This window comes from Gobius niger (assembly GCF_951799975.1).
Source record: "Gobius niger genome assembly, chromosome: 6".
NCBI lineage: Eukaryota > Metazoa > Chordata > Actinopteri > Gobiiformes > Gobiidae > Gobius > Gobius niger.
Window position 1 is genome coordinate 4,608,378 of NC_136857.1, and position 71,811 is coordinate 4,680,188.

A 71,811-nucleotide genomic window follows, 5' to 3' on the forward strand; every position below is an offset into this window, starting at 1 on the left:
TATCTATCTATCTATCTATCTATCTATCTATCTATCTATCTATCTATCTATCTATCTATCTATCTATCTATCTATCTATCTATCTATCTATCTATCTATCTATCTATCTATCTATCTATCTATTTCTCTGGTACTTTTCACTCCAAAAACCACCTCAGAATATTTGATCTTCCAGATAACAGCAGGACTAGATTAAGATGGAAGTTCAAACTGGTCGTAAATTGTGTTACTACAAATGTCTACTATTACTTCAATGAATACTTGGGATCTGTCTTTTCCCACAGATTATTCTTGATTTAAGCATTGAATAAACATATAAAGCTGAAATCACGGCTAAAACATTTGAACACTTTTTGAGTCCATCAATGTGTTGAATGTCTCTCCTCTCTTCACCCTTTCACGTTTGTCTTTTCCAACGAAACCGGTGGGTCAAGAAGAAGAATAAAATTGAGACATAATAAATCTTTCTGAACCTATAGAGAGAAAACTTGGATTGATACGGGAACGATTAACTTGTGAGCAATATAAAAAAGGTCATTTTACATTTTACAATTTATTCTTAATTATTTTTATTTTTTTAAAGCAGCCAAATACTGATGTAAATGTCAGACGTCTGTGCAGCTCGTCCTTTGCACTGGTGACTGAGATGAGTGTGAGACAGTGATTTGAGGAGAGTAGCTTTGAGTGATAATTCGCTGGTGTCTGTTTACTGCAGCCATATGGGCTCTGTGTCAACACTCAGGTCTGCTCAGCTCTCACGCGGGACAGAGCCCACAGAGCCTTTTCATAAATCATTGTTGACATCACATCAAGGTTATGTGCCTGGCTTTGTGGAGGCGGTAAATTGCCTTTGCATTGACAAAGCAGTGGAGCGCGAGTGAATTCAGATACTATCTGTTTAGCTCCGTGTTGGGGGTTAAACGCTGATGCTCTAAGTTGGTTGTCGAATGTGTAATGCTGAAAATGTAAAGCTAGTTTCAGTTTTAAGCCTGTTTTTGTCACCCCTTTCTACCCCACCCTGTGAGGAGGTAATAATTAGCTCACTACACCGGGGTAACAAGTGTGCACCCCCTTCCTGCAGCACAGTGCTGTAATTGGTCCCCTCATGTGGCACTGTCGGCCCCAGAACAAAGGGTTCCCAGAGGGAGAATCTGTGCTGACCCATGCTGAACCCGGCACAACAATGACAGGCAGGAGGCATTTACATATGCTGACAGACTTGTCTCTTCCTCGGGTGGAGTGCGAGGCACTTCATTAAAGCTACATCAATACCTGCTGATAGAAAATGAGGAGTGGGCCCGTGTGCATCACTGTGCCCAGACACAGCCAAATGACACGGGCCCGTCACATCCCATTTCTAATAAATGGACAGCATTTATTAAATGGGCTGTGTGAGGGAGAGGCGGTGAGAGGCTGTCGGAGCTGTCTGTGAAATGTCTGCATGCATCAGCAATTGGTTTACCCACAAGCTGTTCACCTGCAAATCAGCTGCCAAAATATGTCAACCCTGCCCTGCGCCGGAACAGCTCAAATGTATAAACAATATAACCATCTTTTCTTGTTTCCAAACACAAAGAGCATAATTAAAGCACATTTACTGCGGAGTTGAACTGTTGACCGTCCACAGCGCACACAGACCTCTGCATCAGGAGCCCAAAGTCAGACAGGTGACATATCTGTCGATTCAGCTGCACGGCGCTGCTCTCAATGTGCTCGTCCCGTCGGGGAGAGGGAGAGGCGGCTGCTCATTTCGCTGAGAGGCCCAGGGCGGACTGCGGGGGGTGTGGGGGGGGGTTCAGGGGGTGGGGTGGGGGGGGTCGTCCCGAGCAGATGGAGCCTCCGCTGTAGAGCAGTCTTCACATGGCACAGACACTGCAGGATCTCACAGGACACATCCAGGTGACCAGCTGGAGCAGCGAGGAGACCATCTGACACTCAAGAAATGATACGCACTTCTTTGTAGCTTTGTTTTGTCAATACTCACACAAAAGGCCCGGGACGCGGCTAATAGAGAAGAGTCTCTGCATGAATATTCAAGGCTAGGTCAGTCCTGTTATCATACCTAAACCGGGAGAATAATGTGTTTCATACCAACAGCTTTAAGAGTTATAAATATATAGCAGCCTGTCAATCAACGCTCCGACAGCAGACTGCAGTTCTGTCTGAGCCTGTTACACATTGCAATGTGGACTCAACAAATCCAAGTGAGAAAGTCCCATCTGTGCATGTGCTACACTGATCCAGCCCCGGAGGCGACTCGGGGCTAATTGTGGCTCCATTTGTTTCTCAAATCTTATTGTTTTACTCAGTGTGGAGGTCAGAGGAGCTCCCGAGTGACCAGCCCGAGAGCCCTCACTCCTCGCTGTGAGAATGAGCCAATGACTCGTTTCGGGATCATAGACTCGAGTCATTTTAACTCAGATAATCACTTAATAAAGTCTACACTGCAAAAAGTAATTAACTAGACTCGTATAAACATCTCAATTTGAGCACAATAATCAAATTTTTTGTTGTTTTGACAGGTTAAGATATTGTTGGGCATTTGTCCTAGATTATTTCACTTGTTCTGAGATGTTTCTGACTCGTTTCAATACATTTCGTCCTTATTTCAGGTCATTTTCTGTGCCAATGGGGAAAGAAAATTGTTCTTATCTCATTGGCAATTTTACTTTCTTATTTCAAGCGAGATTTCCATTAGATCTGGTCTGAAATGTCCTCAAACAAGCAAAGTGAACTGGGTCCGATCAGGAAAAGTGTCTAAATGAGTGAAAACCAGGGGCGGACTGGCCACATGTCCGTTCTGGGAGAGCACAGAAGGGCCACCGGTCCCGCCTCAACCGAGCTTTACCCAAATCTAAAAGCTAAAAAGAGAAGCATCAAAATAGCGAGAAAAAGAGGATGAAAACATGAGAAAAACACGGACAAAAAACACAACAAAAAATGATAGAAAAAATAATTAAAATACTCAACAAAAAAATTACAAAAATTCGACCAAAAAGTGACAAAAAAACAAAAAAACATGCGAAAGGTGACACGAGCGCGAGGAAAAAGGTCAGTTTTGTGGGTCTTAGCTTTCAAATGAGGTGTTCCACAGCCAAAAGATCAAAATAGCGAGAAAAAGAGGATGAAAAGTCAACAAAAACGTGAGAAAAACACAACAAAAATTATAGAAAAAAACAACAAAAATATGACAAAAATGTAGCGACGCGACTAAAAGTTTCCGTCACTTTTGTAGGTCTTAGCTTTCAAATGAGGCGTTACATTGTTGATCTCCAGTCGAGAAGCTTTTAGATTTGGGTAAAGCCCAGTATAAAAAAAACATGAATCTAAAAGGAATTCCGTGGAGTATGGTGTGCCACAAGGTTCAATTTTGGGACCATTATTATTTATATTTATATTAATGATTTTGCTTCTGTTTCTACGACCGCCTTTCCCGTTCTTTTTTGCTGATGATTCCGATCAAAAAAATAATAATAAAAAGCCGAACTGGGGAAAATGCACAGTTAATGTTAAGGCGGGGGGTAAGAGGTTAAAATATGTATTTGTGGAAGTCACAATTACGCTGATTTGGGCCAGGCTGGTCCGAGTCCTGGGCTGTTTTTTCAGTCCCAGTCCGGCCCTGGTGAAAACCGCTCTAAAACAAGAGACATTTCCTCCATTCCTGTCATTTAAGCCAATGCTTGATATTGATTTTTTATATTTCCAGCAATGATGAATGGTATTATTTTGCGGCAGGATCACAGGGCAGTATTTATAGCCTACTACAATAATCACATTCACACATTCAGGCCTTTTATTCAGCATGTTTGGCCGCAACACGTCTGAAGAGCACCTGTTTTCTCTCTTTTTACTCAAATCAATTGCTTCTTGAAATCAATACACAAAGACAACTCACGCAATGTCGACGTAATACGTGAATAAAATGTCCAAAAGCGCTCAGATCGATACGAAACAACCCCCCACCCCGACAGAGCAGGATGTGCTGTGTGTATCTGCGCGGGGGGGGGGGGAGGGGAGGGGAGGGGGGGCGTGGGCCGAGCTGCTGCCGCCGTTCTCATAGATGACTACAGCTTCCCTCTCCCTCCCTCTCTCGTGAACATGCATCTGAAATCTGGATGAGGAGGCTTCAAACAGACGTCATATTTGTGCACTGTCTGGTTTTTCCTTTCCCCCATGTCTCCTTTCACTCAGCCGTGCAAAGCAGTCTCGCCTCTGTGTACAGCGAATGATCAAAGTATTGACTGTAAACTCAATAATGCGCAAAAGAAACCGAACATAGGGCTTGGAATATTACGGAGGTTTTTATTCCTATTGTGATATCTGTGGTTACTACTCCTGACTCCGTTGGAATGAGTTCTTTTGATCATGATTTCATCTTTATACACTACAAAAAGTGAATATCAAGCATTGGCTTAAATGACTTGAATTGAGGGAATGTTTCTTGTTTTGAGCGGTTTTCACTCATTTAGACACTTTTCCTGATCGGACCGAGTTGACTTTGCTTGTTTGAGGATATTTCAGACCAGTTCTAGGGTAAATCTCGCTTGAAATAAGAAAGTAAAATTGCCAATGAGATAAGACCAATTTTCTTACCCCGTTGGCAAAGAAAATGACCTGAAATAAGGACGAAATGTATCGAAACGAGTCAGAAACATCTCAGAACAAGTGAAATAATTTAGGACAAATGCCCAAGAACTTCTTAACCAGTCAAACCAGCTAAAATGTGGATTATTATGCTCAAATTGAGATGTTTACACTGATCTAGTTAAATACTTTCTGTCATTGTAGCGACACTATGTTCACGTCAGTCGGACCTAAAGACTTCACATTTTCCAGCCTTGGACTGAACAATATTTGGAAGATTTTTTCAGAGGGATTTTTTATTATTTAATCCCTTAAACTCTATTTATTGAGTTTTGAATGTCAAAATTACATTTTTACATTTTCCACAAACAAACAGCTTATTTTAAAACTAAACAAGAAATCCAAAATCCGCTCTGAAAAAGTCTTGGTAACTCATTCATCAATAAAATGAAACCATAAGTTTGAATGTAGCTCTATCCATTATTCAGATTTCGTCGCCGAAAAGATGGGACATTTTTAGGCATAAAACACCTTGTTCTTATATGAAAAGATAAAATAACAGAAAACTTGCCATGTATTTTTTTCTCACATTTATGCCAGTGATCGACAGCAACAGTTTCAAATTGATATCTGTAAATGAGATGTAAGGAGATGGTGATCGACTTCACGAGGAAGCCACTACCGCACACACGCTGAACATCCAGGGGGAGGACATTGAGGAGGTGGACAGTTTCAAGTACCTGGGTGTTCACCTCAACAATAAACTGGACTGGTCCCACAACACCAACTCCCTGACTCTCCATGACTCTGTGGTGGCCTCTGCTCTCCACTACGCTGCCGTGTGCTGGGCCCCGGGCCGCACAGAGCGGGACAAGACCAGACTGAACAAGCTGGTCAGGAGGGCCAGCTCCGTCCTGGGCTGCCCCCTGGACTCTGTGGAGGAGGTGAGGGACAGGAGGGTGTTAGCCAAGCTCACCTCCATCATGGACAACATCTCCCACCCACTGCACGGGACTGTAGAGGAGCTGAGCAGATATCCCGTAAAATGATATAAATAGGGGTTTCCTGCCAATAACTACCTGATGCTTTATTGGAACAGAGTATTGGCAGCTCTTTAAGATTTTTATCGTGTGTTTAGCGTGTTTTAACTAAAATAAAGCCTTTTTTAAACCGCTCAGACCTGGAGCGAACCATCCACACTTCATCAGTTCAAGAATTGATTATTGTAATGCCCTTTGTTTTGGAGTTTCCCAGTCCTGTCTTAATCGTCTTCAATTGGTGCAAAATGCTGCAGCTCGTTTTTTAACACATACACCCAGACAGGGGCGGGACTGGGACTGAAAACCAGCCCTGGACTCTGGTCAGCCTGGCCCAGATTAGCGTAAATGTGACACTTCCACAAATACACATGTTAACCTCTGACCCCCCGCCTTAACTGAGAGCATTTTCTCCAGTTCGGCTTTACCCAAATCTAAAAGCTTCTTGACTGGAGAGCAACACTGTAACGCCTCATTTGAAAGCTAAAATCTAGAAAAGTGATGGTAACTTTTTGTCACGTTGTCGCTGCATTTTTGTCATGTTTTTGTTGCTTTTTCATGACTTTTTTGTGGCTTTTTTGGCCTGTTTTTGTCTCTTTTTCGATGTGTTTTCGTCTCTTGTTTTTCTGGGGTTTTTTTCATGTTATTGTTATTTTTTCATCGCTTTTTTCATCGCTTTGTTGCCACGTTTTCGTCACATTTTGTTGCTTTTCCAGCACATTTTTGTTTTTGTGATGCTTTTCTTTTAACCCCTTAACTCCCGCCTGAACCGTGCACGTTTTCTCCAGTTTGGCTTTACCCCAGTCCAAAAGCTTCTGGAAAAAAGCTGTGAAAATAGCGACAAAACTGAGACGAAAACAATGATGGAAATGTGACAAAAAAGTGACGAAAAATGGATGAAAAAAGTGGCAAAAATGTCACAAAAATGACAAAAAAAATGACAAAAATTTGACAAAAAAAAGTTACACAAATGAGTTGAACGCAAAAAAATGATGGGAAAAAAATCTGATAACGTGAGGAAAAAGACCCTCTCGGTTCAGGCGGGAGTTAAGAGGTTAATAAATAGGATTTATGCACAGAAAAAGTATTTTGGGGGTATATTTTGTCCCTCAGCGCCCCCTAAACTAAAATATCTTCCCACGGCTCTGGTAAAGGGCTCTAAAAATAACATTTGATTGATTGATTGATTTATCACAGAAAAATCCAGCGAAATATTTAAACAGATTTATTCCTGGACGTACAAAACGATAAAAATTAAATTAAGAGTTCACATAATAGGGGAAAAAAAGGCAGTCAACAACGTGAGTGGTTAATCCCTCAACTGGTGCTTTGTGTCTTGGCTCCTCTTGAGATTTCAGTCAGCGGAATCTAACGCGCCGCCGCCATCTAGTGGACAAACACAGACTTCCCTTTTGCAGTACACATTCATAAGCCACATTCACAATGGCAGTGATAAGATACGAAACGATCTGTGGCGTCACGAGGGGCACTGTGAGTTGCAGAAGTCTCCGGACTGGAACAGGCTGTAGACGTTGACCAGGGGGAACATGGTGGCGGAGCCCAGCAGGGAGCCCATCTGAGCGAAGGCCCCGCACCAGACCAGCGCACTGTGGCTCCGGTCCCGCAGGATCACCCCCACCATCACTTTGACGTAGGACAGGGCCCCGGTGAAGCACAGCCACGACAGCACCTGCGGGACAGGCACGGGTTCAACTCCAGTACAGGAAGGTTTCATTTGTGGAATCCTATGTTAATTTGTCTACACTCAGGGTTATATAGAGACTGATGCAACTTTCAATTTTTGTTTTTTTGTCTTGCCCTCTTAAAGTTTTTGGTGGATACCCCTATTTACTCTTCCTGTCTATTCTGCACACCCTGAGTGTTTCTGAGAGCTGAATGTAACAAGTGAATTTCTCCATTGTCAGATCAATAAAGGCTTATCGTATCTTAGACATTTTTATCAATTAAAATGACCAATAAAATCTGAATATTTGAAAGAGCAGCTTTCAGAACCCACTGTCGCCGACACTTAACCAAGCGTTTCCCCGAAACATGTGGTTTCCTTTATGAAAGAGGAGTGAGGCCCCAGTGTATTCAGATGTGTTTGCAGATGTGTCAGAGTGTTACAGGTGTGGCCACTACACTGCAAAAAGTGGATTCTAAGCAAGTAAAAAATGTCTTACTTTTAGAAACAAGTTCTTATTTTATTTTAATAATGTTTTGCCGAGCAAAGTTTTCTTGAGAAAAAAAATCTTATTTTAGGAAATAAAATCTAGCCATTTCTTGTTCAGATATATTTGCTAAAAACATGCTATTTTTTCTTGTAACAAGAAAGAAAAACTCTTTGAATCTTCTTCAGCTTTAGACAAAGAGTATTTGTCTTATTATAAAAAAAAACTAAGATCACAACAACTCTTAATTTAAGAACTGATTCTCACAGAGAGATAATACATTCTGTAAAGTGGGCGGCTCGGTGGCACAGCGGTTAGAGCCTCAGCTTCAGAGCTGGAAGGTCCTGGGTTCGATTCCCACCAGGACGGGGCCTTTCTGTGTGGAGCATGTTCTCCCCATGTCTGTGTACGTTTCCCCTACCACTAAAAACATGTACAATAGGCGAATCCTCCAGCCAGGTGATTCTGACCATCAGCCTGGCTCCACATCATGGAGATAGTATTTATTAAGAACATTTTGCTCAAAAATGTGTGTAATTTAGAACATTTTACTTAAATCAAGCAACATTTAAGTAAAATACCCACAATTTTTCACTAAATAAGAATGTTTTCCTTAAATTATTCCATTTTCTGAGGACATTTTGCTTAATTCCAGCTATTTATTTGCTTGAATTTAGTGTTTCTTTCTTGTTTTATGATTAGAAAAATATTCTAGGAAAAAGAATTCTTAGCAAGAAAAAAATGCTGACCCCATTGGCAGATTTTTTTCCTTCAAACAAGACAAAACGTCTTATTTTAAGATGTTTTTCCTTGTTTTTAGAAGGGTACTTTTTGCAGTGTAATACTTACGATGAGAATCTCTCCCAGCAAAGTGCCCTGAAACAAGGGGCAGGGACTCATGGCGGCCATGGCCATGTTGTAGCTCCCGAATCCAGTTCCCAGCGCCGTCAGCAGCCCCAGGAAGACCAGAGACCTGCAGACAAATGCCTTTAACGCTCTGCAAAGGCCTGTGCACTGGACAAAATGCCATAGCTTGATTTGCACTTGAAATAAGACTTTTGATGCTGATTTTGACTAGGTTTCGACTCGTCTTGAAATAAGATTGCCAATGGAACAAGCTTTAATTTGCTCAAAATAAGACAAATTAACTTGAACGCTTAAAATAAGACAAAAAAAAATCCTGAAATGAGACAAAATGGTCAAAGACAAGAAAAATCTGTCTAGTTCCATTGGCAATCTTGTTTCAAGACGAGTCAAAACCGTATCAAAAGCAGCATTAAAAGTTACTTATTTCAAGCACTTTTAAGTCATTTTTGTCTAAGATAAGATTTCATTTTTTTCCAGTGCACTGCAAAAAGTAAATATCAAGCATTGTCTTAAATGACTTGAATTGAGGAAATGTTTCTTGTTTTGAGCGGTTTTCACTCATTTAGACACTTTTCCTGATCGGACCCAGTTTACTTTGCTTGTTTGAGGACATTTCAGACCAGTTCTAGGGTAAATCTCGCTTGAAATAAGAAAGTAAAATTGCCAATGAGATAAGACCAATTTTCTTACCCCATTGGCAAAGAAAATGACCTGAAATAAGGACGAAATGTATCGAAACGAGTCAGAAACATCTCAGAACAAGTGAAATAATCCAGGACAAATGCCCAAGAACTTCTTAACCAGTACAAAACAACTAAAATTTGGATTATTATGCTCAAATTGAGATGTTTATACTGATTTAGTTCATTACTTTTTGCAGTGTGTGAGTCGTGCAAAAAGCATGAGGTCATTACCGGTTCTGGACAAACATGGCGATGGTGCAGGCCAGCGGGTTGGCCACAGAGGACAGCGCGGCGGAGAGGTGGTAGGGCAGGTTCCCGTAGGGCATACAGGAGTAGGTCTGCACTGACGGCAGCAGCCCGTTGGTGGAAGCGTTGACCCAGAGAACCACGCAGTAGATGAAGGCGAGCTGAGCCATGGAGTGTTTAGGGCGATCCTTGGAGGTACCACGTTCTGCCCCGTCGCCACAGTAACCCTCGCTGTCTGTCTCCGCCCCCGGGTTGTCCACCCCGGAGCACACTGAGGGCACCGGGGATTCGGGGACCAGGTTTTCTGTGGACATTTCGAATGTTCGAGGGAGCCGTTTGAGAGCTATGAACGCGGCCATGCTAACGCACATCATGAGGGCTAAGAAAATGAAAAACACTTCCGTCGAGAAGTTTGGGGGAAGGTACTCGGTTTGTAAGGTGTCGGAGTGGTTTCCTGCAGAATGAGTAGAGTTTACGCATTTGGCGATCCCCACGCCCTGGGCCAGCGCGACGACTCCGGGTATGAAACCGCTGAGGCCCTCCCCGATGAAGTATGTGGTGATGTAGTTGGCTGGAAGCTGCATCATGAAAGGCAGGAAGGTGACGGAGGAGGTGCAGTCGACCAAAGCCAGGAAGAAGGTGATGATGAAGAAGGCGGTGCTGTGCTCTGCCCCGCCGACGACGGTGGTCCTGTCCCAGAAGACGGCCAGGAGGACACAGGCCACGATGCCGATGGAGAGGATGGAGTAGATGACCACGTGCTCCTTCAGACGGCCCGGGCAGAGGCGGTGCATCAGGGTGACCAGCAGGGGGCCCAGGTTGGCCAGCTGGATGATGACTGTGAGGTAAGAGGGCAGCTCCCATCCCTCGGGCAGAGTGTTCACGATGAGGGGCAGCTCCACCCACAGGCCGTTCACCGCCACCCACGAGCCCAGCCCGAAGGCACAGGCCAGGAGGTGCAGCAGCAGAGCCATGTGAGCCGCTCTGAACCAGGACTAGGCTAGTGCTAAACTGAACCGCTATAGACCAGCACTGAGCCGGGTGTAAACCAGCACTGAGCCGGGTGTAAACCAGCACTGAGCCGGGTCTAAACCAGCACTGAGCCGGGTGTAAACCAGCACTGAGCCGGGTCTAAATCAGCTCTGAGCCGGGTCTAAACCAGCACTGAGCCGGGTCTAAACCAGCACTGAGCCGGGTGTAAACCAGAACTGAGCCGGGTGTAAACCAGCACTGAGCCGGGTCTAAACCAGCACTGAGCCGGGTGTAAACCAGAACTGAGCCGCGTCTAAACCAGCACTGAGCGGCGTCTAAACCAGCACTGAGCCGCGTCTAAACCAGCACTGAGCCGGGTGTAAACCAGCACTGAGCCGGGTCTAAACCAGCACTGAGCCGGGTCTAAACCAGAACTGAGCCGCGTCTAAACCAGAACTGAGCTGGGTCTAAACCAGCACTGAGCCGCGTCTAAACCAGAACTGAGCCGGGTGTAAACCAGCACTGAGCCGGATCTAAACCAGCACTGAGCCGGATCTAAACCAGCACTGAGCCGGATCTAAACCAGCACTGAGCCGAGTCTAAACCAGCACTGAGCCGTGTCTAAACCAGCACTGAGCCGAGTCTAAACCAGCACTGAGCCGGATCTAAACCAGCACTGAGCCGTGTCTAAACCAGCACTGAGCCGGGTCTAAACCAGCACTGAGCCGGGTCTAAACCAGCACTGAGCCGGGTCTAAACTAGCACTGAGCCGGGTCTAAACCAGCACTGAGCCGGGTCTAAACCAGAACTGAGCCGAGTCTAAACCAGCACTGAGCCGGGTCTAAACCAGCACTGAGCCTGGTCTAAACCAGAACTGAGCCGAGTCTAAACCAGAACTGAGCCGGGTCTAAACCAGCACTGAGCCGAGTCTAAACCAGCACTGAGCGGCGTCTAAACCAGCACTGAGCCGGGTCTAAACCAGCACTGAGCCGAGTCTAAACCAGCACTGAGCCGAGTCTAAACCAGCACTGAGCCGGGTCTAAACCAGCACTGAGCGGCGTCTAAACCAGAACTGAGCCGGGTGTAAACCAGCACTGAGCCGAGTCTAAACCAGAACTAAGCCGGGGCTAAACCAGCACTGAGCCAGGTCTAAACCAGAACGGAGCCGGGTCTAAACTGTGAGGGCGAATACAGGACTCAAACCTGCAAGACAAAACACTTTGTTAGCGTTGAGATCACAATGTGAAGTATTGAATTAATAACACAATTACAAACTTGGCTTTACATTAGGGCTGAAACGATTAATCGATTAATCAACGACTAAGCGATTATTGAAAGAGTCGACAACTATTTTAGTAATCGATTAATCGTTTTCTGGCTCACACAGACTCAAATGGAGCAAAAATGACCAAAAAAAATGTAGTATTTTTGATGAAAACCTACTTTGATTTTATATTTAGGGTCTGTAGTGTTTTGTACAATGTAAATTTCATGAATAGAGCCTCCAACAAACGTTTCCCTTTAGTTTACTCCATCAGCACTTCCTTAAACAGCGCGACTTAAGGGGAGACACTACAGGCAAAACTCAATTTTTTCAGTTTTCAGGTTTTGGGCCAAATTGGTCTATGAACATATAAGCTTTCACCCGGAAACAGAAAATATGCCTAATCTTCACAATAACATGTTTAAATATTGCGCTGATTCAATGATCCCCCATAGACTTATATGGGAGAACACAATTTCAAGGGCCTTTTTCTCAAAACACATTTTTCTGTCATTGCGGCGACACTATGTCCACGTCAGTCGGACCTAAAGACTTCACATTTTCCAGCCTTGGACTGAACAATATTTGGAAGATTTTTTTAGAGGGATTTTTTATTTTCTAATCCCTTAAGCCCCATTTATTGAGTTTTGAATGTCAAAAAATAAGGCGAGAATTTAATTTTTACATTTTTTTCCACAAACAAACAGCTTATTTTAAAACTAAACAGGAAATCCAAAATCCCCTGTGAAAAGGTCTTGGAAACTCATTCATCAATAAAGTGAAACCATAAATTTGAATGTAGCTCTATCCATTATTCAGATTTCGTCGCCGAAAAGATGGGAAATTTGGGGCATTTTTAGGCATAAAACACCTTGTTCTTATATGAAAAGATAAAATAACAGAAAACTTGCCATGTATTTTTTTCTCACATTTATGCCAGTGATCGACAGCAACAGTTTCAAATTGATATCTGTAAATATACATTTTTTTCCCTATTCACCTGCAGCGTCTCGCCTTAAGCTATAATGTGATACAAAAATTGAAAAAATAAAATTTTACTACACCATTCACAGCCAAGCGATTAATCGATTAATCGTAAAAATGATCGATAGATTAATCGATTACAAAATAATCGTTAGTTGCAGCCCTACTCTTTATATTTTACATTTACAGCTTGATGAAAAATAATTTAAGGAAACTAAATCAAGACACTTTAACTATCGGTGGTCGTCGCTTCATAACTAGTAAATTGACAGTTTAATCTCAGCTGGCGTCCTTGGGCAAGACACTTCACTCACCCTGCCTTTTCGAATGTGGTTTGTGAATGGTCATGGTAGAGGCCTGTCTGCCCCAGGGCACATGTGGCCTGTCTTACACCACAGGGCCGGAGTGAATGAATAATTGACCGACTTCTAATCTTAGAGCAACATTCAGCAGTGACCTTGTCAGATTATGTCACTGTCATGTGTTTATTACTGCTCTCTTCAGGAGTGAGGTGTTGAGTAAACGCTGTATAATTGGACTCATCGAAATGATAAAATGTGTCCAGGTCTCTTACAAATGATCTTGTGTTTGGCACTCATCCAGGTTGTGTAAAATATAACTGACCTAGAAACGAGGACAGCTGTGGTGTAACTGTGCCAAAGGTCTCTAGCACCTGTTGAGCAAAACAAGTCACTTCATAATATACTTTGTGCAACACTCCAGGTAATTAAGTTTTGTAAGTTTGACAGTTCTACTGTACACGATGTTCACTCCAGCAGCCAGGGCTTAACCGCTCAGGAAAAACATCTGAAGGGCATGAGCTGCTTCGAGCAGTGTTCATTTTGACAACATGTTTTAGTTTAGTTTTAGTCTTTTGATAAAAACGTAATTAAATTTTAGTTGAGAATTAGTCACAAAAATCTCCAATTTTAGTCGACTAAAATTTCAAGTAAATTTAGTCGACTATATTTCAGACTCGACTAAATTTAAGACTAATTTAGTCGACTTTGCATTTATAATATTCTTTATAATCATATTTAATGTTGTTCCTCTGCTTCATGGAGCTGCTCCACATGAACAAAGCTCAGAGCTGATCCTTTGGCAGAGAATTTACATGATCTGAGGCTCTTTCAGACGGACAATAGAAGTTTGGATGATTTTAGTCTCTCCTTTTAATTTTTATTTAGTCTTATTTTAGTCGACAAAAATATCACTAAAATTAAGACTAAATATTTTAGTCGACGAAATGATCACTGACTTCAAGAGCATTAAATCAGGCATCAGTTCAACAAAATAACCCAATGCTAAACCAGTCACACATTCACACTCTCATTCACACATCAGTGAACGCAGACACTGGAGGCAACGTGGGTGAAGTGTCTTGCCCAAAGACACAATGACAGTGTGCACCTGCGGGAGCCGGGATTCGAACCCGATCTGATCATGCCACTGTCGCCCCAATAGACTTAACCTCTTAACTCCCGCCCGAACCGAGAGCATTCTCTCCAGTTCAGCTTTACCCAAATCCTGTAGGCCAGTGTAACGCCTCATTTGAAAGCTAAGACCTACAAAACTCATCTAAATGGATCTTTTTCCTCACGTCATCAGATTTTTTTCCATCTTTTTTGGGGGGGTTTTCAACTCATTTTGTAACTTTTTTGTCATTTTTTTTAAATCAATTTTTTGTCACATTTATTGTCTTTTTTTTGTCATTTTTTGTCACATTTTTGTCACATTTATTGTCATTTTTTAAATTATTTTTTGTCATTTTTTCTCACATTTATTGTCATTTTTTAAAATCATTTTTTCTCACATATATTGTCATTTTTTTGTCATTTTTTAAATTATTTTTTGACATTTTTTCTCACATTTATTGTCATTTTTAAAACATTTTTTAGTCATTTTTTAAAATCATTTCTTGTCATTTTTTGTCACATTTATTGTCATTTTTTTAGTCATTTTTTGTCACATTTTTGTCACATTTATTGTCATTTTTAAAACATTTTTTTTGTCATTTTTTAAATAATTTTTTGTCATTTTTTCTCACATTTATTGTCATTTTTTAAGTCATTTTTTAGTCATTTTTTAAAATCATTTTTTCTCACATATATTGTCATTTTTTAGTCATTTTTTAATTATTTTTAGTCATTTTTAAAATTATTTTTTGACATTTTTTCTCACATTTATTGTTATTTTTTTAATCATTTTTGTCACATTCTTTGTCTTTTTTAAGTCAATTTTTTGTCATTTTTTCCTCACATTTTTGTCAAAGTTTTCTCACTTTTTTGTCACATTTCCATCATTGTTTTCATCTCAGTTGTGTCGCTATTTCCCCACCTTTTTCCCAGAAACTTTTGCACTGGGGTAAAGCCAAACTGGAGAAAATGTGCTCGGTTCAGGCGGGTGTTAAAGCTCCACTGCTAAAATATGGGTCATTTACCCTTTTAAACAAAAAAAATGAGTCACAAGAACTAAAGTAACTCTGTATTCGAGAAACAGAATTGTTACATACACAGACCAACAGTGTCGTATTGCTGTCGATAATGCAGAACATAATCTCAATGTCATTCCATTAAGGACACACCGTTATTCTGAGCATTGAATGAGTAAGTCACATGTTTTTTTTGACTCACAGTTTAGAATTATTCCTGACTGCCCTACATCCTGAAGCTACCCCCATAGGCTTCCCCCACAGACATCGCATACTTACCAGTGTGTGTGTGCTCCCTGGAGGCTCGGGCATGTCGTTCTACTCAGGGTGCGCAGCCGATCTCTCGCTCAAATGCCACAGATGGAAATCACATGGCCCCTGGGCAGGTCATAGTCCACTCGCCGCTGCGTTTCATCAGCTTCATTGGATAACGCCGCGCAGGGGAAGATCCACTCCTCCTTGTGAGCCGCCGCCGCCGCCGCCGTTGCATTAATTAGGTCAAGTCAGTGCTGAAACACGTCCAGGTGCTCTTGACATTTTTGGCAGAGCTCGCACTTCTATCTTTCCACGGCAGAGAAGAAAATGCACAGCTTAATCGAGTTGGCACCGGCCTTCCCCTCTCCGAGCCCTGGGCTAATAATACAACATGTGGCTCTGTTAGGGAAGCAAACCCGTGACTTCTATCAGAGGTCAGTGACAGGAAGAGAGGAGGGAGTGTGTCGCAATGAACAGTGTTACAGAATTATCATTATATCATTTCACAACAGCTGCATTTTTTTGGGATCTGGGTTCAGTGTTTTCCCTGTTTAAAAGTAGGCTATAGTTTGGTGCCTTTATATCATCTGGTTTTCTCCAAGCAGAGCAATGAGCTGGTACCAGGGGCGGACTGGCTATATGTCCTGTATTCTGGAAGAGCACAGAAGGGCCACTGGCTCTAGGGCCACCGGTCCCGCCTCAACCGAGCTTTACCCAAATCTAAAAGCTATGAAGATAAGCATCAAAATATCGAGGATGAAAACATGAGGAAAAACACGCACAAAAAAACACAACAAAAAATGATAGAAAAATCATTAAAAATTCAACAAAAATTCAACAAAAATTCAACAACAAAAAAATCAACAAAAATGTGACAATAATGTGACAAAAATGCTAAAAAAAAAAAAAAAATTACAAATTCAACAAAAAAAAATTCAACAAAAATTCAACAAAAAATGTGACAAAAAAAAGAAAAAAAAAAACATACAAAAGGTGACACAACACAGCAACAGCGCGAGGAAAAAGGTCAGTTTTTAGCTTTCAAATGAGGTGTTACACAGCCAAAAGAGGACAGAATGCATTTGGTTTAGGCGGGGGGTAAGAGGTTAAAATATGTATTTGTGGAAATGCACAATTACGCAAATTTGGGCCAGGCTGGTCAGAGTCCAGGGCTGTTTTTCAGTCCCAGTCCGCCCCTGGCTGGTACTAAAACATTATAGGCCTACTTTTTCCCTTGAGTATTATCATTAACATAGTAACTATCCTATGAAAAAGGAAAGCTTAAAGAGGGGTATTCTGCTTTTTTCAGTCCCATAGCACCAGTCTATATCACACTACAATGATGAGCAAACCTTCTGCTGGTCTGTAAATGCAGTAAATTAGAATAACTGCCTTGTATAAAATGTCTCTCTCAAAATGGCTGTAGCGAATGTCTTGAAATAGGCCTCTGTCTCTTTAAGAACCTCTGAGCCTTTAGACACGCCCCCTCCACACGCTGTCTGTGGCATCAGTGGGGAGGGGGTTCTGCTGAGGAGCAGTGGTTGGTTACTCGGCTGGTGACGAAAGCTCGGAGGCGTCTCCAGGAGGTGGGGGCGTTCCTAGGAGGACTCAGGCAAACCTATCCCTAAAATGGCCGCCATCAGAGTTTTTACAGATTACTCAAAAATACGTGAATGTGCCAAGGCAACACTTCAGCCATGTTTTTAATGAGGGAATGACAGAATAACATGATGTAAAGCTTGAAAAAGTTGATTTTGCAGAATACCCCCCTTTAAAGGAACAGGCCACCGTTTTTCCATACTGAGATATGTTCTTACCTGAGCTTAGAGGCCAAATGCTAACAACTGAAGATGTTGTTAGCATTTGGGCTCTCCCAGTGTATTCCTGTAGCTCCAAACGGGGTGAAGTTAGAAGCGACCACGCTCTTCCATGTCTCAGTTTGGAAAAACGGTATCTCCAACCAGTCTCTCGCCAAAGACTTTCTACATCTCTACAGGCTTGATGACTCAAATTTTAGATGCATTTTCTGTTTGTTCTGAACCTGCTGAACACAATCTGTAACAGTTGGTTCAATAAAGTAAAGTATAAGGACTAAACTCAAGTCACTTTCTTTGAAATGCCATCTTGGTTAATAATTCTTCTGGGTGAACTCCACCTGAGTTGCATTTTTCAGTTTTGTTTTTGAACATAAGTATCTCTCCGATGTTCATATTGTGTAAATGTAGCTCATCGGGTATAAAAGGTTGGAGACCCCTGCTTTAAAGTGATAAGTCTCAATGTATTTACTTATATTTCAAGATTTTTCTCTAAATTGTACCTATTTTTGCTATGTTTATTATCTTACTTCCATATTTAAAATGAGTAGTGAGTGATATAACATAAGAGGTAAACATTACATAATTTACCTTTTTTTATTTTTCCATAACTAAATTTAATACAATGTAATGAGCTTTGTAACAATGTGTAATAATTTGTACCTATGGGTTAAATCAGTGGTTCTCAACCTTTTGGTGCCGCGACCCCCATTTTAACAGTTAAAGGGTCCGTGACCCCCACTCGGGTCACACCGTGAGAAATAGAAATAGTAGCCTACATAATTCTTAAAATACAAAGAAAAAAAAACAAATAGCTAAATTTAAATTCATCAAACTACGAACAACTCTGGTAAAATAGCAAACACATGCTACAATAAAATATCAGATTATATGCTAATGAAAATATGTGGACCTGCAGGAGGAGCCATAAGGGGCTGGTGCTGTGTGATATGGGCAACTCCAACAGAGTTGATAGATGGATAGATGGATAGATGGATAGATGGATGGATCTGGCGACCCCCCAAATTTGTTTCCCGACCCCCAGGTTGAGAACCACTGGGTTAGATACACAATGAAATAATATGTATTTGTAGTTTGTAGGTACAAAATGTAATAAGACATAACTCTAACCCTAAACTTAAGCCTTAACCCTAAAGGTCTCGTGTTACATTACATTATGTACCTACAAAGTACTAATACAAGTTATTCCATTGTGTGAGTACTACATAGGTACAAGTTATTACAGATTATTACAGAGCACGTTACATTGTACTAATTTTAGTTAGTAGTGTAAAATAAAGTGATACCAGTCTCAGTTCTGTTCTTGCGATGTTTAATTCTCCCTTTTCTTGTCACTTGTTTTTCGTAGGGTAAGAACTTTCATTTATCAACTTTTCATCATAAAAATTACCACTTTGCTGTTAACCCCATTAAACTAGCAATAATAATATATATATATATCAAAATAACATTATAAACCTGTCACACACAGATTAATAATTATTTTTTGTGCTGGGCATTTCATTACCTTTATAACGTTGTGGCTTTATCAGTAACCACAGCTGTAAATGAGGACGTTATCACGGCTTGTGGCTTTTATATTGATCATCCACTGCACCGCACACGTTACAAACAACACAGCGCTACACAAAGTCAAACATAAATGACCGCACTTCATATCAAAGCACCAGTCCTTCACACACCGATGCACACAGACACTGGAGGCAAGGTGGGCGAGTCGTCTTGCTCAAGGACACAGTGACAGCGTGAGCCGGCCGGAAACGGGACTCGAACCCTTGACCCTTCGCAGCTGTTCGTAGACGTGCTCCGGCTATTGTGGAACGTCTGAGTCCAGGGGCCGGACTGGGACTGAAAAACGGCCCTGGACTCTGGACCGGCCTGGCCCAAACTAGCGTAAATGCGACACTTCCACAAATACATATTAAAACCCTTAACCGAGAGCATTTTCTCCAGTTCGGCTTTACCCAAATCTAAAGGCTTCTTGACCGAAGAGCAACAGTGTAATGCCTGATTTGAAAGCTAAGACTTACAAAAGTGATTGAACTTTTTGTCACGTTGTCGCCACATTTTTGTCGTGTTTTTGTTGCTTTTTCGTCACTTTTTTGTCGTGTATTCGTTGTGTTTTCGTCACTTTTCTGTCACTTTCATATTGTGCTTTTGTGGCTTTTTCGTTGCTTTTTTCCCATCGCTTTGTTGTGTTTTCGTCTCATTTTTGTCATGTTTCTGTTGCTTTCCTATCTTTCAATCTGTCAATTGCTTTACCCAAGCAGTCAGAAAAAGAATAATTATGCAGTTAATTTTACCTATCATTGATTATGCAGATATAATTTACCAAAATACATTTGAGCAATACCTAAAACCATTACACACGCTGTTCAACTCTCCATATCGAACACATCATTGTGATTTATTTGGAAAACTTAATTGGTTGAAACCATGCAATAGACGTCAATATCATTGGATTTTACTTATATTTAAATGCATTTATTTTGATTCCCCCCTATATTTAAAACAACTGCTAACTCCTGCAACATTCTCATACTCTTTGAGAAGAACTCAGTGCATTTCATTTGTTGTGCCCTTAATCTGCAAAGAGGTTGGACGTAGAGCCTTTTGCTATAAGGCTCCATCAGAGTGGAATAGGCTGCCCGTCTCAATAAGATCCTTAACATCTTTCACTAGGTTTAGAGCATCTTTATTTATTTATCTTAAGACTCCTTGTCTCTGTTTTAAATAGCTTCTTTTTATTTTTAACTTTTGTTAATTTTTTGTTGTTGTTAATTATTTTTTTTATTATTGTTTTTTGTTGCTGTTATTGTATTTTAATCTTCTTGTAATTGTTATCTTCATTTTTATTTTTGTAATATTTCCACCGTATACAAGCCCTAGCAAATGGTCCTTGTTAGTAAGGACGACCTGCTATAATGTTATCTGGATTTGAGGGAGGAGGGAGGTTGATGGAGCATTTCTGTTAGTCTCGTCTCCTCTGTGTCATGTTAGTTGGAATTGTGTTGAGTAACTGTTTTGTTGTTGTCTCTCCTATGATTGTTTTGTTTGTTTTGTTGCTTGTAAGCTGTGCACACTGCTGTGAGTGCCATTTCTGTCTTCTGTCTGTTTTGTGGACCCCCTCGAAAATGAGATGCTACATCTCAAGGGGCTTTCCATTAATAAACAATCCTCATTTTCGTCGCTATTTTGCTTCTTTTCTTTTAAGCTTTTAAGATTTAGGTAAAGCTCGGTTAAAACCTCTTAACTCCCACCTGAACCGATCACATTTTCTCCAGTTTGGCTTTACCCTAATCAAAAAGCTTCTTGGGGGGAAAAAAAAACGACAAAATGGAGACGAATAATGAGAAGAAAATGAGGATGTAAACGCAAAATGGAGAAGAAAAAAAGCAAGCAAAAAAAGCGACAAAAACTCAACAAAGTGCAACCAAAAAGTGACAGACAGTAACAAAAAAAACAACAACAACATATTGACAACAACACGAGGAAAAACATCAGTTTTGTGGGTCTTAGCTTTTAAATGAGGCTTCACTCTGGCCTTTAGGCAAAGAGGAGAGAATGCATTCGGTTCAGGCGGGTGGTAAGAGGAGAAAATGGAGAGGCCAGACCGGTGGCCCCTCTGTGCTCTTCCAGAACGGACATATGGCCAGTCCACCCCTGTCTGAGTATTGCAATGTATAAGTGTAGTGAACTTAATATTTTGAAGTACTTCCTGTCCTATGGCATCACTTCCTGCGGGCAGAGCCAGGAAGTGTTTAAATTTGTTTGTGCGGCTCAATCCGAAACCATCAAATTGTAGCCTCTAAGCACTAACACTAGCAACTAACTCCTTAACCTTTCATGGGTCGACTGTTAGATCTGTGCAGTTAGGGAACTAGAGCTTCAGCTGCATTTGCACAATCCGTCCATCCTTAAACAGGGGAAAGGGAAGTGACATCACCAACAGCTGCTTTTCTTCTTCTTTAAAGTTACTGGTGGAGTGCAGGCCAAACAAAAGTGCATGTCGCCCCCTACTGTACAGTGTCCAACAACAACATAGTGTCCAAACAAAGACATTTAAGGAGAAAAATAAATCGAAATGATCCAAACATTTCTCTTTAGTGTTATTTTATTTCAACAGCTGTTTCTTAAAGCTACATTATGCAAATGATCCATGTGGCTTAAGTTTCTACTAAATGAAAACAAAAGCATTTAATCTGTTTCCTGAGTTTACTCTTTAACACTGACATGTGACTGAGCTGTGGGGACGACAACATGGATTTATCACTTTTATAAAGTTTGGCTTGTGCAGAATCTTAATTTTTAATTATTATTATTTTTATTATTAAATGTGCTCCTGTCAATCAACAGTGGTTGCACATGAATCACTCGAGGGTGGGGGTGAGGGGGCGAGGGGGGTGGGGGGATTTGGCGCAGTGGCTTGTGGGATGGCACATAGCTCCTAATCACTGGTTAGTTAGCATCAGAGGTCCCTATGCTAAAGTGGCCATGATAGTTAGCATCAAGGCTCCTTTTCCTAACTACTTCCTAACTGACAGACCAATTCGGAGGCAACTTGCCATGGCGGACGCTGACGCACATCCGGTTTGGCGTAAGAGCTCTTAGCAATCTGACCGTTTCGGAAGGAGCCCATGTCATGGTGGAATGGAACATGGCACTTGATGGCCCTGATTTTAGCTCCCAGATTGAAGGGGAAAAAAGGTAATACTTATAAGTCACTTTATGCAACATGCTTCCTTATTTATGGTTTGTTATATTGTACATTGTTTGTTTTTAGCTCTTACGGTGGAATTTGTGTACATGGAAAATAAAGACGGAACCAAACACAAGACCCACTTGTACGCTTCATACATTCACCTGGGACGCTACAATAAGTGTGTAGCATTGCAGAACAGTCGCGCCACAAAAAGTCAAGAACCACACGAGGTCGAACACTTAATAAGATTATTTATGTTATTGTACAATCAGATTTAACAAATAATAAAAAATAAGTACAGTATTTGAATGGTCACATCTGATGGGAAGAGACAGGAGACGCCACAGCGGAGGTCTGCGGCTGGAATGAGCTCTCGTTAACTCCCGAGTGTGTGTGTGTGTGTGTGTGTGTGTGTGTTTTCTTATGTGGGGAATGTTGCAGGACGATTTGATGGGAGGAAAGAAACGGGGCATTAAGGGAGAAGGGGGGGGACACATGAGGCTAAAGTAGTACGGTGGGCGCGGAGGGCTCAGTTGGTGTAGATCTGTCCCTCCGGAGGCTGCGGGAGCTTCATGTTCTCCTTGCACGTCATGAGCCGCCTCAGCTCCAGCAGCACCATCCGAATACTGTAGGAGTTTTGCCACTTGGCCAAAGCGGACACGGCTCGCATGTCGACCTGCAACACGTGAACAGTGAGAGAATGAATGACCTCACGCATTTCCTCCCAAAGATTAAAGGCTGTATACCTGATTTTATCTATATTAGTGGAACCAAATGTGTTTTGTGAAAACCGTAAATGCTCTAATACAGGCCGGGGCCTTTATTTACTCAAGGGCATCGAGGACCAGGCCTTTATTGGAACCAGGCCACAATTAGAGACAGGCCTTTATTTCTATTTGAGCAAAACGGACGACCAGGAAAACGAAGAAAAACGAGATTTGTGTCCATTTGCACCTAAAATATTAGGTTCATTTATTAATTAACATTTCAAACCCTCTCCCAGCGGCTGGAACATTGACGCCTTTTATTTTGTCGGGACAACAGGAAGTGTTTCGTTGCTGTTAGCGGAGCTTTGACATCAGTGTCACTGCAGGTTTCTGTTTCGTTTTTACCACAGACCGGATTATTTGTTGTTATCTTGTGTAAAAGGCGAGTTTAGACGGAGCGTTTGTGTTTGTGATCGATCATGAGACTGACCCGAGAGAAGACGAGACGCTCGCGCTGATGGGAGGAGTTATTTTGAGGCGTGGGACTGACCTGCACACGGAGCAGCTGGACGTGCTTTGAGGACGCGATGGTGACTTTATTAAAACCCTGGAGGGTCACACAACATTTGCCCTGTTTCTAAACATAATCACAGGAGGTTTGAAAAATGGCTAAATCTATGTCAAAGTTACGCTCGGATCAGCTCCTCTGCAGCGTCCCCCTCGGCCCGGGTTCCCGTTTGTTACTTCCTGCACCTGAGTTTTCATTTACACGAGTATGAGACAAATTCCTAACATGGGGAATATTTCTACTGCTATAGTTTCTAATAAAAGCCCCGGCCTGTTTTAGAGACCAGCTTTAATTTGCCTCCACCAGCCGCGAACCCGGCCTCTGTCGGAGACCCGGCCGCTAATGGAATACAGGCCAGTATTAGAGAATTTACGGTATGAATCGATTTCATAAACTATTCACCTCATTCCGCCCCGCCCACTTTTGCTTCTTTTTGCCTTGTCGTGACACTTCCGGTCGAGCGCGAGGCCCGTTCATTTAAACGGAGAACGAGGGAAAATATTCTCCGCTCAAATCTGATGTTTAGTTTAGATTGATTTGTGTAAAATGTCCAATGTTCATTTGCACAAACAAGTCGACACTGCAGCGTTTCTCAGCACGGACTAAAAACGGCTTTGTTTTCGTGTAGTGACTGATTTTATGTGGACTTCTCCAGCCCCATGTTAACTGATGGCAGAAAAGGGCCGGGCACAATTCATCGCGGCGCCCACGCGAACCTCCGGAATAAGGTGAATTTGTAAGCAATTCTGTGACCATGAAAAGTAACCCTGCAAATAGGGAAAAGTAGATGGGATACTATATACTCATGCAGGTGAGTCTGAACACAACTAACAATTGAATACCTGCACTTCTGCTTTTACTTTCTGTAAACAAAGACGTCAGGAATGGGGCCTTTACAGTAAAGTGCTACGGCATCAGATATTGGATTCGAACCTCCAAACCAAATATCCGATACTGAACCAATTGCTGGGTTGCAGGTGACATCACAGCGTTCTAAAGGCCTATACTGTTATATAGAGGAAAAATAATTTAGTCTTTGAGGACATGTTTGGTCTTGTACAGAGAGATCATGGACCCAGTGACTGATATTTATGATAATTTTTCTAATCCATACATTTTCTTTTTAGCTACGACTTGTGGAAGTGTAATGCTGTTAATAGGACAAACCGGCTCCTGCACTGCAAAAAGTATTTAACTAGATCAGTATAAACATCTCAATTTGAGCATAATAATCCAAATGTTAGTTGTTTTGACGAGTTAAGAAGTTCTTGGGCATTTGTCCTAGATTATTTCACTTGTTCTGAGATGTTTCTGACTCGTTTCGATACATTTCGTCCTTATTTCAGGTCATTTTCTTTGCCAATGGGGTAAGAAAATTGGTCTTATCTCATTGGCAATTTTACTTTCTTATTTCATTCGAGATTTACCCTAAACTGGTCTGAAATGTCCTCTAACAAGCAAAGTAAACTGGGTCCGATCAGGAAAAGTGTCTAAATGAGTGAAAACCGCTCAAAACAAGATACATTTCCTCAATTCAAGTCATTTAAGCCAATGCTTGATATTTACTTTTTGTAGTGTGCCCCCCGCTGGGTCCGGTGACATCATCATATTCTAGAACCTGCAACCCAGCAATACCTGCTTTGGCTCACACTTTTAACAACTTAACCTTAGAGATTATGGACATGCAGTATACTTCAGTTTTATGCTCTACAAAGTAGGCTAATGTTAGTCTGAACCAATCAAGACTGGGACAGAAACTATGATTGTGTCACACCTTAGTAATAAAATAATACTGTCTTGTCTTTGTAATTTAGTTAAATGAAACACTGTGTTCTAGAATTACTGACAACATATTGTTAATGCGCCAGTGGTTTAATGATTAGATCACTTCATGTTGGATGTTGTGTATAAAATGTAACCGAATAGCCTGTATCACGTAGCCGAGGGGACTCAGAGTAGAAAAGGCCAATGATCTCTGTTCAATGTTTTTCCATTCAGTTCATTAATAAAAAACAAAACCTTGATATGCAACATCTCAGTTGAAAGAATAATTCACTTTTTCATTAACAACAAACCACTTTTAAGGCGGTCTCTTGGCATCAGCTCAGCAAGTAAGAAACCTGGATCGATGCATCTAGGGCTGCAGCTAACGATTATTTTGATAATCGATTTATCTACCGAATATTTTCACGATTAATCGATTAATCGCTTGGCTGTGAAAGGTGCACGGAAATTGTATTTTTTCAATTTTTTGACCACATTAAGCTAAAGTGGCGCCGCTTGAGGACATGTTGATGGAGTAAAGTTAAAGTAAACATTTGTAGGAGGCCCTTTGTTCTAATTCTGCTTCTGATTGGACGAGGCAAAGACAGATATTTATGAAATTTACAATATACAAAACACTACAGACCCTCACTTTAAAAACAAAGCAGGTTTTCATCCAAAATACATAATTGTCATGTCATTTTTGCTCTATTTTAGTCTGTGTTCACTAGAAAACGATTAATCGATTACTGAAATAGTTGACAACTATTTTAGAAATCGATTAGTTGTCGATTAATCGATTAGTTGTTTCAGCCCTAGATGCATCTCTAATTTTACATAAGGTTGTTTATTTTCTGTCTATTTGGTCCGGTCAGCGCCTGTCATTCAACACTAGGGCTGAAACGACTAATCAATTAATCGACGACTAATCGATTATTGAAAGAGTCGACAACTATTTTAGTAATTGATTAATCGTTTTCTGGCTCACACAGACTCAAATGGAGCAAAAATGACCAAAAAAATGTAGTATTTTTGATGAAAACCTACTTTGATTTTATATTTAGGGTCTGCAGTGGTTTGTACAATGTAAATTTCATGAATAGAGCCTCCAACAAACATTTCCCTTCAGTTTACTCCATCAGCACTTCCTTAAAAGGGACTATACGGAGTTTAAAAATGTTAAAATTAAGTATTTTCCTCCCCCGACATGTTCCAACAATGTCCTAATGTGAAGAATGAGCCCAGACCTGTTCACCACAACTGCCTCTAAAATCCTGTACGGTCACTCAAAAATGTGTCACTTCGGCCCGAATTGCCGTCATGCACGAGCTTAATATAGAAAGTGCAGTTACACGTATGACCTGAGGTGGCAGTAGTGAGTATAAAATGGCGAACTTGCTTCCAGCCCCTTTAAACTATAATGTGATAAAAGAAAATTGAAAAAATACAACTTTACTACACCATTCACAGCCAAGCGATTAATCGATTAATCGTAAAAATGATCGATAGACTAATCGATTGTGTCGTTGAGCCTGACTGAGATCCTCGTAATAGCTGCGGAGAATGACTCGCTCTGAGACCAGCCTTCAGTGACCGGCTAATAACCCACACAAAATAGTCCCGTAGTCTGGCAGATTTAGTGAGTTTAGTCAATGAAAAAAACATTTATTATAAATGTTACGTTTCTGGGACCCTGGTATACGTTATAATGCACTCGTGGTGTTCTTGACTCCGCGTCGTGCATTATAACCGTCTAATGCACGGCTCCTCGTTGTTTAATCCTTACATAAAACAGAGGCCAGTGCAGTGTTTTTGTTCTTATTTCGGTAAGATTATGTCCTGACTAAGACAGACGCCCTTCCCTGTCTTATTAGGAGTCGAAAATCTCCACAATATCTACTTTTATTGATGACATTTTTACATTACTTACTTATTACTACTTTACTGATTTAAAATTTGAACATGGCCGCCACATTTGCCACAGCAAAGGTTGGAACGTCCCATCTAGTGTTTATGTTATAGTCTATGTTTGAAATCGGACTTCTCCATAATAGAGAACAGCGCTGCCTGTTGGTTGTCTGCGGTAGTGCGTCTCAAGTGAACTCAGGCCTTATTTTGAGTCAAGCTGCGAACAGAACCTCTCAGTGCTCTCCACAAGCCCAGATGACTACTTTTTAAAACCTTCACTAGAACAGAAGCGCTCATCTTTGCTTCCTCTTCGTTACAGATCGACAAACAGTGGATCGAGATACGCACCACGCCGTTGGAGTTGTGAACGCCATTCAAGTTTATCTTGGTGACGAATCTGACGAACGGCGGAGTCTCTGGGTATCTCTCCCCACATTCCACCTTCAGATTGTACATCCTGTTTTCATAGCTCGTCTGAGGAGAGGACAGACACAGAGGTGAGTGAGCATTTGAGGGATCAAGATCAGATTCTTAGCTATGCAAAAGCGGTTATTAAAGGAATAGGCCACTGTTTTTACATACTGAGATATGTTCTTACCTTAGCTTTGACGAGTTCTTTAGGACCTGTCTGATCTTCCCCCGTGCCTTCAGTCACGTAAACACAGCGCAGACGGCGTTAGCATTTAGCCTCTCCCTCTCTCCTCTATAGATAGTTTTCCATTGACGTCACACTCCCGCATAGTTCCATACGGCGCCATCTTGTGTGTCTAGGGTCTAATTGTTTGTGTTGCGGATCATTGATAATATGGTGATGAAATAGCGCTCACACCTGTGTTGTGTGGGGCTGATCCCGACACGACGAAGAGAAAGTGTCTCAATATCCCAAAAGTAATTCATCACTAAGGAACAGAAACAGAAAAACTTTCGTACGAGAGATTTAAACTATGGTCGCCGACCGCTCGTCCCGGATGTCGGGTCTGACTTTGCGGGGCAGCCTGTGCTTATTCCGCTCTGTGTCTGTGTCTGAGTCTCATGCCTCGGCTGATGTTCCTGGTTTTGCCAGGGTCTGTCAGCTTTTATCTGACATAAATGAGAAGAAGTGGCGTCAAACAGATTTGACAACGGGGCTAGCTGCTAGCATGAAATAAAGCAAGTCTACGATGAGCTCATAGTAGACTTGTATTTTTTCATGCTGCTGAAAAACGCAAACCAGGAGCAGTTAGCAGCTCGCAGAGAAATGAGACTCGGACAAATCACGGAGGAAGCACAGGCCGTCCCCTCCGACCCGGCGAGAGGCGGTCGGGGAGAGTGTGAGGAGAAGGCCGGGAGGCGAGAGCGAGTCGGCCGCTGCTACTCTCTTGGTTCATCAGGAGGTAAACGCAGCACAGATTGGCGCTGATACACGATATAAATACAGCCATTCCTCATTGTTTAACAGCTCACATGACGGCTGTTTGTTTGGTTCGATGGCCACGCTATGGCCTATGTGTTTTACTGTTATGATTACCGTGCATGAGTAGTTCGAAATCCGCGCAGTAATCTTCACTTTACTGTGCGGATGCCAAATTACTCCTGGTATTATTACGCCTTACAATATAGTTCCCCCTTTTATCCACTTAGAAAATCCACATTGTTTAATTTTGTGTAATTATACTTTGTAGTGGAATACTTCACGTAACCATATTTAAATAGGGAAAACGTGGAAGAGCTTGGTAGCTTCTATCTTGACCTGTTTTGGAGCTATAGAGGAGAGAGGGAGAGGCTAAATGCTAACACCGTCTGCGCTGTGTTTACGTGACTGAAGGCACGGGGGAAGATCAGACAGGTCCTAAAGAACTCGTCAAAGCTAAGGTAAGAACATATCTCAGTATGTAAAAACGGTGGCCTATTCCTTTAACGCTATTGTGCTATAAAGTTTTAAATGATGTAGCAATTCATTTGTTCACATACATTTGGATTGTTGGAAGTGTGTCCATAAACTCACTATGCGCTTCTGGAAGAATGTCTCACCACTGTTAGATTCATCAGTAAAAAAGTAATTATAGATCTTAATAGCAGGTTTTAACAAGAGTATTTTGAATCTGAATCGACTGCAGATAATTGACTTCCACAGTTAGGATTTTTTGTAAACACCGAGAATATTACTGCCTTTGTGAGTTGCAAATTAAAACTGTGATTTCAATTCAAAAAACGCTCCATTAGAAATACTCTTTTAATTGATCCGGTGCAGAGAAGAACGCCCTCGGCCTGTGTCGACTCACCCGGGGTGGGCCGAGGATCACCCCTCTCCACCGCGTTAAAGTCATGTCTTCGTCGTCCTCCAGACCCCAGCTCACCGTCCCATCGCCCACGCCCTTCTGACCTTCCTCCAGCTCCTCCAGGAGCCGGAAATTACGAGGAACTACAACGCCTGTGAATGGATACGATTTAACTACATTTAAATTATACAGAGGTTAAACATGACATGATTTAGCACATTCAGGAAAGGGCTGCACAACCTTAGGAAATATGGAGTTGCAATTTCCCACATATATTGGATTATTGTTATAAAATCAAGACTCTGTTCATTGAGCACATGAGAAACGACTGAAATATGAACTGCTAAACTAACACACTGTACAAGGATTCCGTGCGTTTCCCTCTGCAAGTAAATGGAAAATGTAAAAATAAAATAAAAAGCTAAGTAATCGATCCACAGGGCACATAATGGCCCTGTGCTCACAGCTTGGCTCATAATAACTGCTGCATGACTTGACGCCTGCGGTGACGAACGCTTCTGCACTGTCATTTGCGCTGCCCATACTCGGAAACACCAGAGCCTCTAGTTAGGTGATGGTACGACTGATGTGTAACGTTTCTAAGGCATAGTGTCAGTTATGAGAAAGGAACTTCACTTTAATGGCTGCAGATGACACAACTCCTGGTTTTGTAATGGATATATCCGCCCCGACTCGCACACCGCTCTTCCTTCTCTGTAAAGCTCATTATGTTGCCAGCTTATTCTGTGTTGCTGTTCGCCATCAGGCTAGAAAATCAACGCAGAAGATGCCGGTATCTTCTGAGGTTGTGAACACAAAGACAGATTCACATCTGACCCATCACGGTGTTGTGAACTTGTGACTAACTAACACAGCAGCGGCAGCAGCAGCGGCGGCAGCGGCACATCCTCCGGAGCCTCTCCTAGCTTTAGCTGCGTCTACACCGCCGCTGCTCATTCCCTCCCGGCCCGAGAACTTCCACATTCACGCGCTGCTCGTCTGTTACTTCATGAATCCCGCATGTCTCAAACTCACTAACTTGGCAGCGAGTTGTAATAGACACAGTTAAAGATAAATACCGCTGTAGAGTTATATGTTTCTCGGGAGCGTTTACCTGATCCGGCGGAGACCGCCATCTTGTCGCGACATAACGGGGCCGCGCACGCTCTTTGGGCGGGCGCGCGCATCAGGCTTTTATTTCAATAATAAATAAATGTAAGTGTGTCTTTATTAATATAACACTGCAACAATATTAATATAACACTGCAACAATATTAATATAACACTGCAACAATATCTAATAAGGCCCTATGATCTAAGTGTGTCTTTATTAATATAACACTGCAACAATATCTAATAAGGCCCTATGATCTAAGTGTGTCTTTATTAATATAACACTGCAACAATATCTAATAATGCCCCATGATCTAAGTGTGTCTTTATTAATATAACACTGCAACAATATTAATATAACACTGCAACAATATTAATATAACACTGCAACAATATCTAATAAGGCCCTATGATCTAAGTGTGTCTTTATTAATATAACACTGCAACAATATCTAATAATGCCCCTATGATCTAAGTGTGTCTTTATTAATATAACACTGCAACAATATTAATATAACACTGCAACAATATCTAATAAGGCCCTATGATCTAAGTGTGTCTTTATTAATATAACACTGCAACAATATCTAATGATGTCCCTATGATCCAAGTGTGTCTTTATTTTTTATTTTTTTTCATTCTTTTTATTGCCATTTTAGATTTAGTAAAACAAAACAAGACAGTGCCTATACCAGGCACCAAACAAAACAAAACAAAACAAAACAAAACAACAACTTTGAATATATATATATTTACAAATTATAGGAGGTGGTGGATGAAATTTACAGTGTATATAATACAATTCAATTGTACAAGAATCCTTTTAAAAGGATAGATGAAAGGTCAGGTCCAATATAATCCAAGTACGTGCACCACGCTCTGTAGAACCGGTCTATGCTGGCGTGTATTATATTGTCAGGTATTCTAAGGGGAAAGTGTGTCTTTATTAATATAACACTGCAACAATATCTGATAATGAACCTATGATCTAAGTGTGTCTTTATTAATATAACACTGCAACAACATCTGATAATGCCCTATGATCTACGTGTGTCTTCCTTAAAGGGACACTGCGTAACATTTTGAACTTGCCATTAGTGCAAAACATGCTCCTATTGACCAGCTCGACACAGAACAATACTATTACTGCAGGGAATAATCAAAGATTTGAATGAGGACCTGACCTGTTTAAATATCAAATTCTACTGCCTTTAATCACATCTCCATGGAGACGAGCTGGAGACGTACCCAGTCCCGGTAAAGCTACAGTCATGTCTTAGGAGAGCTGAGCCGCTCACAACAAAAACACGTATTTGTTTGTATATTTATGGAGGTATTTTTCAATGATGAAATGATCTATCATAAAATAAATGCTCTTATTTCAATTGTATTTATATGTAAAATTCTACGTGGTGTGGCTTTAATAAAACTCTGCAACAATATCCAATCCAATCCACTTTATTTAATATCTAATAATGTCCCTGTGATCAAAACTATCTGACAGCGTTGTTGTAGCTGAAGCACATATGACCAGCGATCACGCTATGGAACTTTATCTGAGGCCATTTACTTTTCCTTGTTAGTGGTTTCTTATTAGACTTATTATGTGGCTTTGGTGCTACATCAGTGTGCATGTGATGAATTCGACATGTCCAACAGCACTACAGTAGTTACAGAGAAAAAGAAAGGCACAACGTGTTGATTAATAAACATTGGTGGTTTATTTATAAATATTTTTCAATATTTACATTGTGAGTCTTGCATGTAGAAGACAACTGAAAGGCATTAAGGCATTATTCTGATATCTAAACTTGGCAACCACACACACGCCATCACAATGGGACTTGACTGAAGATCAATAGTCAAGTAAAGGGATTTTTCAATTCTGTGGATTGCTTCTTATAATGCTGGCAACAGTTTCAATAAATCAAGTAAAAGGGGATAAGGCCATTTAAGAACAATTGATTTTATACAAAAGTACAGTATTTCCTAACCCAACACGTCAAAATATATCCTCTCATTCCCTCACTAACGGCTTTATCCAAAAGAATCCTCTATTAAAGAACCGTGTTTTTCCCCCCGAGAACTTTATAGGAGCTGAAGCAGGAAACGAATCACAAAATGCATCTTCATAAAATAGAAGCTTGTTCTGAATCTATTGCTTGAGTGTGCACCAAAGGCGTTTTCAACCCTTTTGTTTATGGTTAAAAAAGAAAAGAAAGAAAGAAAAAAAAGAGAACCACAAACCACTGTGCTTCAAAAATAGCATCAGTCCTATTTTTATCAGTTATTAAAACAAGATCTCTCACTGTGGTCCTCTGATCACTGGGCGAAAGCAAAAACCAGGGGCGGGTCCAGATTGTGGCCAACATTGGGGGGTCAGGAACCAGCGAATTACCTTTTTTCTTATATTACCACAAAAAAGCACAGAAAATTAAGTGTTGAAATATTTTAAAATGTTGCTAAATGCCTTAAATATATGAGCTGGTCCTGGTGACACCTTAGAACAACCAAGCCCCCCTTGGTGCCACCCTAGTGAAGAAAAACTGGACACGCCCCTGTTCAAAAACCGATAAATGTCCACAAACTTTGCAGTCTTATGGCTTATTTCTAAACACACCTATTTCATTTTCATTTACAGAGTATACACATTATTGCCCACTTGGTTTACGCTGTAATAGCTACCAGTAAATACGCATGTTGTCTATTATCACCAATGTTTTTTGTTTTTTTTTAAGTATTACTACAAAGCAAAGAATAAATGTATTCATAATATAAAAGCTTCTCTAATTCAGGCTTTAAATTAGATGCACATTGCCACCCAAGACTAGCTAACATTATATCACCGAGCAAAGAGACCCTGTCCTTACAAAATCCCACTAGCATTGTGCAATCCGACCATTGACCTATAAGATAACCAAGTAGAAAGGATTCTGAACAGGAATCCGTTACGCCATTGCTTCTGTACTACCATTTTCAGGACCATTATTGATTTGGTGTTTGTTGCACTCATTCGTTCATGGATAATTGTCTTAAAACTGGGAGTGAAATAAATAAGGGGTCTCCAAGCCTCTTCCCCATGAGCTACATTGATGAAATGAAATCGGAAGAGAATGATTTCAGGATATTTAACTATGGGACTAATGGGGAGTTCACTCTAGACAGTTAGTTGCCAGGATTCAGCGCATGGGAATAGAATAAATTTAGTTTATCCTCAATAGGCTCAGTTATTTAGTGCACAAAGGGAAAGGGAATCTCTAAATGTTGCTTCATACGTGAGTTGTTTAGACCAGCCATTTCCAAAGTCTTATTGCTCAGAAAATCTTTTGGGGCCCAACAAATCATAATAATTTACGCCTTTCAAAGGAATTTGTATTATTTAGCTGCTAAAATGACATGAAAACTAACTAATCTAGCAATGACAGTATGCTGGTTTAAACTGGTGCGTTTGTCCAAATAAATTTATTTTTCCTTTCAAAATGAACTTTTTTCATTGGACTTGTTTTATATACATGCTTTGGGGGCCCCTCTGTAGTGCCCCTGAGGCCCCGGACCCCACTTTGGGAACCACTGGTTTATACGATATACGTTAAAGGAATAGTTCACCGTTTTTCCATACTGAGATATGTTCTTACCTGAGCTTAGACGAGTTGATGCGTACCTGTCTGGTCTTTTTGCATGCCCTCAGTCACGCAAAAAGACGAAAGATGTTGTTAGCATTTGGCCTCTCCCAATGTATTCCTATAGCTCCAAACGGGGTGAAGTTGGAAGCGACCACGCTCTTCCAAGGGCACCCACAAAGACCAGACAGGTACGTATCAACTCGTCTAAGCTCAGGTAAGAACATGTCTCAGTATGGAAAAACGGTGAACTATTCCTTTAAATTCAACTCAACCTTACACAGAAATGTGGAAAGCCTTCGGGAAGCTGCAGAGCTGCAGGTTGGAGACCCCGGAAATAAATATTCTGGTAGATTTACTATAGGCCTTTTGGTTAATATGAAAGAACCGACTTAAATATTTCACTTGGAGTGTTCAAAAGTCTCCGGCCCTCAGACCGTAAGAGGCTGGTGACCGTGTGTATTGCTTGCACAAGCCAACATGCCAAATGCATGCATCCTTATGTCTACTTAACATCTAAATCATCAAAAAGGATTTTGTCATGCAGTATTAGCGGGTTCAGGAAGTATTCATACCCCTTTACCATACCTTTAATATAAAAACTTTTCCAATGTATGCTTTTAATTATTATATGTGATGTCATCAAAAGTGGCAAGTATTCAAAGAAAAATTGCACAGACCATAATAATAAACCAATGGAGAGGCTAATGGAGATATTCCACCCGCCGCTCTTTTCTCCATTTGTTTTTTTTTTTTTGCTAATGCCATTTCATGGACAATGTTCGCTAGCTGCTACATAACATAGAAGTAAAAGAGGTCTAAAGACTTTCTGAAGCCACTGCAAATATGCAAGCTCAATTTCTCTGTAAACTACAAAAATAAAGGCATTTCAATCGAATGATAAATCTAAGACATAAAGGTAAGGGCCTCTCGCTTCACTGCATAGTTCACGGCTGTACATTACATTTACAAATCGAAAAATATGGTCTCGACACAACATTACAAAGTGAAGAAAGTTCTGGATCGCCAAACTTCACTGAAGCCCGAACCAATATGGCCGACGTGTCAAGGCAAGTGGAGACATTACTTGTGCACGTTTAGCCCTGAAGTCTACATTAGATTCGAGGAGTGGCGTCCCGCTGTGATCGTTTGGCACAAGAGGATTCAGCCCGAGATCCTTCTCAGAACAGCTCGACCGACAGAAAACTGGCTCTGATTGAACCTCAGCGCAGGGGTGGGCAACGTGACACGGATCAAGACTGCGAAGATCCACGCAAAGCTGAACTCTAGCCCTTCCCTTTGAGAGATGAGAGTTGTCACCATAGATACAGACGGCATCTCGTCATAGAAGGGGGCGTGGCTTCGCCGAGGGGGAAAATAGAATCTTTAGAGAAACACAATTTTTCACTCTTTTTTGCCATTTTCTGGTGGAATATCAACTTATTTATCACATAAATAAAGTCAAGTGTAAATCGGGCCCATTTGGATGTTTTGTCGCAACAGATTGTTCAGTAGAAGTGAAAAAACGGCAGTTGTAGCAAGCGCTAGCTAACTGTTAGCATTAGCCCGATCCTAACATGTAGCATCAAGTTAGCATTCTCCGTTATTCACGTATTTATGGGCTGTTGAACCACTTTGCTCCTCTCCATGTCTTTGTATCATTATTTAGTAGAAACTATATTCCTATTTCAGCGTTTGTTTAAGTCGTTTTTGAATAATTAGAGAAAATTTACATTTTTTCAAAATTGTTTTCCCCCTTAACTATTTTCAAAAATGACCATATATGGGCGATTCCAGAGATGCCGTCTGTATCAATGTAAGATGCTCTGGGTGATAGATACAGACGACATCTCTGGAATCGTCCATATATGGTCATTTTTGAAAACAGTTAAGGGGGAAAACAATTTTGAAAAAATGTACATTTTCTCTAATTATTCAAAAACTACTGTAACAAATGCTGAAATATGAATATAGTTTCTACTAAATAAAGATACAAAGACATGGGGAGGAGCAAAGTGGTTCAACAGCCCATAAATACATAAATAACGGAGAATGCTAACTTAATGCTACATGTTAGCATCGGGCTAATGCTAACGGTTAGCTAGCGCTTGCTACAACTGCTGTTTTTTCACTTCTACTGCACAATCTGCAGTGAGAAAATATCCATGTGGGCCCGATTTACACTTGACTTTATTTATGTGATAAATAAGTTCATATTCCACCAGAAAATGGCTAAAAAGAGTGAAAAATTGTGTTTCTCTAAAGATTCTATTTTCCCCCTCGGCGAAGCCACGCCCCCTTCTATGACGAGATGCCGTCTGTATCTGTCTTACATACTGGATATGGAGGCTCCGCAAGAACGAGAAACCTCTAATAATCCCAGGGAAAGTATTCACGTCATCTCTTTGATGCCTTCACTTTGTCTTTAGAGCGGAAAAAGAACAGATTTGAGTAGTTAAGCGCTTAGGGTTTGTTTTCATCCATGTTGTCTTGGTTTTGGCACTTGCTATGTGCAGCATCAAATCAAAACCCTGTCTCTGAATTGAATTGAAGAATCGTAATAAATCGACGTCTAGGCTCAACCTGATTCTCACTCTCTGCCATATCGCCCACCCCTACCTCAACGTCTTTACTGCATGAGTACATAAGGCAGTTTGAATAAATACAGGTCGCTCTCCTTTAAATGAAGCGAGCGATACCTAATGAGTATGTTCATTATAGCTTGTATAGTAGTCACCGTGTGAAAACTGGGACACTGGTGGACGGAACTTGTACCAATCTATTTTCGACATTATGTTCAGTAACTGTATTTTAGGCCCATCATCTCACCAAGAAACGTGGCTGTGTTGGGCTTCAAAATGTTCATAAGGTTTCTTAGAAGAATTAAATAATGTAACAGCAATCTATTTGTTCATTCCCTATCAGCACTGGCTCCTAATCTCTATTTTTAGCAAAGGCCTCGTCATCCTTTGTGCCATTTTAAGGTGAAGCAGCTTCGATACATCGAGCACTTCTTCATTGAAATATTGTGAGTTCAATTACACTCTTGACATTTTTTAAATATTTTGTTAGTCAAACACAATAAATAATTATATTCAAGTATTTTTTGTTAGGATCATTTGGAATATTGGAGTGATTTTTCGGTGTTTTCATCAACTTATCTTAGTAAAAACATGTCCAAAAGAAGCGATGTGTTGATGTTAGACAAGTCATAAGATACAAGGCGTGACACCCGATCGATAAAGCCCTCCTCCCGAAGGTTAGATAAAATGTGCAAGACGTAAAGCTATGGCGTCGGTTAGAATTCCTTTCCAATTAGTAGAGTTTTTAAAGAGGCAAAAAACGGGATGAACGGCCTTGGAAAAAGAGCCGTCGTTGTCTTTGAGGTAGGGAGCAGGTCACTTCACTTTATGAGCCCACTTCAGGTCGTCCGCCCTGGGCTTCTCTCCGGTCACTCGATGGATGAGATCCTCCAGGTTCCGCCAGAATCCCAGCTTCTCCAGAGGGTAGTTCAACCAGCCTGGAAGCAAAACGTCAGTTCACTCAAGGTAATTTATTCTGGCTTTTGTGTGAGCGCCGCTAAGCTTTAAAGGGATATTTCAGGATTTTTGACATAGGGCCTCATTTCCTAGTTATCCAGAGTGTTGCTGATTTCTGGAGATTTTATTTTTGTAATTCATGCAGTTCTTATGTTTGAAGAGTTACGTGGTGCTAGGCTAATGCAAGGCTAGCACATTTCTATGGTATCAGCTAGCCTGCATTAAAAACAGTCTGACCCGCTCCACAGAGCACCTGAGGCAAATCACTTATAACACCAGACTATCCATATAAACGTCTCTATCGATAGAGTAATTTTAACCATTTTTGCATTTAAAAGAACTTATACTTGTATTGTGCTTTACAAGCCTGTGTCACAAGTTTCTCAAAGTACTGTCGTCATTATTCATTCTCTCCACACTCTGTGGTGGTTAAGCTTCATTTACCACGTGGCTATAATGTGTTTATATTCTGATCTCTTATGTAAGTGCCCTCTGCTGGACACCTGTGGAATTATTTTTTATTTATTCAAATTGCCCCCTAGTGGCTGGAATGAGTAAACTGGTTATTTAGTTAAAATATCCTATCTCTGCACAGGAATGGGCTAGAAACTTACTTTTTTTTGACATACTCAGGGATTTGTGCTCTACAAGTGGAGGGCCGTAGTTTGAGGACCCCTGTGCTAGAAAATAGTCCCTCAAAATGCGATCTTTCATGTGATGCAGGTCAGTTATATTCCAAACATGATCCTATGGACACAGACATTTATATGGTTAGTCTGGCGTTATAAGTGATTTGCCTCAGGTGCTCTGTGGAGCAGGTCAGACTGTTCTTAATGCAGGCTAGCTGATACCATAGAAATGCACTAGCCTAGCGCCACGAAACTCTTCAAATATAAGAACCGCATGAATTACAAAAAAAAAAGCAACACTCTGGATAACTAGGAAATGAGGCCCTATGTCAAAAATCCTGAAACGTCCCTTAAACTCTTCACAGACCTGTTGTGATGCAGAAGTAGGTCTCGTGGGGGGCGACGTGGTGGATGCGGTGGTGCTTTCGAGGCAGGATGATGTGGCAGGTCTGCAGGAACACCACCCACCGCGGCAGCCCGAAGTACGTGTGCGACCACTTGTGGATCTGGTTCGTCAGCGTCACAAAGATGGCGAGTGCAAACAGGTAGCAGTAGAACGGGTAGATACGGTAGATCTCCGCTGGAAAGAAAGAACTGAGAGCTCACTGACGAGAATTCGGAAGCTGCGTCGCATTTAGAGTGGGAGATGAAGGCTTGGACGACAGGCGTGTTACAATATTGATCTGAACCGAGTTATCAGAAAAACAACAAGAACGTTTACAAAAGACAGACTTGCTGCGTCATCTTCCACAAAAGGGAAGTGATAGTTCTGCACCCCGTGGTTTGTTTCTCGGTTCGTTTTTCGGTGCTGCTCATTAACTTCACTTTGCGCACATGGATTGGGAAAAATGTGGTGTGCTCAGTTCTAAAAGCGCTGCAGCATCTGGTTTGGAGTTTGAAGGCAGAGCCGTGGGAAGATGTTTTAGTTAGGGGGCGCTGAGGGACAAAATTTACCCCCAAAATACTTTTTCTGTGCATAAATCCTATTGATTAACCTCTTAACTCCCGCCTGAACCGAGAGCATTTTCTCCAGGTCAGCTTTACCCAAATCCTGTAGGCCAGTGTAACACCTCATTTGAAAGCTAAGACCTACAAAACTAAATTGATCTTTTTCCTCGCATCAGATTTTTTTCATCACTTTTTTGTCACTTTTTCGTCAAATTATTCACATTTTTTTGTCAAATTCTTATCACTTTTTCGTCCATTTTTTCTCAATTTGTCAAATTTTTCTCACTTTTTTGTCAAATTTTTGTCAATTTTTGTAATTTTTTCTAAATTTTTTGTCACTTTTTCGTCAAAATTTTCTCAAATTTCCGTCAAATTTTTCTCACTTTTTTGTCATATTTTTGTCCATTTTTGTCATTTTTTGTACATTTTTTTGTCACTTTTTCATCAATGTTTTCTCACTTTTTTCACATTTTCATCCTTGTTTTCGTCTCAGTTTTGTTGCTATTTTCACACCTTTTTTCCAGAAGCTTTTGGACTGGGGTAAAGCTGGAGGAAATGTGCTCGGTTCAGGTGGGAGTTAAGGGGTTGATATTGCCTGCAGTTCACAAACTATCCACCAGAGGGTGCTGCAGCGCCCTCAGCACCCTGGGTTCCCACGGCCTTATTTGAAGAAGTACAATGCAATATTATTGAGTGGAAAGCAGTTTATTAAAAAGTCCGTCTTTGTATTTGTTCTAGAGATAGACATTATGGGCTTAAAAGGTATGTGAACAGTTAATCGTTATGCTGCATGTCAGGGGGAAATATAGTATAATTGAAGTGCAAATAAGCATAAAATGTGGCATCTGCTGAAGTTTACAAACCTATTTTCAGTATTTTGATTAGTAATTCAACTTTTTAACCATGTTTCATGATTATTTCTGGGAAGAAAGTAGTGATTACAATCTATAAAATGTCCCATACAATGACACTAAGCCGACTGTTAACAGTTAATCGACAATCGTTTGATAAAATAATCAGTTAAACCCCTTAACTCCCACCTGAACCGAGCACTTTTTCTCCAGCTTTACCCCAATCTAAAAGCTTCTGGAAAAAAGGTGTGAAAATAGCGACAAAACAGACGAAAACAAGGATGAAAATGTGAAAAAAATTGACGAAAAAGTGACAAAAAATGGACGAAAAAATTGACAAAAAAGTCACGAAAATTTGACAAAAATGAGATGACTGCCCAACAAAAAAAGTGATGGAAAAAAAATCTGATAATGTGAGGAAAAAGATCAATTTAGTTTTGTAGGTCTTAGCTTTCAAATGAGGCGTTACACTGGCCTACAGGATTTGGGTAAAGAAAATGTGGAGAAAATGCTCTCGGTTCGGGCGGGAGTTAAGAGGTTAATGGATTAAAGAAATCGAGCAGAATGAGCTTCCCTAATTTGTTCCTAAAGGAATGGGCTCTATGCACAGTGACCCCACGTGATTTCAGGACAGTAAACCAGACGCTGTCCTTCCTGTCCGTTATCTCTTCCCATTCAAAATGAGCAGGTCCCACAGAAATGAAGCGATAGCTCAAGATTTGGAAAAGGACAGAGAGTAAAAGTTCGGATGTGGCTGGAGCAGGATAAAAAATATAAGACTAACGCAGCTAGCACAATACAAATTTAAACTAGCGCAAAGTTTTGAACGAGCCTGCGCAAAAAAGAACCGTCCTGTTAGTAGTTTAAATAATATTTACATGCTGTACTATAATTTTTTGTAGAGGGGGAAGACACGCACATCCCACAAAATCTGAAAAGCCGGACCGAGAGAGTAAATAAGAAAAGGGCCAGGACGCCCAAAACGTCACCTCGGTGTAAGCAACAATAAAACGTTCCTACTTGGGAGCTAAGTGAGCCGTGCGGACCTTTTCTTATTTACTCTCTCATAATATCATTTTTTAACACTAGCCTTTAGCTCTAAGATAAAAGCTCCGCCCCTTACGACCGCTGGCAGGATTCACAGTGAACATGATGTTTGTAACACGTTGCTGTGACTCCATCAGTAACTCTTTGTCCTTAACCAGATCCTGAGCTTCTCTTTATTTGTGTGGGACCTGGTAGTTGTGAAAGTAAACGATCCCCGACAGGAAGTCCAGCGTCTGGCTGACTGTCCAGCAGTGTTAATGTCGTTGACTAAAATATTTAGTCTTAATTTTAGTCAAAGTGATATTTTTGACGACTAAAATTGGACTAAAACTAAAATAAAAGTTTCTCATGAGACTAAAACTTTGACTAAAATGTCCAGATATTTTAGTCGACTAAAATAAGACTAATAACAAAAATGAAAAGGAGAGACTAAAACTGTTAATTTTGACAACATATTTTTATTTAGTTTTAGTCTTAGTCTTTTGACGAAAATATAATTCGATTTTAGTCTAGTTTTAGTCGACTAAATTTAAGACTAATTTAGTCGACTTTGCATTGATAATATTCATGATAATCTTGTTCCTCTGCTTCATGGAGCTGCTCCACATGAACAAAGCTCAGAGCTGATCCTTTGGCAGAGAATTTACATGATCTGAGGCTCTTTCAGACGCTCAATAGAAGTTTGGATGATTTTAGTCTCTCCTTTTCATTTTTATTTAGTCTTATTTTAGTCGACTAAAATATCTGGACATTTTAGTCGTAGTTTTAGTCTCATGAGAAACTTTTAATTTAGTTTTAGTCCAATTTTAGTCGTCAAAAAAAACACTTTGACAAAAATTAAGACTAAATATTTTAGTCGACGAAATTAACACTGGACTGAAATCAGCCAAACTTCTATTGAGTGTCTGAAAGAGCCTCAGATCATTTAAATTCTCTGCCAAAGGATCAGCTCTGAGTTTTGTTCATGTGGAGCAGCTCCATTAAGTCGAGGACCTTGATTAAACATGATTATAATGAATATTACAAAAGACTAAATTAGTCTTAAATTTAGTCGACTAAATTGAGATGTAATTTTAGTCGACTAAAACAAGACTAAAATTGAAAGTTTTCTTTGACTAAAACTAGACTAAAACCGAATTACATATTCGTCAAAAGACTAATTAACACTGGTGTGCCTGTACTTGGATCGTGTAAACGCTCATGTAACCGTGTTTAAACAGGGAAAACGTGGAAGAGCTTGGTCGCTTTGAACTTCACCCCGTTTGGGTCCATGAGGAGAGGATGTTCTGTGTTTTTAACAACAATTACGCTTCAACTCGTCTAAGCTCAGGTAAGATCATATCTCAATCTGCAAACACGGTGGCCTGTTCCTTTACCGATTACTAAAAGCTCTATTTATTTTGCTATAAATCTGAAAAAGTGAAATAGAATTCATAATCAAGATAGGAAACTGTGATGTTACAGTAGATACATACCAGGAGAGAGGGTGAGAAAGTTGAAGGCCATGTTCACTAAAGGGACTAAGGTGAGCATGCAGTTGTCTCCATTGGTCTCAATGAAGTCGTGTCGCGTGATGGCTGTGGGGTCGATGTGGTGCTCTCGGAATGGCCTTATAAACGCCTGTGGATTACATACAACAAATTAAACAAACAAAAAAAGACTGTGAAAGAAGATCTACACGACAACGCCATTAGGTAATTCAATTCTTGTATCATCACAAGTGACGTTCGAGGAGCTGGCCCTTCATCAGACATAAAATATGCATAGGAGAAACCCCTGCATTACCTATTCATGAACTCCTGACAAGGAAGTTTGGCAGCCTGCACACATTTACCTAATGGATGTTCCTTACATTTAACCTCTTACCTTCCACCTGAACGGATCCTATTTTCTAATCAAAAAGCTTCTTGAGAAGAAAACAAGGATGTTAACGCGACAAAAATGTGACAAAAATTCAACAAAAATGTGACAAAAAATAAACTAAAATGTGACAAAAATTCAACAAAAATGTGACAAAAAAATCAACAAAAATGTGACAAAAAATCAACAAAAATGTGACAAAAATTCAACAAAAAAGTGACAAAAATGTGACAAAAAAATAAACAAAAATGTGACAAAATTCAACAAAAAAATGACAAAAATTCAACAAAAATGTGACAAAAAAATCAACTAAAATGTGACAAAAATGTGACAAAAATTCAACTAAAATGTGACAAAAATTCAGCAAAAAGTGACAAAAATTCAACAAAAATGTGACAAAAATTCAACAAAAAGTGACAAAAAACTCAACCAAAAATGTGACAAAAATTCAACAAAAAAGTGACAAAAATTCAACAAAAAAGTGACAAAAATTCAACAAAAATGTGACAAAAATGTGACAAAAAATCAACAAAAATGTGACAAAATTCAACAAAAAAATGACAAAAATGTGACAAAAATGTGACAAAAATGTGACAAAAATGTGACAAAAAATTCAACAAAAATGTGACAAAAAATCAACTGAAATGTGACAAAAATTCAACAAAAATGTGACAAAAATTCAACAAAAATTCAACAAAAAAATGACAAAAATTCCACTAAAATGTGACAAAAATGTGACAAAAATTCTACAATAAAAATGACAAAAATTCAACAAAAAGTGACAAAAAAGTGACAAAAAATCAACAAAAATGTGACAAAAATGTGACAAAATTGTGACAAAAATGTGACAAAAATTCCACTAAAATGTGACAAAAATGTGACAAAAATTCTACAATAAAAATGACAAAAGTTCAACAAAATGTGACAAAAATTCAACAAAAAAATGACAAAAAAACAACAAAAAATGACAAAAATTCGACAAAAATTCGACAAAAGTTCAACAAAAATGTGACAAAAATTCAGCAAAAATGTGACAAAAAAACAAAAATTCAAGAAAAATGAGAAAAAGAAGAAGAAAAAAACACATACAAAAGGTGATAGGAAAAAGATCAGTTTTGTGGGTCTTAGCTTTCAAATGAGGTGTTACTCACCTCATTACTTACTTATAATAGCCAAAGAGGACAGAATGCATTTGTTTTAGGCGGGTGGTAAGAGGTTAAATAACACAAGTTAACTGTACCTCAAAGCATTACCTGCCCTAGAACCTTATCAAAACCTACCACCCACTTTTGACAGTGGTTTGCATTTTAGAGCCATTATCTCTCCATGAAACTTTACTGCCAGTATATCGAAGTGTATTACAAAGCCACAGCACAAGTTTAAAGTGCAATAAACTGCTTGATATTCACCCAGGCTTTACAGTTTGCAGCAGCAGACACTCACCCTTCCAAACACAGGCAGATCCACAGACCCCCACGTGTCAGCGCCCCAATGGACGAGTCCTGAGGCGAAGTCGGCCGTCAGTATACCTGCAACTGTCAAACCATTTCAATATCACACGTGGAAAAGAAGCGAGACAGAAGAAAGTGCCCTGGATAGTTATTGCACGACTCTGTTCTTACCCATGGCCAAGAAAATGTACCAGACGTGGCCCAGGTGGAAATTGGCGAGGAGGTGAATGAAATTGAAGGCCATTAGAGAAAAGCAAAGGATGACACAGATCCACTCCTGACACCTCTTGCCTTGAAAGAGAAGACATTTAAAATTAACGAGTTGGTAATGTGAGATTTTCCAGACTTTTCTCTTATTAAGTGAAAAATAATACCGTAAATGCTCTAATATAGGCCGGGGCCTTTATTCACTCAAGGGCATCTGGGACCAGGCCTTTATTGGAACCAGGCCACAATTAGAGACAGGCCTTTATTTCTATTGGAGCAAAACGGACGACCAGGAAAACGAAGAAAAACGAGATTTGTGTCCATTTGCACCTAAAATATTAGGTTCATTTATTAATTAACATTTCAAACCCTCTCCCAGCGGCTGGAACATTGACGTCTTTTATTTTGAAGAGACAACAGGAAGTGTTTCGTTGCTGTTAACGTAGTGGACCGGATTATTTGTTGTTATCTTGTGTAAAGGCGAGTTTAGACGGAGCGTTTGTGTTTGTGATCGATCATGAGACTGACCCGAGAGAAGACGAGACGCTCGCGCTGATGGGAGGAGTTATTTTGAGGCGTGGGACTGACCTGCACACGGAGCAGCTGGACGTGCTTTGAAGACGCGATGGAGACTTTATTAAAACCCTGGAGGGTCACACAACATTTGTTTCTTCCCCTGTTTCCAAATATAGTCACAGGAGGTTTGAAAAGTGGCTAAATCTGTGTCAAAGTTACGCTCGGATCAGCTCCTCCGCAGTGTCCCCCTCGGCCCGGGACGTTTGTTTACTTCCTGCACGTGAGTTTTCATTTAGACGAGTATGAGACAAATTCCTAACATGGGGAATATTTCTACAGCTATAGTTTCTAATAAAAGCCCCGGCCTGTTTTAGAGACCGGCTTTAATTTGCCTCCGCCAGCCGCGAACCCGGCCTCTGTCGGAGACCCGGCCTCTGTCGGAGACCCGGCCTCTGTCGGAGACCCGGCCCCTGTCGGAGACCCGGCCTCAGTCGGAGACCCGGCCTCAGTCGGAGACCCGGCCTCTGTCGGAGACCCGGCCTCTGTCAGAGACCCGGCCCCTGTCAGAGACCCGGCCCCTGTCAGAGACCCGGCCTCTGTCGGAGACCCGGCCTCTGTCGGAGACCCGGCCTCAGTCGGAGACCCGGCCTCTGTCGGAGACCCGGCCTCTGTTAGAGACCCGGCCTCTGTCAGAGACCCGGCCCCTGTCAGAGACCCGGCCTCTGTCGGAGACCCGGCCTCTGTCGGAGACCCGGCCCCTGTCAGAGACCCGGCCGCTAATGGAATACAGGCCAGTATTAGAGAATTTACGGTAGTTTAACATTTTGATCAAGGAAACAGTTTTAAACTTGACAAGACAAAGAAGTGATTTTATACAGAGCTGTGCAGCAGAGATGAGTTGACGATATTACAGTACAATTATATTATACTTGATCAAAATACTCAGAGCATTGTCTATCTTTGTAACACTTTGAAATGTGCCGTCATGACGAGACAATCTGTCCTTTTCATTATCACCGTAGTGCAGTGGAGCAGCACATACACCGTGATATAAAGCTACTATAACTTTGCTGACGACTTACACCGACACAAAGTTCAAACCGGGCGGCTGGTACGGCGCGAGTGAATGGGGCCAATTCAACATTCAACGTGGTTCGTCTGTTCTGTCGGGGAAGTAGGTCAATAACCAAATGCAAATAGTTTGAGGAAAAAGCAATGCTCCCAAATTAAATAGTTGTTGGACCTGAAATATGTGTTGGATCAGGTTGGTCGCAGCGTGTATTGAGGTGTAAAGTATAGTTTGTGTAATGGGAGTACAATGGTGAGACTCATTTGTGACTCAGTGATTCTTCTTGCCCCACGTGACAGACTCTGGTATGTGGGCTGTACACAGAGGGGTCAATCATGATGGCACCAATTTGAGTCCAGTAACTTCCAATTCATCCATCACCCCTGCAAGTTGGTGATGGATCAGGCGATGGGTTTAGTCCTGGTTTACATTTATAGCCAGATCAGGGGCGGACTGGGACTGAGAAACAGCCCTGGACTCTGATCGGCCTGGCCCACATTAGCGTAATTGTGACACTTCCACAAATACATTTTTTAACCTCTTACCATCCGCCTAAACCAAATGCATTCTGTCGTCTTTTGGCTGTGTAACACCTCATTTGAAAGCGAAGACCCACAAAACTGACCTTTTTCCTCACGCTGTTGCTGTGTTGTGTCACCTTTTGTATGTTTTTTTTTTCTTTTTCTTTTTGTAGCATTTTTGTTTAATTTTTGTCACATTTTTGTCACATTTTTCTTGATTTTTTGTCACATTTTTGTCACATTTTTCTTGAATTTTTGTTAATTTTTTGTCACATTTTTCTTGAATTTTTGCTGATTTTTTGTCACATTTTTCTTGAATTTTTGCTGATTTTTTGTCACATTTTTCTTGAATTTTTGTCACATTTTTGTTTAATTTTCGTTGATTTTTTGTCACATTTTTGTTGATTTTTTGTCACATTTTTCTTGATTTTTTGTCACATTTTTGTCACATTTTTCTTGATTTTTTGTCACATTTTTGTCACATTTTTCTTGAATTTTTGTTGATTTTTTGTCACATTTTTCTTGAATTTTTGCTGATTTTTTGTCACATTTTTCTTGAATTTTTGTCACATTTTTGTTTAATTTTCGTTGATTTTTTGTCACATTTTTGTTGATTTTTTGTCACATTTTTCTTGATTTTTTGTCACATTTTTGTCACATTTTTCTTGATTTTTTGTCACATTTTTGTCACATTTTTCTTGAATTTTTGTTGATTTTTTGTCACATTTTTCTTGAATTTTTGTTGATTTTTTGTCACATTTTTGTCACATTTTTGTTGAATTTTTGTCACATTTTTCTTGAATTTTTGTTGATTTTTAGTCACATTTTTCTTGATTTTTTGTCACATTTTTGTCACATTTTTCTTGAATTTTTGTTAATTTTTTGTCACATTTTTCTTGAATTTTTGTTGATTTTTTGTCACATTTTTCTTGAATTTTTGTCACATTTTTCTTGATTTTTTGTCACATTTTTGTTTAATTTTTGTTTAATTTTCGTTGATTTTTTGTCACATTTTTGTTGATTTTTTGTCACATTTTTCTTGATTTTTTGTCACATTTTTGTCACATTTTTCTTGAATTTTTGTTGATTTTTTGTCACATTTTTCTTGAATTTTTGTTGATTTTTTGTCACATTTTTGTCACATTTTTGTTGAATTTTTGTCACATTTTTCTTGAATTTTTGTTGATTTTTAGTCACATTTTTCTTGAATTTTTGTCACATTTTTGTCACATTTTTCTTAAATTTCTGTCACTCTTTGGTTGAGTTTTTGTCACATCTTTGTTGAATTTTTAATGATTTTTTCTATAATTTTTTGTTGTTTTTTTGTCCGTGTTTCTCTCATGTTTCTCCTCCTTTTTTTGTCGCTATTTTGATGCTTTTCTTCTCAGCTTTTAGATTTGGGTAAAGCTCGGTTGAGGCGGGACTGGTGGCCCTGGAGCCAGTGTCCCTCCTGTGCTCTCCCAGAACGCACATATGGCCAGTCCTGAGCCAGATCAGTCGTTAAATTGACAGTTAACTACAAGAACGTGGACCTTTGGGACCTCACCAGTATTTGCAAACAAAGTTGAGGCGTATTGTTTTTTAGGAACAGACGCAAACACCAACTAGATCAGAACAATGTTGTGACACAAACGGTAACAATAGCCCATTGGTTACAGTAGCTGCACAATATGCGCGCACAGTAACGTCAGAAACAGAGCTCGCAAACAACTTCATCCAACAAAAAGCCTACGTTTACGACCATGCTGCGCACCGAACTCGAGCTACGCCCGCAGTGTGGCCGTGTAAGTTTGGTGTCCGCCAAGTTCAGTTTGCCAATGTCACTATGAAACTCAAAATGCAGCTCAGTTATGTCACCCCGCTCTAATCAGTGTCTCGTAACCCCCGCGCCGGGATTAGGAAACGTCTCGACTCTCACCTGGCGAGTATAAATTGGCGAGTTCCCGGGCCCCGGCGTGTTGTGGCCCCCATCTGGCCACAGCCCGGGCCGATGCTGGCGTCCCTGGGCTCGGTGTTTCTGCCCCACGCCCGTCCTGCCTCTCCGTACTCGCCATTTCTCCAGTGCGAGCCCAGCCCCTCACGGCAGCAGCAGCCTCGCTCCGTTCGCAGCCAGGAACAGGCGGAGTGAGTTAGCGCACGAGAGCGGCCGCTGTCGTGGCGACCCGTGACTGACGACGTCACGACCCCGCGGCCATCTTGGAACGGTATAGATACAGACGGCGTCGCATTTATGGTCATGTTTGAAAACAGTCAAGGGGGAAAACATGTATATTTTCTCTAATTATTCAAAAACTACTTTAACAAATGCTGAAATATGAACATAGTTTCTACTAAATAATGATACAAAGACATGGGGAGGAGCAAAGTGGTTCAACATCCCATAAATACATGAATAACGGAGAATGCTAACTTGATGCTACATGTTAGCATCGGGCTAATGCTAACGGTTAGCTAGCGCTTGCTACAACTGCCGTTTTTTCACTTCTACTGAACAATCTGCTGTGAGAAAATATCCACATGGGCCCGATTAACACCTGACTTTATTTATGTGTGATAAATGAGGTCATATTCCACCAGAAAATGGCAAAAAAGAGTGAAAAATTGTAGGATACAAATGCTGATGCCAATGGAACGAGCATTAAAACCCACTTTGAAATCAAACAAATGAACTTTTACCTTTACAAAGATTTGTTTTTCACTTGAAATTATACAATATAATCTGAGTTAAGAGAATCATGACTTGTTCCATTGGCGATGAGATGTTTTATCTGATCTAAGACCCGACCAAATCTACTCATACTTTAGATTGAATCTCTTAATTCAAGTAGGTTTCTGTCATTTCTTCTATTTTGAGCTAAATTATTTAGAACAAGGTCTAAAGCTTGATCGAAATACGTGAATGTGCCAAGGCAACACTTCAGGCATGTTTTTAATGAGGGAGTGACATAATAACATGATGTAAAGCTTGAAAAAGTCGATTTTGCATAATAACCCCCCTTTAAGGTAATGGCGGGTCTCGGAGCCGGAACACTTTAGAACCACTCAGAGCCGGTGCTGGCCCTTCTGGGGCCCTACAGTAGCGTCCCATGGCTATTCGACGAAGAGAGAATCCATTTATGGTCAAAACAGTTCCACTGTTCCAGGGCAGAAGCAGAACATACAGACCTCAATTCAGGCCCTGTGTGAGGACCACTAACCACTAAACCACTGTGAGACTGGGATTTAGGACGATTACTAGTCTATTTCCCTTTTTAAAATAGTAAATGGCAAATGGTCCCATTCCCTGACCCACAGATTGGGAACCGCTGATTTAAAACTAACTGAAACCTGCTCCTGACAGTTGTTTCTGTCTTACCGCTGACAATTTGCCTGTGAGTCGCCCAACCCGTTTTAGACTGTGCACATTCAGAGAACCAGAGTTACTGTAAGTTACTGTGCTCATGAGAACCATGTGGATTCAACTCAACAAAAAGGCCAAGAACGGCTTTTTACTCTCGTCTACTCGCCAAACTACTGTCCTGATGCTCCAGACTCACCAGACTCAATAAGAAGAGAGTTTAAATGAGAGTGAGGCCCAAAACTCGGGACACGGTGACATGATGCAGCCGCGGAGGAGCCGCGCATGAGGCGAAGCACCGGGACACAGGCAGCCGAGCGGGACACGAGCGGAGAAGCACTCGCACTTTGGAAGAGACAGGGGGAAGGCGCTCGGTCTCTCCTGCTCATCCACTTGCAGACTGCTCCGTTTTGGTTTTATATGTGGCGAAGTAGGCGGAGAGTGAGTGCGCGCTGGAAGAGCCTGTCCCGTAACAACGCGTTGATTAATCAGTGAAACAACACCGTAGTTTGACTGAGATGTGGGGCCCTTGCGGCTGCGGGGGCCCTACGCACCTTGCGTAGTTTGCGTATAGGAAGAACCGGCTCGGGAACCACTGATGTAAAACATTGGGATTTGCAGAAAATGGTTCTGAACTTTAGGCTACAATAGTGAGGTTCGGCCCTTGGTGTTTTGGCTATGATGAAAATTGGCCCCTCATGACACAAACTTGCCTACCCCTGCTGTAGTTTATTATATTCATTTAAAATAAGTCCAATAGAGGGAGTGGCCTCAAAGGGCTTCCTGTCACTGTCTCTGTCTGTTAAATCATGGCTGTCTGCAGGTGTTCTGTCCTCTCTGTATTTCTATGCCTCTGCTCTGAACCAATCGAACTGTCAACTTCTCAGCCGATGGACAGTGTCACATTTTAGACCAATTGGGTGCAAATGTTTTGAGCCAGTAGCCAATCGGCGAAGAGCAGAGGCGGGCTTTACACCAGAGCAGCTAATCGCTTTGCTTGGATCCAGCCCGCACTTCCGGACTCCACCCGGCTCCAAGCGCGTCTCTTTGTGCGTGTCAGAAGTCAGGTTCACACCACAGTGCAAATGACATTTTAGATGAAATTATCTCAAGGGCATAAGCACAATTATGTTGCTATTTTCCCTGGTTTGACATGCTAAGATACGTTTACTGACCTCTGGGGTTCTATGGAAGCAGATGATACAAATTATTTAACCTCTTAACTCCCACCTGAACGGATCCCATTTTATCCAGTTTGGCTTTACCCTAATCAAAAAATTCAACAAAAAAATGACGAAAACTCAGCAGAAAAATGACAAAAATTCAACAAAATGTGACAAAAATTCAACAAAAAGTGACAAAAATTCAACCAAAAAGTGATAAAAATTCAACCAAAAAGTGACAAAAATTCAACCTAAAAGTGACAAAAATTCAACCAAAAAGTGACAAAAATTCAACAAAAAAGTGACACAAATTGAACAAAAAAGTGACAAAAATTCAACAAAAAAGTGACAAAAATGTGACAAAAAAATGACAAAAAATCAACAAAAAAATGACGAAAATTCAACAAAAATGTGACAAAAATTCAACAAAAAAATGACGAAAATTCAACAAAAAAATGACAAAAATTCTACAAAAATGTGACAAAAATGTGACAAAAATTCAACAAAAATTCAACAAAAAAGTGACCAAAATGAGGTGTTACACAGGCCTATATAGTAATAGCCAAAGAGGAAGAATGCATTTGGTTTAGGCGGGTGGTAAGAGTTTAAAGGAAATATTTTTTTATGAAGTAACAGTAAATTATCATTCAGTTTAAAGGTTCCAGATGTCACATATTTTAGTAAAGGTATCGCAGAAAGTGTTTGTCCGTTATCAGTATTGTAAACCAATATAATTAAAGTACTGGTATAAAAATAAATAAATCACGGTATCCAGCCCTCATCGGCTTTAGCTGTTATCAAGAGGATTGTGTAGCTCTAGGTCTATAAGAGGGGATGTACCTGCGTGAGGGAAGAAAAGATCTATATTATGTTTCAGTTAGTTGGCCAGGCTCTTGCTGTTTGTGCAGTTGTCCAGTAGGTGGCAGTAAGTGCTCACCCAAGAGGCAATAAAGTTGAGAGCCGTGAACTCGGGACATTCCGTTTACGTCTGTGTGTCGTGTGTCAGTGCAGTTGCCTATGTTGTGTTATTATTTTGGAGACCACTGGGCTTCTTATGCTGCTTCCGCTTTGTGTTTCTGTTACTAACATGTAGCCGACCAAAAGTTCCACCCCCAGAACATATTGTATTTTAAAATGGGCTTCACTCGCTGCAGCTGGTCGGAGCTGGTCTATATAACTGTGTGTCAGACATGTATGAGCCACATCAATAATGACGTTGTTGTTTTTGTTATGAGCTTGTTGCGCGTGGACAGAGATAACGTCAACATCAATGCTGTGCTGTCAACTTTAAGACTTTACTACAAATGATTATTCAAAGCTTTTCTGCACTGCCAGCCTGTCAAAGATCTTAGACAGTTCTTCCCCTCTTCCAACATGACGCCTCTCAGCCTGTCGAGAGCCCGTCACTCCCTCTGAGGCAGACTTAAGCCTGACCTATTGCCTTGGTTCTCGTCTCACAGCCTAATGACTGATGAAAAGTCCCGGGCTGTGCAGGTTGGCTGCAGCGCTGTGCGTCAGACACCTGCCCTGCCAAGCCCCGCCTCCGCGAGTTCTTATAACCCCAGGAGACAGGAAGACCTGTCAAATCTCCTCAAACTCCGACCTCTGCATTCTCAAAGTGTTCTCTCTCCACAGTCACACAAGTGGCGCGCGCCTGTCACAGTTCAACAGAGTTAGTGTGGGCTGATCTCCCAGCCCTCAATGCTCTTGCAATCCGGTGGGTGTTAAGCTCCATGGAAGTGGCCGGTTATTACGACGAGGGCAGCTTTGCTTTCCACGGTCGAGACAGCATCATCACCCCGATCAGCGGCTCTCACTGGCGGCTCGGCGACTCCATGACGGAGCTGGGCTTTGAGGAGCGCGAGAGAGCCATAGACTTTGGCGCGTATCTGGACTCGGCTCTGCACTATCCACAGCTGGCCACGCAGGCGCAGGCTCAGGGGGACACCTTCCCAGACTTTCTGGCCGAGAGCAAGATTAAAAGAGTGGGCGCTTTGCAAAACTGCAAGAACTACGCGGTCCTCGAAGCGAGTCATTGCGACAGTTTAAGGGACCCCAGGGAGTCTTACGCACAGTACGCAAAGCTGCACGAGCCCCGCGAGGACAGACCCGCAGACAGAGACGAGGGCGAGGACGCGAAGATGGAGAACGGCTCCTCGTTCGACATGCGGCCCTACATGCACTACTCCACACCCAGCGGGAGCCTGGGGAACATCTCCACCGCGTCCTCGACTTGCTCCAGCCCGCCCGGCACACCCGCGCCCTCCGCCTCGGGCCACTCGCCGTCCCACAAGACGTCCAGCGGCAAGTCCAAGAAGCGCCTGGACAAGGACAGCGACGAGTACCGGCTCAGGCGCGAGCGGAACAACTTGGCCGTGCGTAAAAGCCGGGACAAAGCCAAAATGCGCAACTTGGAGACGCAACATAAAGTGCTGGAACTGGCGGCGGAGAACGACCGTTTACAGAAGCGCGTGGAGCAGCTGTCCCGCGAGCTGGCCACGCTGAGAAACTTGTTGTCTGCCACGGGACAATGTTAGGCAACCCCCCCCCCCCTCGACCCTATATGGACTCATACAGACTTTAAATTATTGTCCACTGAGCCGAGTGTTGAACGGTACGACCACAGTTTACAAGGACGCTTCTCCCTGCGCGCGAGCGAGCGGGGTGCGTGTGTTGCGCAATCGGCTCGTGATTCCCCACATGTCGCCCTCGCTTCGGCCTCAGTAACATTTCTGTGTAACATGCGGTGTGTCTGTGCGGGTTTTTTTTGGACGTGCGTGCGCGTGCATCCCTGCGTTTTCTGGCGGATCTGGAGCAGCGGTTGTCATGGCAAGAGAGTTTGTGCTGCAGTGAAATGATGCAACTCTTTGTAATAGTATTGGCAATGAATGAAATGCGTCTAATTATTTAAAAGTGAGAGGCAGGATTGCTTTGATTGTACTTGATATTTTATTGAATTAAACAGATTTCTACTTTGTTTAAGCGATTTTCTGTTTTCTTGCATCTTTTTCTGGTGTTTTTTTCTTTTCCCAGACCGTGCAAGGCGAACAGACATGGGCGTTTACACCCCTCTTTACATATTCATGCTCGGGATACACTGTGTCTTGGCTGCATCTTATTTCACATTTTCCCAATCACTCCCGAACTGTTCTAGCCGAGCATTATCAGGCCTTTTGTGTTCGTTGAATCTCCGAACCATCACCTCACAGCGCCCACAAAACAGAATGTCTCATCACGGTTACACCAAACCCGTCAGTCCATCTTTGAATTCAGTGAGTATAGGCGCAATTCTCTCTACTGTGGAGCCCATCTTTGTTTTTTCTTATGTGTGCCAGTGTTAATGAAGATGTGTGTGGTCAATGAAGGCCCGTTTCTCAATCTCTCAACACAGAAGAGACACTTTGCACAAAATTCACTTCTTCTTCTGTATTACAAATGTACAACGGCGCTGAAGTGATCCAGCTAAATCAGGCGTCAGGCAAAAAAGGTATGATTCGAGGCTATACCTGGGTAACCGTGGGACTTAGGGGGAGCACGGCCTGGACAGTTAGACGATATTTCAGCACAAAGAGAGAAAATACACTTTGTTTCCTTGTTGTAGCTTTCAAAGTAATCAACTAGATCAGTATAAACATCTCAATTTGAGCACAATAATCCAAATTTTTGGTTGTTTTGACTAGTTAAGAAGTTCTCGGGCATTTGTCCCGGATTATTTCACTTGTTCTGAGATGTTTCTGACTCGTTTCGATACATTTCGTCCTTATTTCAGGTCATTTTCTTTGCCAATGGGGTGAGAACATTGGTCTTATCTCATTGGCAAGTTTACTTTCTTATTTCAAGCGAGATTTACCCTAGAACTGGTCTGAAATGTCCTCAAACAAGCAAAATAATCTCTATTCTAAAGCAACTGTTACACACTGCAAAAAGTATTTAACTAGATCAGTATAAACATCTCAATTTGAGCATAATAATCAAAATGTTTGTTGTTTTGACTGGTTAAGATGTAGTTGGGCATTTGTCCTAGATTATTTCACTTGTTCTGAGATGTTTCTGACTCGTTTCAATACATTTCGTCCTTATTTCAGGTCATTTTCGTTGCCAACGGGGTAAGAAAATTGGTCTTAATTTCTTATTTCAAGTGAGATTTACCCTAGAACTGGTCTGAAATGTCCTCAAACAAGCAAAGTAAACTGGGTCCGATCAGGAAAAGTGTCTAAATGAGTGAAAACCGCTCAAAACAAGATACATTTCCTCAATTCAAGTCATTTAAGCCGATGCTTGATGTCTACTTTTTGTAGTGTGTTTACTTTATTTACAGATTGTTCATCACATATTCATTTGGTCGCACACAGGACATAACACTTGTGCCACCAAAGCGTGATCAAACTTTGATTCCTGGAGCTTAGAAAGCCTTGGATAGTGACATATTAATCTCTCGCGTGATCATGTGACCTAAAATTAGAATCTCCAGGAAATGCAGTCAGAAAAAGCGTGTGAAACAAAGCTTTAACACATCTGAACGAGTGGAGAATGGAGTGAGGTTCTCCATTCCTGTCCATTTCCAACGTTCCTTTTTTCTTTTGCAGCGGAGGAATTGACCCCGCACGGTTACACGGTTGCGCTGAAAAGTTTATCTTTAGCACACAACTCGGTCAATAGTCTGCCGAGTCCACTGGCCCCGCGAGGGTTCAAGGCTGCGTGCAAATTAATCAGCAACTAACCTCCTCCCAGTGCGCCGGGTCACAGTCTGCAGTGGCGAGTCATGCACGCCGCGGCTGACCCCTCCGCACGGCCAAAACGCCGAAGTTGGAGTGATTACGCCACTCGAGGTGAGGGGGCAGGGAAGTGGACGGGGCTGCAGACGGCGCGTGTTAAGTGATTAAAGCTAAAGAGGAGAGTTAGAATGATGCCGAGCTTACATTGTAGTTCATAATCATAGGCTTGAACAGGTGAGGCGCTTTAAACAGGGCCGCACTGGACTCGGCCTGTCGTTTCCCAGACAAATGCTTAGACCATGAGGTGTCAGAATGTTTTTCATCGAGAGCCACAGATAAGTCAGTAAATCAATCAAAAAATGGTGATCTGTGATGGTTTAACTATTTCAATGGTGTATATTCCATTAGGACACGCTGTAATATTCAACGTACGGCACAGTGTTAATTTCGTCGACTAAAATATTTAGTCTTAATTTTAGTCAAAGTGATATTTTTGACGACTAAAATTGGACTAAAACTAAACTAAAGTTTCTCATGAGACTAAAACTGTGACTAAAATGTCCAGATATTTTTGACGACTAAAATAAGACTAAATAAAAATGAAAGGGAGAGACTAAAATCATCCAAACTTCTATTGACCGTCTGAAAAAGCCTCATATCATTTAAATTCTCTGCCAAATGAACAGGTCTCAATCGATCAATCAATCAAATTTTATTTGTATAGCGCCCAACAACGACCAGAAGGTGCCCAGAGCGCTTTCCAGGATGAAACAAGAATCACAGTAGACAACAATAAATACAACAACACATAAAAACAGCAGTCGAGTCGGTGGCTATGAATTCGAAAGCTTTTCTGAAAAGATGTGTCTTCAACTGTGATTTAAAAACACTCAGCTCTGTGATGTTTCGGAGCTGGACCGGAAGTGCGTTCCACAGCTTTGGGCCTTGTGCGGCAAATGACCTCTGAGCTTTGTTCATGTGGAGCAGCTCCAAGAAGCAGGGGACCACGATTAAATATGATTATAATGAATATTATAAATATAAGTCGACTAAATTAGTCTTCATTTTAGTCAACTAAAACTAGACTAAAATTGAAAAGTTTTTTTTTGACTTAATCTTGACTAAAATTAAATTACAGTTTAGTCAAAATAAAATATGTTCAATATGTCAAAATGAACACTGGTACGGCAGGGGTAGGCCAGTCTGTGAGGGCCAAAACTCACAATTGTAGCACCTTTTTATATAATATATGACCTAAAGCGGTGTTTTGCAGGTCAATGTGAAAATATCGACAGTATTTTTCACATTTTAGAGTCCTTTTCACATATTTGGTCTATGATTTATGAATAAATGTTTCTTCAAAATTCTCTTGAGGGCCTAAAGTCTTATGCTGGAGGGCCGAATTTGGCCCCCGGACCTGACGTCGCCTACCCCTGACGTTTGGCAATGGGCCAAGTTAGCAGGAGTCGACATGATGACAAAATATGTTCCTTGGGCCACATTCATTCCTCTGTCTGAGGCCATTGTTCTGCTGCAGCTCCACATTCACATGATCTAAATATAGAGGGTGTGCAGATTATATTTCTATTTAAATCTAAATAGAAATGGACAATGAGAGACATAGTGCTGCGTTCAGGGGGGACTGGGGCGCTCGTTTTCCAAAGATGTGATGCAATTGTCCCCAGTTAGTTTGTGTTCATGAGCTTTTTATGTTGGAAAAACATAAAATTTGGCGTTAGCTGCTCGAAAGTTCAGCTCGTTTGTTCATTTTATACACTTTTCTTTTTGGTGGCATTAATGTCGGGCATTTCTTTCACTATTATGTTGCTCCAAGGACGACGACAGCTCAAACTAAAGTGAAGAAAGTAGCAAAGTTTAACTAAAAAGCTCACAATAGACAATAGAATAACCTGTTACCTGCCAGCTGAGGGTTAGGTTTAGGTTTAGAGATAGGGTTAGCGATTACGCATATCCAAATCTCAGAGAGAGAGTTTACAGCCTGTATGCCACACACCTCATTTGAAAGCCAAGACCTTCCAGTTTCTTAAAATATGTGTGAGATCTGTATGAGTGAAACACAATTTACATCACATTTGCCCTCCCTAACCTTAATCATAACCCTAATCCCTGACCCTAACCTTAGTCATAACCTTCGTCCCTGACCCTAGCCTTAATCATAACCCTAATCCCAAACCTTAATCATAACCCTAATCCCTGACCCTAACCTTAATCATAACCCTAATCCCTGACCCTAACCTTAATCATAACCCTAATCCCTGACCCAAACCTTAATCATAACCCTTATCCCTGACCCTAACCTTAATCATAACCCTAATCCCTGACCCTAACCTTAATCATAACCCTAATCCCTGACCTTAACCTTAATCATAACCCTAATCCCTGACCCTAACCTTAATCATAACCCTAATCCCTGACCCTAACCTTAATCATAACCCTAATCCCTGACCCAAACCTTAATCATAACCCTTATCCCTGACCCTAACCTTAATCATAACCCCTGACCCAAACCTTAGTCATAACCCTAATCCCTGACCTTAACCTTAATCATAACCCTAATCCCTGACCCTAACCTTAATCATAACCCTAATCCCTGACCCTAACCTTAATCATAACCCTAATCCCTGACCCTAACCTTAATCATAACCCCTGACCCAAACCTTAGTCATAACCCCAATCCCTGACCCTAACCTTAATCATAACCCCTGACCCAAACCTTAGTCATAACCCTAATCCCTGACCCTAACCTTAATCATAACCCTAATCCCTGACCCTAACCTTAATCATAACCCCTGACCCAAACCTTAGTCATAACCCTAATCCCTGACCCAAACCTTAGTCATAACCTTCGTCCCTGACCCTAACCTTAGTCATAACCCTAGTCCCTGACCTTAACCTTATTCATAAACCCAATCCCTGACCATAACCTTAGTCATAACCCTAATCCCTGACCCTAACCTTAATCATAATCCCTGACCCTAACCTTAATCATAACCCTAATCTAACCCTTTTTTTGTGTGTGGTAGAGCTAATAAGTATTGTATCTGTTTTTAGGATCTCATGTGCAGCACTTTGGAAACATTTTTGTTGGTTAAATAATCAGATCAGAATCTGATCAGGTGGGACGGCGAATAACAGGTTCACAGATCAGCTGATTTACACAGTGAGGTGCGGAAGTCGGGACGCTCGTTTTGTTGTTTGCCCCGGCGGAGCGAGCGTTCATGTGCATTTTCCAACTGTTTCCCCCAGTTCCAGAAAACCACATGAACGCTGTCATAACCACTCAGTTTTCTTGTGCTGTTTTATGACACACATAAGCTCTAAACAAAACACATTTCCGCTAAATATAACTTTAAAGCATAAATAACTCTGAACTGAATCAACACAAGTGGCAGAGAAGGATGTCGTGCTTTGGGGAAACAGTGGCTGAGATGGGGGTTGGCGGTTCAAATCTCGGCCGCCGACGGTAGCTTTGCTTCCGTCAGCCTACCCCGGGGCGGCTGTGGCTATTATGACAGTGAAGCGCAACACAAGGGAAAGCCATTATTAATATTAAATATACACATTCACTGCCAGACACACTGAAGCACGGGACATCGGGTCTAAATCAGGACTATCCTAAAGCGGAACTGAAACATGAATAAAATTGACTGTATCTTAAAATATAGAACTGCAGAGAACACAGAGCGCCATGGCAAGTCCGCGCACCCCGGTTTGAGAAGCTCTAGCAGCTGTAAACAAAGCCGCGTCTGGGGCTGTTCTGAGTGTGGTGGTTATTTCAACACACTTCTGATGAACAGCTCGAGCTCTTCTGCAATATCCTCTCCTCCCAATGACACAGAGTCACACCCACACCAGGCAAGACAATGTTCCTGCCTAAGACAATGGCTTTGTGTTGAGAAAATGATCCCACATTAAGCTCTGTTTCACATGGCATCATAATAAATACATTCCGACGGATAGACTTGGTACTTAGTGTGCAAAGCCAGGCAGACAGTGATAGAGTCATTTATTGGAGTTACTTCCTTAACACGGAGCAAGATGTAGAAAAGAGAAGTCTATTGTTGAGTCTGTGTGTTAATATTTCTGCCGAGAGTAACAGAGGATTGTTTCTGAGGGTAAATCAACAAACAAGACTTAGAAATTTGATTGAAAAAGTCTGGGTCAAGAGTGGGTAGAAGCGAAGCATGTCCCCTTTACGCTAAAGCAATTATATGAAACACATACTAACAATAGTGGATTTAGTCATGCTGTATATACTCAGCATATTACACTTAAAGTCACACTTTATAACAATCCCCCATAAAAAGTGTACATTTTGACATTATGGTGTTTAGGTGTAAAAAATGACCCAGAAAACCATGTGTCATCCTGACTGTGCCGGGAGCGGGACATCACCTCGTCTTCAGGCTTTGCTTTGACGACACGGAGCTAAACATGAGGTTCAGGCTTTATTTTCAGATCATTATCCAGCTGATCATTCGCAGCCGTTTGCAGTTTCAGTTTTACAGCAGTTTATTTGCTCGTGACATGGCAACATGTAAGGTGGAATATTCCTCAGTGTGACTTTAAGTCAGAGACATGGCTCTATTTGACAGAGGCGGGTTGTACTCAGTTACATTTACTCAAGTACATGTACTTAAGTAACTATTTGAAATAACTGCACTGCAAAAAGTAAATATCAAGCATTGGTTTAAATGACTTGAATTGAGGAAATGTATCTTGTTTTGAGCGGTTTTCACTCATTTAGACACTTTTCCTGATCGGACCGAGTTTACTTTGCTTGTTTGAGGACATTTCAGACCAGTTCTAGGGTAAATCTCGCTTGAAATAAGAAAGTAAAATTGCCAATGAGATAAGACCAATTTTCTTTCCCCATTGGCAAAGAAAATGACCTGAAATAAGGACGAAACGTATCGAAACGACTCAGAAACATCTCAGAACAAGTGAAATAATCTGGGACAAATGCCCAACAACTTCTTAACTAGTCAAAACAGCTAAAATTTGGATTATTGTGCTCAAATTGAGATGTTTATACTGATCTAGTTAAATACTTTTTGCAGTGTGTACTTTTCCAAGTATTTTATACACAGTACTTTTTACGTATCTGAAGTCTTATTGAGTAGAAATAGTAACTGTGCTGTTACTATACTACTAGTTATCATTGTTCATATGCTTTAGCTAAAATTGTGCTCTGGTATAATCTGTTTAAAAAGGCATTCATAGCCTAAATACTTATTTATTGTATTTTCTTTTCTAAGGTTTTCAACCTGCTGCTACTGCTGCTGTAAACGAAATGCTGCTCTCAGAAGCAAAACAACAAAGTAGAAAATAAAAAGACGTAATGAAGCTGAGTTGAGCCTCTGTCCTCCATCTACTTTTGGCTTTTTCAAGTTTAGCCCACATTGACTTTTAGAAAACTTGGCAGTAACTCATGCCAATGTGAGTAAATCTCATTGAATATAATAAAACTCATTGAGATTAAACGTCTCTTTTTCAAGAGTGTCCTGGCCGAGATGCAGGGGAACAAGTTTACACACATCTTACAATTTCACACACATACAGTAATCACAAACATTGCATAATTAAATCATCATCAACAGTCAGAGTCAGATGAAACAGCTACGTAAAAGACTTTGTTTCTAGATTATTCAATAGTGATTCAAAAGTATGAAGTGACACAAGTTATTTTAACTGAAACTCCTTCTGTTGCTGATTCCAAGAATGCAGAGCAGCAAAACTAAAGGCCTTTTACCCAGTTCTGTTGCATCCTGGGCACCGAGGTCCTGAGGGCGCAGGCTGGAGCTGCTCAGCTCAGTCAGGAGAAATATATCTAATATTCACTATTTATATTCAATATATGAATATAAATATCCATTATAATATATTTTTAGGGTATTTTTGTGGGCAAATATTATAATTTTCACATTGTTTAACTCAAACAGTTACTCAGGACTCAAAGTACTCAAGTAACATTTTCTCCACTACTTTTTACTTCCACTTTATGAATATAAAGTAGAGACCATTTACCACTGAGTAAATATTTTGGACACTCTGCCAACCAGTGTTAATTTCGTCGACTTAATTTTAGTCAAATTGATATTTTTGACGACTAAAATTGTACTAAAACTAAATTAAAAGTTTCTCATGAGACTAAAACTATGACTAAAATGTCCAGATATTTCAGTCAACTAAAATAAAACTAAATAAAAATGAAAAGGAGAGACTAAAATCATCCAAACTTCTATTGAGCGTCTGAAAGAGCCTCAGATCATGTAAATTCTCTGCCAAAGGTTCAACTCTGAGCTTTGTTCATGTGGAGCAGCTCTATGAAGCAGAGGAACAAGATTAAATATGATTATAATGAATATTATCAATGCAAAGTCAACTAAATTAGTCTTAAATTTAGTCGACTAAATTTACGTGCAATTTTAGTCGACTAAAACTAGACTAAAATCGAATTACATAAGTTGTCAAAATTAACACTGCTGCCAACTCTTTGATTTGAGCCCTAGAGTTCACAGGCTGCAGTTTAACTATTTCTGCTGTTTCATATCAAGTCAACTTTATTTCACCTATTGCAAAACCATCATTCACGCCGGGACAGTAAGACTTGTTACTTCATGTATCATTTTCACTGCAGCCTTCTGTACTTTCCAAACCTTTTTTCTGGGACGATACATCTTTAGTTTAATCTCTTAACCCAAATCTAAAAGCTTCTTGGAAAAAAAACCCATCAAAATCGCTACAAAAACAAGAAGAAAATGATTAAAACACAATATAAAAATGCCAAAGAAAAGCCATAGAACCGTACAGGAAAAGTGTCAAAACAAACAAAAACACAATGAAAAAGTGACAACAAAAAGCAATGAAAGTGCACCAGAGAGTGACAAAACAAAAAAGCGTCAAAAATGAAAAAGAATGAAAAAAGTAACGACAAAAAGATCTGTTCACATCAGTCTTTGTAGGTCTTAGCTTTCAAATGAAGCATCACTCTGGCCTAGAGACTGTAAACTCCAGTGGAGACACTTTTAGATTTGTGTTTCAGTTCATTTAAATAAGCTTTACTAACCTTTCTACCACAAGTAAAGCACATATAGAGAGTCTACACTGCGTCGCTCTCAAAACTGGTGCCAAAAAACCCAAATTATTTATCAATTATTTACCTAATAGTATTTTTATCTGTTCCTAATAACAACTTTACAGCTAAATCAGTCAGATTCCCCGTCATTCCACCTCAACTCCTCACAAAACAGAACAAAAAACAGCATCATTTGTCTTACAGTTCTGCAGTTACATTCAGGTGTTTTCTCATAATCTCTTAGAATTTTGTCTTTGTACATTTTTTTTTTTACATTTGTTGACACTTGTATGACTTTTAAACTCCACACTCAAAGAATTCCACAGTTCAGCTCCATAAATAGACGGATATTTCTGTTTCAACGATGTCCGTGCAAACGTATTCCAGGAATTATGTTTTCTTCTTGTGCAACAAAATGACTTTGAACTGGCCTGATGAACCAGACCCTCTTTCTGTGTGAAAGAAGAGACAGAGAGATGACAGGGCTACGCCACTCGCTGCACCACTATGTAGTTCAATTAACATTTCCCAAAACTAATCATGGATGAAGTAGTTGAGGATGAAGTAGTTCTCCGCGTGAGTTTATATTCACTTCATATTTTTTGAATTGGACTACGGCTGTCGTCACGTCGGCTAATTGGTTTATTTCACTGACAATCTGTGCGCGTTACAGTGTTAATTTCGTCGACTAAAATATTTAGTCTTAATTTTAGTCAAAGTGATATTTTTGACGACTTAAATTGGACTAAAACTAAATTAAAAGTTTCTCATGAGACTAAAACTGTGACTAAAATGTCCAGATATTTTAGTCGACTAAAATAAGACTAAATAAAAATGAAAAGGAGAGACTAAAATCATCCAAACTTCTATTGAGCGTCTGAAAGAGCCTCAGATCATTTAAATTCTCTTCCAAATGAACAGGTTTGTGCTTTATTCATGTGGGAAAAGCTCCATTAAGTCGAGGAACACGATCAAATATGATTATAATGAATATTATCAATGCAAAGTCGACTAAATTAGTCTTAAATTTAGTCGAATAAATTGCCATGCAATTTTAGTCGACTAAAACTAAACTAAAAGTGAAAAGCTTTTTTTTACTAAATCTCAACTAAAGTTAAATTACATTTTACTCAAAAGACTAAAACTAAAATAAAATATGTTGTCAAAATTAACACTGGCGCGTTAGGCCCGCCCGTTCAAACTGCTCCAATTGCTCCGTGTCCAGACTCATTCCCTGTGGAGTGGACAGGGAAGAGGATGGCAGAGCCAGGCAAACTTTGAACATCGTCTGCCATTGTTCTTTGTTTAGCTTTCCACATAATAATCCACATTTTTAAGTCGACAAGATCCTTTCTTAAGCTTTCCATCATGTTATTATGTCATTCCCTCATTAAAAACATGCCTGAAGTGTTGCCTTGGCACATTCACGTATTTTTGAGTCATCTGTAAAAACTCTGATGGCGGCCATTTTAGGGATATGTTTGCCTGAGTCCTCCTAGGAACGCCCCCACCTCCTGGAGACGCCTCCGAGCTTTCGTCACCAGCCGAGTAACCAACCACTGCCCCTCAGCAGAACCCCCTCCCCACTGATGCCACAGACAGCGTGTGGAGGGGGCGTGTCGGAAAGGCTCAGAGGTTCTTAAAGAGACAGAGGCCTATTTCAAGACATTCACTACAGCCATTTTGAGAGAGCAACTTTATACAAGGCAGTTATTCTAATTTACTGCATTTACAGACCAACAGAAGGTTTGGTCATCATTGTAGTGTGATATAGACTGGTGCTATGTGACTGAAAAAAGCATAATACCCCCTCTTTAAATTTAAGAAATGTATTTTCAATAAATAAAGGCAAGGCCAAATTTATTTATACAGCACATTTCATGCACAAGGCCACTCCATGTGCCTCATAGCAACACCATAAACACAGTAAAAGCCCGATAAAACAAATCCATGACCATAGGCAGCAGTAAAAAGGTATATTTTTAGCCTGGACTTAAACACAGTCAGGGTTGAGGCCTGTCTCACGTCCTCATGGAGACTGTTCCAGACCTTTGCTGCATGAACCTTAAACGCAGCCTCACCGTGTTTACCTCCAGGAGACCCCACAGGTGGTTCATATGGTTGTAACATATCAGAGATGTACTTGAAGGGACTTGTACACTAGCAGAGCTATTTTAAAATCTATACAGAGACCGGAGCACTGGACTAATGTGGTCATATTTCCTTGTTCTGGTCTAGAGGATTGGTGTGCTCTCTATAAGCTTTCTTAAAGAGGATGTAGCTCTTTTTTGCTGCAGGAACAAGGGCTTACTGGCATATGTGTTACCCCAGACTTCTCTACAGTTACTGAAATATGGGAGAATCATTGAAGAATAAAGCAAAATGCAACAGGTTACAATCAAAACAAATCTCTAACTTCATATAAAACGCCAATGCTTTTGCTGACCTTTCTCTTTACATAATCAATATGAGCTTTCCAATTACATTTTTCGTCTAAAGCAACACCTAGAATCTTCCTTGACTCTTTTTAACCTCTTAACTCCCGCCTGAACCGAGAGGATCTTTTTCCTCGCGTCATCAGATATTTTTTTCATCATTTTTTTGTTGGGTATTCAACTCATTTTTGTCACTTTTTTGTCATTTTTAGGTCAATTTTTTGTCCCATTTTTGTCACTTTTTTGTCACTTTTTTGTCACATTTTTGTATTTTTTTGTCAATTTTTTATCAAATTTTTGTCATTTTTTGTCACTTTTTTGTCACTTTTTTGTCACTTTTTTGTCACATTTTTGTCACATTTTTGTCACATTTTATATTTTTTCGTCAATTTTTTGTCACATTTTTGTCATTTTTTTGTCATTTTTTGTCACATTTTTGTCACTTTTTTGTCACTTTTTTGTCATTTTTTCGTCCATTTTTTGTCACATTTTTGTCATTTTTTTGTCACATTTTTGTCACATTTCTTTGTCACATTTTTGTCACTTTTTTGTCACATTTTTGTCAAATTTTTGTCACTTTTTTGTCACTTTTTTGTCACTTTTTTGTCACTTTTTTGTATTTTTTTTGTCAATTTTTTATCAAATTTTTGTCATTTTTTCGTCCATTTTTTGTCACATTTTTGTCATTTTTTTGTCACATTTTTGTCAAATTTTTGTCAAATTTTTGTATTTTTTTGTCACTTTTTTGTCACATTTTTGTCACATTTTTGTCACATTTTTGTATTTTTTTGTCAATTTTTCGTCACATTTTTGTCATTTTTTCGTCAATTTCTTGTAACATTTTTGTGACATTTTTGCCACTTTTTCATAAATTTTTCATCACTTTTTCATCAATGTTTTCTCACTTTTTTGTCACATTTCCATCATTGTTTTCGTCTCAGTTCTGTCAATATTTCCCCACCTTTTTTCCAGAAGCTTTTGGACTGGGGGTAAAGCCAAACTGGAGAAAACGTGCTCGGTTCAGGCGAGAGTTAAGGGATTAACTCCACCAGATGGGTCAGCGTTATCACTGAGAGGTCAACACAGACGGAGGGACGGTGAGAGTTCAGCTTCCTGACAGCCTGGTAGATAGAGATTTCCTTCAGTCAGTTGGACCTGCAGATTGGATGAGATGATAAAAAAAAAAAAAAAAGAGAAGTGAATTGGCCAACTCATTTTGAAACCTCTGTCTTTCTCCACACTCCCCTCTCTCACTCTCTCAACAGTGTTTGCTTTACTTTTTTAAACATGTCCGGGCGGTAACAGTGGATCGTGAGCCCCATAACGACCGAAAGCCCCTTAAGCTGCTTCGAGGGGGTGAACTCTGTGTCCGGGGTGAGGACGTCTCTCCTTCTCTCCAGCACGGACCGGAGTGGAGGGAATTTCCCACGCGGAGCAGAATGACCTCTTTTTCTCCAGAGTTTAGCCCGTCCCTCTGTCCCGGCTCGTGTTACCGTCAGTGGGCAGTGTCTGTCCGTAAACCCCGGCCTCCGCAAAAAACTCACCTGGCGCGTGCGTACATGCTGTTGTGAAATATCAGACTTTTTTAAACCAGTGAGTCACGGACTAATAAGGCAGCCTTCCGCCTGTCACCGTGTCAAGCTTCATTTCACAAAAAACAAACCTAAATCCTGGACATTTTGTTTGTGCTTCTCTCCGAGTGTTGTGCTTTCTGTCGCAATTGAGCTTTACATCAAACAAAGTGAGCACTGCAAAAAGTATTTAACTAGTATAAACATCTCAATTTGAGCATAATAATCCAAATTTTAGTTGTTTTGACTAGTTGTTGGGCATTTGTCCCAGATTATTTCACTTGTTCTGAGATGTTTCTGACTCGTTTCGATACATTTCGTCCTTATTTCAGGTCATTTTTTTTCCAATGGGGTAAGAAAAACGGTCTTATCTCACTGGCAATTTTACTTTCTTATTTCAAGCGAGATTTACCCTAGAACTGGTCTGAAATGTCCTCAAACAAGCAAAGTAAACTTGGTCCGATCAGGAAAAGTGTCTAAATGAGTGAAAACCGCTCAAAACAAGAAACATTTCCTCAATTCAAGTCATTTAAGCCAATGCTTGATCTTTAGTGAGGAAGGATTTTTCCCGATTGATACCGATTGATTAATTACATAAAAAATGTTTATTGAAATGAATCACGCTTTACTTTAGAGGCACAGACACATTTTCAGTTTCCTTTTTCCTGCCAAGACGTTACTCAGAGACGAGCACCGGGTAAAGCCAAAAACTGTTTTACTTTCAAACTTGTTTATTCACACGGTTAACCTCTTCACCCCCACCTGAGCCGAGCACATTTACTCCAGTTTGGCTTTACCCGAATCGAAAAGTTTCTTGAACAAAGCGTCAAAACAATTAAAAAGTGATGAAAAAAAAGATCGACCCAAAAAAAGGACAAAAACGCAACAAGTAAAGCAACTAAGAGCAACAAATATGTGCTGGAAAAGCGACAATAGATACAGACGGCGTCTCTGGAGTCGCCCATATATGGTCATGTTTGAAAACAGTTAAGGGGGAAAACAATTTGGAGAAAAATTTAAACTTTCTCTAATTATAAAAAAAAACTACTTTAACAAATGCTGAATAAAGATACAAAGACATGGAGAGGAGCAACAACAGCCCAGAAATACATAAATAACGGAGAATGCTAACAGGATGCTTCATGTTAGCACCGTGCTTATGCTAACGGATAGCTAGCGCGAGCTACAACTGCCGTTTTTTTTCACTTCTACTGAGCCCCTTCTATGGGCGATGCCATCAGTATCTATAACACACACAAAAAAGTGAGGAAAATACAAAAAAAATTACAAAAATGCAACAAAAAATGATAGATAGATAGATAGATAGATAGATAGATAGATAGATAGATAGATAGATAGATAGATAGATGTATAGATAGATAGATAGATAGATAGATAGATAGATAGATAGATGTATAGATAGATAGATAGATAGATAGATAGATAGATAGATAGATAGATAGATAGATAGATAGATGTATAGATAGATAGATAGATAGATAGATAGATAGATAGATACAAAGATAGATAGATGTATAGATAGATAGATAGATAGATAGATAGATAGATAGATAGATACAAAGATAGATAGATGTATAGATAGATAGATAGATAGATAGATAGATAGATAGATAGATAGATAGATAGATAGATAGATAGATAGATAGATAGATAGATAGATAGATAGATAGATAGATAGATAGATAGAGCAAAAGTACAATGTAATCACAGCAGTTCTTTCTCACACCCACACAATTTTCATTCACATTATTTAACGTTATGTGCAAGACCATTGAGCTTTGAATGACGTAATCCAAAAAACAAATAGAGGTTATGTGCATGATGTCACATCATAGCAACGGCGCGGCAGTTACGATTCCATCACAGCAACAGCAGGGAACTGAGTGTTATTGATCCGTCACATCGTTCAATGTTCTGTTCAGATTTACATGTAAAACGTGCATTGGTCGTTTTCAGGCTCCAGAATGTGATGATGTCATGGTACCCGGGGAGGGGGGCGGGAGGCAGTTTTTCACTTTCACGAGTCGTATCGAAAAAGAAAATTTGTGAATTACAAAAATGATCATTGATATCAGTCACTGGGTCCATGATCTCTCTGTACAACACCAAAAATGTCCTCAAAAACAAAATAATTTGACCTTCCCCCCACCTCTATATACTGTAGTATTATAGGCCAGAACGCTGTGATGTCACCTGAAACCCAGCTATACACACTATAATGAAACACTCAGAAAGAAAACACTATAGAGAAAAAAAATCAAGAATGATGATCTTTCAAAATAATATTCCTCAAGAGTAAGCAAAATGTAGAATAAGAAACAACTACTAAGAAACTTAAAAGTACAGATTCTCAGAAAGCCTGGCCCAAATTAGCGTAAATGTGACACTTCCACAAATACACATGTTAACCTCTGACCCCCCGCTTTAACCCAGAGCATTTTCTCCAGTTCGGCTTTACCCAAATCTAAAGGCTTCTCGACTGGAGAGCGACACTGTAACGCCTCATTTGAAAGATAAAATCTAGAAAAGTGATGGTAACTTTTTGTCACGTTGTCGCTGCATTTTTGTCATGTTTTTGTCGCTTTTTCATTACTTTTTTGTGGCTTTTTCGTTGTGTTTTCGTCTCTTGTTTTTCGGGGGTTTTTTTCATGTTATTGTTGTTTTTTCATCGCTTCTTTCATTGCTTTGTTGCCACGTTTTCGTAACATTTTGTTGTGTTTTTGTCACGTTTTTTCCATCATTTTTTGTTGTGTTTTTGTCACGTTTTTTGTTGTGTTTTTGTCACATTTTTATTGTGTTTTTGTCACGTTTTTTCCATCATTTTTTATTGTGTTTTTGTCACATTTTTTGTTGTGTTTTTGTCTCGTTTTTATTGTGTTTTTGTCACATTTTTTCTATCATTTTTTATTGTGTTTTTGTCACGTTTTTTCCATCATTTTTTATTGTGTTTTTGTCACATTTTTATTGTGTTTTTGTCACGTTTTTTCCATCATTTTTTATTGTGTTTTTGTCTCGTTTTTATTGTGTTTTTGTCACGTTTTTATTGTGTTTTTGTCACGTTTTTTCCATCATTTTTTGTTGTGTTTTTGTCACGTTTTTATTGTGTTTTTGTCACATTTTTATTGTGTTTTTGTCACATTTTTATTTTGTTTTTGTCACATTTTTTGTTGTGTTTTTCTCACGTTTTTATTGTGTTTTTGTCACATTTTTTGTTGTGTTTTTGTCACATTTTTTATTGTGTTTTTGTCACATTTTTTGTTGTGTTTCTGTCACGTTTTTATTGTGTTTTTGTGGCCTTTTCGTCACATTTTTCATCATTTTTTGTGTTGATTTTCCGGCACATTTTTCTTTTCTTTTCATCCTCTTTTCGTCGCTAATTTGATGCTTTTCTTTTAAGCTTTTAGATTTGGGTAAAGCTCGGTTTCGCCCGGGGGTAAGGCTAAGGTAAAGTGAGAGGCCAGACCGGTGGCCCAGGAGCCAGTGGCCCTTCTGTGCTCTTCCAGAATACAGGACACATGGCCAGTCCGCCCCGTTTAACACCACAGCAGATACTCCTGATCCAAACGAATAAATAAATCGAAACTCAAACCACTCGAATCCAGACTCAAGTTCCCAGTTAACCTGAGCTTCAGACACATTGTCTCAGTAAACACGATTCTGTTTGCGCTGCGATTCTTTTATGTAAATGTTTATCTGAGCAGGCGGATGTCAGAGGACTGTTGTTTAAATATGGACACAGCTGCACGAGCCGCTCAAGAGGCAAACCCACAAATCGAAACTTTATAATTAGTCCCGTTTATGGCTTTCAAATTAAGATTTCTGTGCCCGTTTGTGTGACTGCGTTGCCTTTTGGTTTGTAGGAAGAATAGAACATGTCTGGATGGTTTCAGTATATCAATATGCAGTTCTGTTTCGGAGGTGGAGTCTAGTACTTTTAAGTTTATATATTCTATGCGGTGCACAGACAATGTTTATAGTGTGAGCTTAAGGCAGGGGTGTCCAAAGTGCGGCCCGGGGGCCAAATGCGGCCCTCAGACCAATTTATGGTGGCCCTCGGCCTCTTACTGTATCGGTACACCAGAATATCACCAGAGATGGACCTTTTTATCTGAAATGTAATCATTCTATACAATTCTAACCTAACAACTAACATTTTACTGTGAGACTGAGCTGGCATGAAAGTTTTAAAGGAATAGGCCACCGTTTTTACATACTGAGATATGTTCTTACCTTAGCTTTGACGAGTTCCTTAGGACCTGTCTGATCTTCCCCCGTGCCTTCAGTCATGTAAACACAGCGCAGACGGTGTTAGCATTTAGCCTCTCCCCCTCTCCTCTATAGCTCTAAAACAGGTCAAGATAGAAGCTACCAAGCTCTTCCACGTTTTCCCTATTTAAATATGGTTACGTGAAGTGTTCCACTACAAAGTATAACTACACATAATTAAACAATGTGGATTTTCTAAGCGGATAAAAGGGGGAACTATATTGTAAGGCGTAATAATACCAGGAGTAATTTGGCATCCGCACAGTAGAGTGAAGATTACTGCGCGGATTTCTAACTACTCCTCGTGCAGCTTTGAGCAAACCAAGTTCAGCTGTAGTGACTTTTTCTTAGCACTGAGAGCCGCCTACAAACGTTCACTTTAAAGGAACAGGCCGCCATTTTTACATACTGAGATATGCCTGAGCTTAGACAAGTTGATGCGCACCTGTCTGGTCTTTGTGCGTGCGCTCAGTCACGCAAAAAGACCAAAGATGTTGATAACATTTAGCCTCTCCCAATGTATTCCTATAGCTCCAAACGGGGTGAAGTTGGAAGCTACCAGACAGGTACGTATCTAAGCTCAGGTTTAATTTCTTC

The 71,811-nt window shown here is 40.4% G+C and overlaps 4 protein-coding genes across 4 annotated transcripts; 1 reads left to right on the forward strand and 3 right to left on the reverse strand.

Moving 5' to 3' along the window:
• Positions 1-6,859: 6,859 nt before the first annotated feature.
• slc52a3-1 (solute carrier family 52 member 3-1) lies at positions 6,860-10,647 on the reverse strand. Its single transcript, XM_079558760.1, has 3 exons — positions 9,574-10,647; positions 8,642-8,765; positions 6,860-7,311 (listed from the first exon to the last, which is right to left on the reverse strand). Exons 1-3 carry the CDS (start codon positions 10,560-10,562, stop codon positions 7,099-7,101), a joined length of 1,326 nt encoding a protein of 441 aa, XP_079414886.1. The 5' UTR covers positions 10,563-10,647; the 3' UTR covers positions 6,860-7,098.
• An 11,618-nt stretch (positions 10,648-22,265) lies between these two features.
• LOC306964743 (ubiquitin-conjugating enzyme E2 variant 1-like) lies at positions 22,266-30,387 on the reverse strand. Its single transcript, XM_079558862.1, has 4 exons — positions 30,351-30,387; positions 29,240-29,388; positions 27,327-27,452; positions 22,266-22,707 (listed from the first exon to the last, which is right to left on the reverse strand). The coding sequence occupies exons 1-4, from the start codon at positions 30,370-30,372 to the stop codon at positions 22,561-22,563; spliced, it is 444 nt and encodes a 147-aa protein (XP_079414988.1). The 5' UTR covers positions 30,373-30,387; the 3' UTR covers positions 22,266-22,560.
• Positions 30,388-37,205: 6,818 nt separating this feature from the next.
• peds1 (plasmanylethanolamine desaturase 1) lies at positions 37,206-48,714 on the reverse strand. Its single transcript, XM_079558843.1, has 6 exons — positions 48,526-48,714; positions 44,466-44,585; positions 44,287-44,378; positions 42,459-42,603; positions 38,505-38,717; positions 37,206-37,489 (listed from the first exon to the last, which is right to left on the reverse strand). Exons 1-6 carry the CDS (start codon positions 48,659-48,661, stop codon positions 37,368-37,370), a joined length of 828 nt encoding a protein of 275 aa, XP_079414969.1. The 5' UTR covers positions 48,662-48,714; the 3' UTR covers positions 37,206-37,367.
• A 3,966-nt stretch (positions 48,715-52,680) lies between these two features.
• On the forward strand, positions 52,681-53,754 carry cebpb (CCAAT enhancer binding protein beta). Its single transcript, XM_079558437.1, has one exon. The coding sequence runs from the start codon at positions 52,841-52,843 to the stop codon at positions 53,642-53,644; it is 804 nt and encodes a 267-aa protein (XP_079414563.1). The 5' UTR covers positions 52,681-52,840; the 3' UTR covers positions 53,645-53,754.
• The last annotated feature ends 18,057 nt before the right edge of the window (positions 53,755-71,811 follow it).

What these genes read in the sequence shown, in the direction of transcription:
- peds1 (XM_079558843.1), bottom strand. Translation starts at nt 48,661, where the DNA reads ATGGCGAGTACGGAGAGGCAGGACGGGCGTGGGGCAGAAACACCGAGC. An exon ending in GTACATTTTCTTGGCCATGG is followed by an intron (nt 44,379 to 44,465) that starts GTAAGAACAGAG and finishes ATGGTTTGACAG; the next exon opens with TTGCAGGTATACTGACGGCC. An exon ending in ATCTGCCTGTGTTTGGAAGG is followed by an intron (nt 42,604 to 44,286) that starts GTGAGTGTCTGC and finishes TGTAATCCACAG; the next exon opens with GCGTTTATAAGGCCATTCCG.
- cebpb (XM_079558437.1), top strand. Translation starts at nt 52,841, where the DNA reads ATGGAAGTGGCCGGTTATTACGACGAGGGCAGCTTTGCTTTCCACGGT.
- slc52a3-1 (XM_079558760.1), bottom strand. Translation starts at nt 10,562, where the DNA reads ATGGCTCTGCTGCTGCACCTCCTGGCCTGTGCCTTCGGGCTGGGCTCG. An exon ending in GCCATGTTTGTCCAGAACCG is followed by an intron (nt 8,766 to 9,573) that starts GTAATGACCTCA and finishes ATTTGTCTGCAG; the next exon opens with GTCTCTGGTCTTCCTGGGGC. An exon ending in TGCTGGGAGAGATTCTCATC is followed by an intron (nt 7,312 to 8,641) that starts GTAAGTATTACA and finishes CCTGTCCCGCAG; the next exon opens with GTGCTGTCGTGGCTGTGCTT.
- LOC306964743 (XM_079558862.1), bottom strand. Translation starts at nt 30,372, where the DNA reads ATGGCGGTCTCCGCCGGATCAG. An exon ending in GGCGGTCTCCGCCGGATCAG is followed by an intron (nt 29,389 to 30,350) that starts GTAAACGCTCCC and finishes ATCCATTCACAG; the next exon opens with GCGTTGTAGTTCCTCGTAAT. An exon ending in TTCACAACTCCAACGGCGTG is followed by an intron (nt 22,708 to 27,326) that starts GTGCGTATCTCG and finishes CACGTGTTGCAG; the next exon opens with GTCGACATGCGAGCCGTGTC.